Below are 72,089 nucleotides of genomic sequence, written 5' to 3' on the forward strand. Positions count from 1 at the left end.
ATAGGGATGTCCCTGGCGGTCCAGTGGTTAAGACTCCACGCTTCCACTGCAGGGGGCATGGGTTAGCACCTGGTCCGGGAACTAAGATTCTGCATGCCCACATGCCCTGTGGCACAGCCAAAGAATAAATAAATAAATAAAAGCTTAAAAAATAAAGTGTATTTCCTAGCTATTGGCTAAAAAGTTCACACATATCAAATATGATATTTAAATTTGCTGTGTTTTGTCTGTTTTATTGTGGACTTCATTTTTTTAAAAGATGCTTAACTCCCAACCTGTGATTATGAAATATTCCATTCCTTCTTGAAGTTCTATTAGGTTTTTTTATATATATTTAAATTTACTATGGTAAGCCAATATAGATTAATGAGTGATAGGTATTTTTTGGATTTTTATCCTTATCCTATTAAGATCTTCTGGGCTGAAATCTCTAATATCTAATAACAAAACTGCTATATGTATGTACTTTTTAATAGACTCTCCCTTCTTCTCCAAATCATTTGAACTGTTTATTTTCAATCTTATTTTATCATTTTGTTTTAGATAGGACCATCAGTATGGCAAGACTTTTTTGCCCAATCAAAAAATTTGTTTTTAAGTAGAGAAATTTATACCATGACCATTAATTGAAAATTTGGGGTTTGCATTTGTTTCTACCTCTTTGTTTTAGGAATGCATTATCTTCTTTTAGCTCTTTGCATACATATATTTCTTTCAAAAAACTTCTTATTTTGTGCTATACTAGCTGAAAATGTGGATGTGTAATACTCTGGTTCTTGTATTTTATACCTCTCATTCATTATGTTGGATTTCTTTAAATATTTGAGATGATGTTTGTGTTTACTGTATGTTCCTCCCATGATTTTTGAGGAGTAAGGTGGGCCTGAGAGATCTTTGCCACACATTATGCTCTAGATGCTGGAGAAGTTCATTCCTCCTAAAGGTCACCGCCATACAGGGCTGAAGGACACTGCCTTTCCTTCTCCAACACAAGTCTTCCCACTCGAAGCCTCAGTCGGAAAACAATGTGTAGTGCTGGGTACAAATGGATTAAAGAGAGGAAAGTAAGGAAAAAAGACCTCTCAGGGTGACTATTCTAAATTTAATTTCTGAAATAATCCCCTGTAGCATTGCCTCTCCCCAGTAAACACTCAAAAAGTCACCCCCACCTTTCACAAAAATCCTCTTTATTATGTATCCTAGATTGTTTTTTCCTACTTCAACTTAATCACATTGGTTTGCAGTATTTTTTTTAAATGCTTCTCAAAATTTCTGGTTCTTTGATTTCTTTTTAATTTTTCAACATTTTTAAGCATTTAAGTGTTTTTCTATTATAAAACAAACAAGAAAATACTTTCAGAAGAAAAGAGAGTCAGGCACCTGTCTATTGTGTTTTGTTTGATCCAATCTTAGATGCTGACTTGTGTAAAAAAAGTTTACTTAGCCATGGTAGCTCAATGCCTCTACTTAGAAAGCTGAAAGATTGCAGAGGCCAGCACCCAAAGAGATTGCGTGTCTGTGTGTGTCCACACAAGACCTGACGGTGCTTGGGTCTCACTCTTCTGATATGTGGACTAGGAGGCCTGTTTAGTTACCCATCAGTTTTGTAAATCTGCCACTACGAGGAATGCCAAGCATTCTACTGCTCCTTCTGAGACTCTCTTCTGTAGAGGAATCTATGCTTTTTTGTTTACATCGGGAGTTACTGAATGATAGAGCTAGAAGGAAGTGTTGGTAATTACATAGCCTAATCTTTAATTTCCTAATAAGGAAAATGACTTTCAAATGTGAGATGTGGCTTATTGTTGGTCGAACGGATAAGGCAGAACAAAGGTTTCTTACTCTTCAGGTGGTTTCTTTTTCTATTATACCAGGCCTGTCATTAGTGCTTTGCACTTTTTCTTTTCATAAATAAAGGAACCTAGGGCTTGTAGTTGATTGATGATATGATCCGTGGATTTCTAAGTGTTATTGCTTATTTCTAGGCTATAAATCATCAATTAGGTGCTTCCCTTTTTCCTTTCTTTCTTTCTTCCTTCCTCTACAGAACTTTTGTCAGTTGCTTATCTGGTTTTGCATTTATTATTTATGTATTTATTTACCAAATATATATTGACTTCTTGTTATGTGCAAGTGCCTTGATAGGAATTTAGGAGTGAAATATGTAGAGAGGGATGCAAAAATGGATATGACCTAGTCTTTCCCCAGGTGTGCTCATATTTTTATTTGTATCTAGATAGACATATCCCATATAGGAACTATAAACAACTATAACATGTAGTTTATCAGTTATAATGTAAATATAGTTATTTTATAATGTAAATAATGAAATCTTCCTTTCCCCCTGAAGAGGTTTCTCTCTTTATTCTTATTTATTTGTTTATTTATTTATTTATTTATTTATTGGCTGCTTTGGGTCTTTGTTGCTGCGCACGGGCTTTCTCTACTTGTGGCGAGCAGGGGCTACTCTTCATTGCGGTGTAAAGGTTTCCCATTGCGTTGGCTTCTCTTGTTGTGGAGCACAGGCTCTGGACCTGCAGGCTTCAGTAGTTGTGGCAGGCGGGCTTAGTAGTTGTGGCTATCGGGCTCTAGAGCACAGGCTCAGTAGTTGCAGCACACGGGCTTAGTTGCTCCGTGTCATGTGGGATCTTCCCGGACCAAGGCTTGAACCCGTGTCCCCTGCATCGGCAGGTTGATTCTTAACCACTGTGCCACCAGGGAAGCCCCTCTCTCTTAATTCTTGATCTCAGTTCATAGTCAGTGAAGGAATTAACAAGGTTCCTTTGCACCCAGTATAAGAGCACTACTTCAGATAAGAACAAATTATTCTCAGTTTTAAATGTATGAAATACTTTTTGTTTATTGCTTGTCTCTTGCTTATGTTTTCTATTAAAGAAGATAAGAATATCAGAATTACTTTGGTGTACCTCAAAAACTGGCACAACAGTGTAAAGCAATTATATTCCAATAAAGAGCTTTAAAAAAAAAAGACACAGGGTGTGATAGTAACAATGGGAGATTTTAACATAAAAAAAGAATATCAGAATTAGATTTATAGATATTACAGAATTTTTAAAAAATGCTCATTCAATGCTTATACAATTTGAAATGTAAAAAAAGGAAATTGGTAATCTCTTCCTAGCAAAAAAGAAACAAACCAGCTAAGAGCAAGTGAGAAGATTAATATACATAATGAATGGCAGTAGGGCAAAAATCATTCTAAACAAAAGCAAAATCAGGGTGTTTTTTTTGTTTGGCCTTATTAATATTTATGGTTCCATTTTATTTCAACTGTCCTATGAAATTTAAAAGACGCTGATGCTTTAAACAATTATTGAAAAAAATTTGTAATAAAAATGTGTATATAAAAATATTGTCTGAAAATCCTTCCTTCATTTATTTTGCTCCAGTTCCTTCCATCCCCTTGACTCTCTTACCCTTTTCCACTCAACATTGTGGATCTTTATTTAAAGCTCTGGTGACATTAGAACAATAAAGTGAAGTCTTGGGAACGATATGCATGAAAATTATTCCTAATGAAACCCTGGAATAGAATAGAACACGTAGGTAAAAATGGATGAATGTATTCGACACTGCAGTTTTGCCTATCCGTAGAGAACATAGTATTGTTATACTGTGATCTGAAAAGGGTTTAATTATATTCACATTATATCCATCTGCCTTAAAACCCTTATCATGCCAGAACATGCTGAGAAATCTACTTTCTAAACATTCACCCTGCAGAATCCCTTGTGTAAATCTGCAACTTCCAATGGCTTTATGGAACCCAACAGTGCCTCTTGAGGTTTTTCTTTGATTTTTCTCTGCCTTGCCTACATTGAGTAAACAGAAAGGCCATTAGCTCTCAGTTATCTGGAAACCCATTTTATATTTTATGATTTTTTGCAGAAAGGTTTTTTTAATCCTTAGTGACCTTGTGTTTGCCTCTGGGCTGCTGCCTCTCTCTTAGATATGTTAACATTGGTATGATCTAAATATTTTTTTGGAAAAACCAGCTGCATTTCAAATCATGATAAGCAATCCAAAACACAATATATTCCAAAATAAAACAGCGTCGGCTTTAGACTGTATGTACTTTCAGGGAGTGAATGTGTGGTTGATAACAGTAGAATTTATTCAACGAAAGTAAAATGGTAGAGGGTATTTTTTTGTTACAAGCAGAATGATGAACAACGATGCCATTTATATAACATCACTAATTTTTTCAACTTCAAGTGCATATTAAAAATGGAATGAAAATTGCACTCCACACTTCAAAATCCTTAAAAAATAGACATTTCTAAGCATATGAATTAATATATCTTTTACTTCTTTCTTAATGTTAACTTTTTAAATATTTTTATTGGAATATAGTTAATCTTTAATGGTAGTTTCAGGTGTACAGCAAAATGAATCAGTTATACACATACATATATACATTCTTTTTTAGATTCTTTTTACAAAACAGAAATAGAGTTACAGACAGAGAAAACAAACTTATGAATCAATATATCTTAAATCTCTTTTTTTTTTTAAATGTTCTCTCCCTGGTCTTGGAGGATATTATACTAAGTGAATTGTCAGACAGAGAAAAGACAAACACTATGATATTGCTTGTATGTGGAATCTAAAAAATAAAACAAACTAGTGAATATAACAAAAAAGAAATGGATTCACAGATAAACTAATGGTTATGGATGGGGAGAAGAAAGGGGGGAGGAGCAGGATAAGGGTAGTGGATTAAGAGGTACAAGCTACTATGTATAAAATATATAAGCTACAAGGATATACTGCACAACACAGGGAATATAGTTAATATTTTATAATAACTATAAGTGGAACAAAACTTTTAAAAACGGTGAATCATTATGTTGTACACCTGAAACATAATATTTTACATCAGCAATACCTCAATTTTGAAAAAAAAGCTTTCTCTTAATATCAAGAGGTCTCTTTATCTGTACCATGTGCCTTTTTATATATGAACTGTTTTTAGAGATTTAAAAGAATGAACAACATTAAACATTAAAAGAATATCTATTAACTTGGACATACATGTGTGTAACGGAAGTCTATAGCAGCTCTTAATTTTCCATACAGAGAAATGTTTCAATCACTTTTCTATACGCAAAAATTTTGTTCTCTATATTATTTTCTATTTATCTTTTTATTCATTTTATGTACTATATATAGTATATATTGCTTGGCTTTAAAACAGGCTATTAAGTTTCAAGTGGTAAGAAATGTTAAAAAAAATTCAGCCTTTGCTTATTTTCGTCTACCCTTTATTCTATACTATTCTGATTTCCTGATTCTTATAAGGCCACACAGATGGTTAAAGATTTTGTTTTATGTTAAAAAGTTTGCTAGGTATCTTCTGTTTGTTCCTTGAAATCCATTCCCCATCACTCTCCACCCTGCTCTTTCCTCCCAGGAGGCTGACTTTGTTAGCGCACGTCAGTAGGCTTCCTTAAACTCTGCTGGCTTCCTATTAATTCTGCTGATGGGAAATTCTGCAGGTGATCAAAGGGTGAGAGAGAGAAGAGGACATGGAGTTTATTCTTCTAGTTCCATCTCTGCAGGTCACCCTGTATTGGGGCTGTCCCTCAACTAAAGGTCAATGCCTCTCTTGTGGAAGGCTCTTCTACACTATTCTCTCATTGTAGTTTCCTGTAACTGGTACCTCTCCACACCCATCCTTCCCTGCTTAGAAGTGGTGACAGATCTGCTGATATACCCACTGGTTTGGCCTTACCTTTTGTGACTTCCCTGCATCCTGCCCATATCTTTGTAAATAATTTTTATAAGCCCTCCTTTAAAATAGTATACCATTTTGTGTGAACCATCTGTTTTCATCTGCTTTCTACTAGGAACCTGACTCAGATAAATAGCTTTTCATCTTGGCTCTCTTGATTATAGATGCTCCACCCCCACTCTGGGTGCCCATTCTTCCTAATAAATTTAGATTACTCATGTGTATTTCCTTTTTGTTTTGAGATATGCCTATTGACTCCCAATAAGCATAACTTTTATCATTTTCCACCAATTTCCTATCTTTCTATCCAAAAAAACTGTATGCATCAGTAAAATAAATTGAACTTCAAGCGTTGTTTTGAAATGTATTAAGAAAAGGTCTGTGAATGAAACCTTCACAAAGTGAGCAATTTGCAGTTGAAAAGCAATTCCAATTACCAGTAGCCAAGTTCCCAGGCTTCTTTGTGGTGGTATTTGTAGCTGATTAAATTTCATCTAATTATATGTACAGGCACACAACATGAAAATTAAATGAAATATATTACTTCTTTGGGAAATTACAATGTATTCCTGAAATAGCATTCTGAATATGACATTCTGCTCCAAATAAGTGAAATCACAGTTAGCATTTTGTATTTAGCACAAATGAATTCCCATTGGGTTTATATGAAACAAGTGGAAAATTAATTATAAAAAGCTAGAATAAAATTTCTAAATTTCTTAACATCAGCCACCTCTCTTACTTTTCTTCAACTTGACTAAAAAAAATAAAGGCCATTTTTAAAGAAACATTTGGTAAGAACATTAGACATTTTGGAGATGTTTTTAAAACAAAACAAATCAAAAAAGCCTTTCTCTTTAAGGAATATATTAGGTTACGATCCACTCAAAGGTAAATGAAGAAAATGTAAGATCTCTATGCAATTTTTATTAGACTTTATTTTTTAGAGCAGATTTACATTTCTAGCAATATTGAACAGAAGGTACAAAGATTTCCCATACATCCGTTGTGCAAGTGTTGACTTGCATGGCCTCCAGCATTATCAACATGCCCACCGGATTGGTACATTTGTCACAACTGATGAACCTATATTGGCATATCATAATCACCCCAAATCCACAGTTCACACTGGGTTTCCCCCTTAGTGTTATACATTCTATGGGTTTGGAAAAATGTACAATGACATATATCCATGATTACAGTATCATACAGAGTAGTTTCACTTCCCTGAAAATCCTCTGCGCTCAGCTAGTTCAGCATTGCCTCTCTCTTAGCCCCTAGTAATCACTGATCCTTTTAGAGATTCCATAGCTTTCCCTTTTCCAGGATGTCATATAGTCAGAATCATATGGTATGCAGCTTTTTCAGATTGGCTTCTTTCACTTAGTAATATATATTTATTCCTCTATGTCTTTTCGTGGCTCATTTATTTTTAGTGCTGAATAATATTGCATTTAAGGATGTACCACAGCTTATCCATTCCCCCATTGAAGGATGTCTTGGTTGCTTCCAAGTCTGACAATTACGAGTAAAGCTGCTACAAACAGGGGTGTACAGATTTTTGTGTAGACATGAGTTTTCACTTCCTTTGGGTAGATACCAAGGAACATGATTGCTGGATCATTTGGTGAGATAATGTTTAGTTTAATAAGAAACAGCCACGGAGAGAAAAGATGGCGGCGAAGCAGAGAGACGTGGAGTGCATCCCTCTCCACAGATGCATTGGGAATGCACGGAAGGACGCAGTCATTCCCACAGAGAACCAGCTGAACACCAGCAGACAGCCACGGACACCAGAAAGGACCGCGGGGAGCCCGACATAGCCGGTAGGGAGGCATCTACAAAGGCTCAAAGAGGGTGAAGCGGCGGAGCTGTGGCAGACGGGAGGGAGTGAGAAACATACGGAGGATCTGTAGCGCAGCTCAGCGTTCCGGGACCGAGACATCGATCCATGGCTGAATGGAGGGTCCAGGAGCGGGAGCGTGGGAACCGGAGAGCTGGTTCAGGGGGAGAAACATTGTTGCCGGTAGGGTGATGGACCGAGAGGACAGGAGGGAGGAGGTCCGTGGAGAGGAGTGCCCGTCCCTGAGAGCTGCCCGGCCATGATGGCGGCTGGAGGCTGCAGGCTCAAGGGCCGGGGGGAGGAGCCACGCATAGCCTCTCTCTCTCTTTTGGTGCCTCTGCAACAGGCAGTGGAGAGACGCCCTGCGGGCCACCTAAGGCACTCAGGGATAACAAGCACCCTCAGGCACTCGGGCGGGGCTAGATTAAAATCCCTTGCAATGCCAGCAGCAGGGAGGCTGCCGAGAGGAAAAAAAAAAAAAAAAAACAGCAGCATCAAAAAGAAAAAAACCCCAAGAGAGGCCCAACTCTAAGACTTTCTGTTTACGCCTGAGCCACCAGGACCCTCTGCAACAGGCACCTCCAAGCCTGACTGAAACAACAGTGCGCCACTGCTCACTCACTCCCAGGAGAAGGAGCCACTGTTGTACCCTCTCCCTCCCCACACACCGACGCTTACAGATGAACAATAAAGGAAGCTCTGCTGGTCACAGAATAACAAAAAAAAACCAAGGCAAGGAGAAGGACATTTACAGCTGAGACTCTAAGGAAACAGAAATAGTAGTATCAATACCTATTGAACTGGTCCATTCTGGGATCAGTTCTGGATTTTTTTTTTTTTTTTTCCTTTCTCCCTCTCTCTCTCTTTTTTTTTTTTTTTTTTTTGATTTATTAAATACGATCTTAGCCCTAAGGGATCTACAAGTTTTATAACATAATTTTTTACTGATTTTTTTTTTTTTTGCCTTTTTATATACTTCTATATCTAGCTAAGTTTTTGGTAGTACGGACAAAATATCTCTCATACTTTCCTTTCATCCCTATCTTTTATACATTTCTATTCCTTTCTTTTTATTTGCATATTTCCAACCACAGTACGCTCTTCTGTTCCCCTTTCTTCCAGCCATTTTAAGTTTATTTTATCTTAACATACTTATAAGCAATACTATCGGTCTGCTCAGACTCCTTGCTCTATTCTCCAGATGACGCACTGCCATGGTATTTAATATTAGACTTTTGTCTTTATCTTAGTTCTTAGTACAGTTGTCTAATTACATTCTGAGAATCTCCATTCTCTCTGGTGGTACTCCAGCTCTTTTCTATATTTGATCCTAGCTTACAAAATCTCCCTGGATTGATGTTTGTAGGGGTAGGGTGTTATTTGTTGTTTATTTGCTTTTGCTTTTGTCTCTGATTTGTTCTGTTTCAGTTGTCAATTTCTGCTGGGTTTCTCTTTGAATATCTGATAGCACACTGGGGTTCTGTCAGGTCTTTCTAGAGCCTTATGTCCTAACGGATTCAGTAATTGTGTGTCTTATACATGTATGTGTTTCCTAGACTTAATATTCGTTTAATCCAATACTTGGACATTAGTCTGAGGCTTGGACAGTCTTCTATAAACACCTCTATTGCCAGGACAAGCAACCCCAAAAGTTTGGACAACCATGAGAAAACAAAGAAACACCATGCAGGCAAAGGAGCAGGAAAAAACCCACAAGACCAAATAAATGAGGAGGAAATCGGAAAAATGCCTGAAAAAGAATTTAGAGTAATGATAGTCAAAATGATACAAAATCTCGATAACAAAATAGAGGAAGTACAAGAAACAGTTCATAAGAACTCAGAAAAAGAAACAGCAATGGATAACAAAATAACTGAAATTAAAAATACTCTAGATGCTATAACCAGCAGAATGACTGAGGCAGAAGAAGGAATAAGTGAGTTGGAAGATAGAATGGGGGAAATAACTGCCACAGAGCAGGAAAAAGAAAAAAGAATAAAAAGAATAGCAGACAGTCTCAGAGACCTCAGTGATAACCTTAAACGTACCAACATTCGAATTATAGGCATCCCAGAAGAAGAAGAAAACAAGAAAGGGTCTGAGAAAATATTTGAAGAGGTTCTAGTGGAAAACTTCCCCAACATGGGAAAGGAAATAATTCACCAAGTCCAAGAAGCACAGAGAGTCCCATACAGAATAAACCCAAGGAGAAATACACCAAGACACATATTAATCAAACTAATGACAATTAAACACAAAGAAAAAATATTAAAAGCAGCAAGAGAAAAGCAACAAACAACATATAAGGGAAAACCCATCAGGATAACAGCTGACCTTTCTACAGAAACTCTGCAGGCCAGAAGGGAATGGCAGGATATACTGAAAGTCCTGAAAGAGAGAAACCTACAGCCAAGAATACTCTACCCAGCAAGAATCTCATTCAGATTTGAGGGAGAAATCAAAAGCTTTCCAGACAAGCAAAAGTTCAGAGAATTCAGCACCACCAAACCAGCCTTACAACAAGTGCTAAAGGAACTTCTCTAAGTAGGACACACAAGAAAAGGAAAACACCTACAAATACAAACCCAAAACAATTCAGAAAATGGTCATTGGAACACACATGTCAATAATCACCTTCAATGTAAATGGATTAAATGCTCCAACCAAAAGACACAGACTGGCTGAATGGATACAAAAACAAGACCCTTCTATATGCTGCCTACAAGAAACCCACTTCAGACCAAGGGATACATATCGACTGAAAGTAAAGGGATGGAAAAAAATATTCCATGCAAATGGAAGTCAAAAGAAAGCTGGAGTAGCAATACTCATATCAGACACATTAGACTTGAAAGTAAAGACTATTACAAGAGACAAGGAAGGACACTACATAATGATCAAGGGATCCATCCAAGAAGAACATATCACAATGGTAAATATCTATGCCCCCAATATAGGAGCACCTCAATACATAAGGCAAATGCTAACAGCTATAAAAGGGGACATCGACAGGAACACAATAATAGTGGGAGACTTGAACACCCCACTTACATCAATGGACAGATCATCCAATCAGGAAATCAATAAAGACACACAAGCTTTAAATGACACATTAGACCGTCTTGACTTAATTGATATTTATAGGACATTCCATCCAAAAAACGACAGACTACACTTTCTTCTCAAGTGTACACGGAACATTTTCCAGGATAGATCACATCTTGGGTCACAAATCAAACCTCAGCAAATTCAAGAAAATTGAAATCATATCAAGCATCTTCTCAGACCACAACGCCATGAGACTAGATATCAATTACAGGAAAAAAACTGCAAAAAATACAAACACATGGAGGCTAAACAATTCACTCTTAAACAACCAAGGAATCACTAAAGAAATCAAGGAAGAAATCAAAAAATATTTAGAAACAAATGACAACAAAAACACAACAACCCAAAACCTATGGGATGCAGCAAAAGCAGTTCTAAGAGGGAAGTTGATAGCAATACAGTCCTACCTTAAGAAACAAGAAAATTATCGAATAAACAACCTAACCTTACACCTAAAACAACTAGAGAAAGAAGAACAAAGAAGCCCCAAAGTGAGCAGAAGGAAAGAAATCATAAAGATCAGAGCAGAAATAAATGAAAAAGAAAGGAAAGAAACCATAAGAAAAATAAATAAAACTAAAAGCTGGTTCTTTGAGAAAATTAACAAAATTGATAAACCATTAGCCAGACTCATCAAGAAAAAAAGGGAGAAGATGCAAATCAACAGAATTAGAAAGGAAAAAGGAGAAGTCACAACGGACACCTCAGAAATACAAAAGATCATGAGAGACTACTACAAGCAACTATATGCCAATCAATTGGAGAACCTGGAAGAAATGGATACATTCTTAGAAAAATACAATCTTCCAAGACTGAACCAGGAAGAAATAGAAACCATGAACAGACCAATCACAAGTACGGAAATTGAGGCAGTGATTAAAAATCTCCCAACATACAAAAGCCCAGGACCAGATGGGTTCACAGGCGAATTCTATCAAACATTTCGAGAAAAGTTAACACCTATCCTTCTCAAACTCTTCCAAAATATTGCAGAAGGCGGAACACTCCCAAACTCATTCTACGAGGCTACCATCACCCTGATCCCAAAACCAGGCAAAGATGTCACAAAAAAAGAAAACTACAGACCAATATCACTGATGAATATAGATGCAAAAATCCTCAACAAAATACTAGCTAACAGACTCCAACAGCACATTAAAAAAATCATACACCATGATCAAGTGGGGTTTATCCCTGGGATGCAAGGATTCTTCAATATACGCAAATCAATCAACGTGATACATCATATCAACAAACTGAAGGATAAAAACCATATGATCATTTCAATAGATGCAGAAAAAGCTTTTGACAAAGTTCAACATCCATTTATGATAAAAGCTCCCCAGAAAATGGGCATAGAAGGAAATTACCTCAACATATTAAAAGCCATATATGAAAAACCAAAAGGCAACATCGTTCTCAATGGGGAAAAACTGGAGGAATTCCCTCTAAGAACAGGAACAAGACAAGGCTGTCCACTCTTACCACTATTATTCAACATAGTTTTGGAAGTTTTAGCCACAACAATCAGAGAAGAAAAAGAAATCAAAGGAATCCAAATTGGAAAAGAAGAAGTAAAATTGTCCTTCTTTGCAGATGACATGATATTATACATAGAAAACCCTAAAGACTCTACCAGAAAACTGCTAGCACTCATTGATGAGTTTAGTGAAGTAGCAGGATACAAAATTAATGCACAGAAATCTCTTGCATTCCTATACACGAACAACGGAAGAGCAGAAAGAGACATTAAGGAAACTCTCCCATTCACCATTGCAACAAAAAGAATAAAATACCTAGGAATAAACCTGCCTAAGGAGGCAAAAGATCTGTATGCAGAAAACTTTAAGACATTAATGAAAGAAATCAAAGACGACACAAACAGATGGAGGGACATACCATGTTCCTGGATTGGAAGAATCAACATCGTGAAAATGTCTGTACTACCCAAAGCAATTTACAGATTCAATGCCATCCCGATCAAATTACCAATGGCATTCTTCACAGAACTAGAGCAAGAAATCTTACAATTTGTATGGAAACGCAAAAGACCCCGAATAGCCAAAGCAATCTTGAGAAGGAAAAATGGAGTTGGCGGAATCAGGCTTCCTGACTTCAAACTATACTACAAGGCCATAGTGATCAAGACAGTATGGTACTGACACAAAAACAGAAAGGACGATCAATGGAATAGAATAGAGAACTCAGAAGTAAGCCCAAACACATATGGGCACCTTCTCTATGACAAAGGAGGCATGAGTATACAATGGAAAAAAGACAGCCTCTTCAAGAAGTGGTGCTGGGAAAATTGGACAGCAACATGTAAAAGAATGAAATTAGAACACTTCCTAACACCATACACAAAAATAAACTCCAAATGGATTAAAGACCTACATGGAAGGCCAGACACTATAAAACTCCTAGAGGAAAACATAGGCAGAACACTCTATGACATCCATCAAAGCAACATCCTTTTTGACCCACCTCCTAGAATCAGGGAAATAAAATCAAGAATAAATGAATGGGACCTCATGAAACTTAAAAGCTTTTGCACAGCAAAAGAAACCATAAACAAGACTAAAAGGCAACCCTCAGAATGGGAAAAAATAATTGCCTATGAAACAATGGACAGAGGATTAACCTCCAAAATATACAAGCAGCTCATGCAGCTTAATACCAAAAAAGCAAATAACCCAATCCACAAATGGGCAGAAGACCTAAATAGACATTTCTCCAAAGAAGACATACAGATGGCCAACAAACACATGAAAAGATGCTCAACATCACTCATCATCAGAGAAATGCAAGTCAAAGCCACAATGAGGTATCACCTCACACCAGTCAGAATGGCCATCATCACACAATCTGGAAACAACAAATGTTGGAGAGGGTGTGGAGAAAAGGGAACTCTCCTGCACTGTTGGTGGGACTGTAAGTTGGTACAGCCACTATGGAAAACAATTTGGAGGTTCCTTCAAAAACTACAAATAGAACTACCATATGATCCAGTAATCCCACTCCTGGGCATAAACCCAAAGAAAACCATAATCCCAAAAGAAACATGTACCATAATGTTTATTGCAGCACTATTTACAATAGCCAGGACATGGAAGCAACCGAAATGCCCATCAACAAATGAATGGATACAGAAGATGTGGCATATATATACAATGGAATATTACTCAGCTATAAAAAGGGATGAGATGGAGCTATATGTAATGAGGTGGATAGAACTACAGTCTGTCATACATAGTGAAGTAAGTCAGAAAGAGAAGGACGAATATTGTATGCTAACTCACATATACGGAATCTAAAAATGGTACTGATGAACTCAGTGACAAGAACAAGGATGCAGATACAGAGAATGGACTGGAGAACTCGAGGTATGGGAGGGGGCGGAGGGTGAAGGGGAAACTAAGATGAAGCGAGAGAGTAGCACAGACATATATATACTACCAACTGTAAAACAGTCAGTGGGAAGTTGTTGTATAACAAAGGGACTCCAACTTGAGGATGGAAGATGCCTTAGAGGACTGGGGCAGGGAGGGTAGGGGGGACTCGAGGGGGGGGGAGTCAAGGAAGGGAGGGAATATGGGGATATGTGTATAAAAACAGATGATTGAACCTGGTGTACCCCCCAAAAAATAAAAAAATAAAAAATAAATAAATAAATAAATAAATAAAAAAAGAAACAGCCAGCTGTGTTCCAGATTGGCTGTGTGATTTTTCATTCCCACCAACAGTACATGAGAGTTCCTGTTATTCCACATCTTCGCCAGCATTTTGTGTTGTCAGCGTTCTGGATTTTGGTCATTCTTATAAGTGTGTAGCGGTAACTCTGTGCTGTCTTTCTATGTAATTTTGCCATTAAAGTTGTATACCTTGCCCAGCTCTGTCAGCAGTTCAGGTGATTATAAGGCTACACATTTCAAACACATCATCTTGCCACACTATGAAACCGAGACAATTAGAAAAGGAAGAAAAGATAATTATAAATAAAAAGAAATTGTCTAATATCTGAAGGAAACTTGCACCCCTCAAGATTTACTAACAATCACTATTACAGCCATTCATTAATAAATATAGCTAGCACTTATTGAGCTACATATATATATTGCTCAATAAATAAATATATATATAAATAAATAAATATAAATAAGTAAATATATATATTATTTAAACCTTTCAACAACCGCTCAAAGGGGGATGTTTTTATCCAACTGTATTAGTCAGGGACCAGTCAAAAGATCAAAAATTTATTAATAATTAAAAGAGGAAAAATTAACTATAAAGAATTATTAATTAGAAAAGCAGGGAACCCTCTTGCACTGTTGGTGAGAATGTAAATTGATACAGCCACTATAAAGAACAGTATGGAGGTTCCTTGAAAAACTAAAAATAGAATTACCATATGACCCAGCAATCCCACTACTGGGCATATACCCAGAGAACACCATAATTCAAAAAGACACATGCACCCCAATGTTCATTGCAGCACTATTTATAATAGCCAGGTCATGGAAGCAACCTAAATGTCCATCAACAGATGAATGGATAAAGAAGATGTGGCACATATATACAATGGAATATTACTCAGCTGTAAAAAGGAACAAAATTGGGACATTTGTAGAGACATGAATAGCCCTAGAGACTGTCATACAGAATGAAATAAGTCAGAAAGAGAAAAACAAATATTGTATATTAATGCATGTATGCGGAATCTAGAAAAATGTTAGAGATCAAATGGTAATAGAGACACAGATGTAGAGAACAAACATATGGACACCAAACGGGGAAAGTGGGGGGGGGGGGGTGGGGGTTGGGGTGGGATGAATTGGGAGATTGGGATTGCCATACATACATTACTAATAAGAAAAAAATTACTAAATTGTACAGTTTAAATATATGCAGTTTATTGTATGTCAATTATATCTCAATAAAAGCTCTTAAAAAAGAAAAAAAAGAAAAGCATAGTTAATTACAATGAGTGTTATGAGAAAACTTTAAAGAGTACAGGAGTAGTAAAGGCAGGGAGCAACTACTCTTTTCAGGAGAGCGGACATGGACAGTATTTCCTCAAGGCTGAGGGAGAGTCACACCTCAGTGAGCAGAGTGTGGCTGTGGCCTTGCAGGGCACAGCACCAGAGCCGGTCTGCAGCAGGCAGGCCAAAATTGGTGGCCAGTAGCAGCTAAGCCAGGATTGGTGGCCTGAAAGCTGACCACCAGGTCTCTGGGGAGCAGGAGCTGGTAAACAGAAAGCTACTCCCTTAGTGGTGGCAAACTCATGGGAGAGTGAGTGACACCGGGTTTCCCACATGGTCCAGGCAGCTGTGACATGGGAGCAAGATAAAAAGCACACCAGAACCAGGAAGAGAAGCCCCTTGTCTGCTGTGGCTGGCGGGGCCCCTCCGGGGCCTTCTCCTGGCAAAGCCTAACATTGCTCCAACCAGAAAAGGGAGAGGTTTACTGGAGCCAGCTCCAGTATCAGGAAGCTAAGCACAGAACTGGCAGATTTAGAGCTGAGAGGCAATAAATTGATAACTGGCACAGCCTCTTTGCAGATGAGAAAACTGAGTCTTATTGAACTCCTATGACTAGTCCATGCAAAGGTAAAAGTCGCACCCATTTTGAATAAAACATTCAATTCCTAATCACTGTGTTACTTCAGCAACAAGCCACCCGGCCATAGGATTCCTGTTCAGTGTGCAATCGTGAATATTTCCAGTTTCTATAAATTTGACATCCTTTCTTCAAACTTAATTGTATCTTAATTGTATCTTAATTGTATTTCTTAACTTTTATTTTATTCAATCATAAAGCAATTTGTAGAGATGATTCAAATGTGTAGCCGTATGGAAGCAGAAGTCACCACAGACAATAAAGGAAACACTCATTCTACGGAAATCTGCTGGCTACTTTAGGATCATTTGAAAGTGTTTTTTCTTTGGCCTCATGGTCTATATTTTCTGCCACAGACTGAACTGTCCCATGGATGAAATTCTACTACTGGACACTCCAACTTCCCAACGTAAATTATTCAGGGGACTTTCTCCACTTAACTCTACGGGACTTGCATTAAATATATGCCTCACCTCTGTCTGGATAGACACTCTGGATTTAGTATCTCTTCTTGCCTGCCTTATTAGTTGTCTCGATATATTGTAATTTTGTTATATTTAAATTTTTTTCATATTATTTAAAATAATACTTGCTTAATGTAGTAATTTTAAGTATACATGGATATCTAAATTAAAAATAATAGACTCCTTCCACTTTTATTTACAAGATGTAAAATGTCTATGGTGCAAATATTGCAGTTGCTATATCTGGCTTAATCTGGAAATAGTGTCATTGCAGATGTGATTAGCTAAGATCAGGTCATACTGGAGTAGGGTGGGCCCTTTATCCAAAAGGACTTGTTCTTTTAAGAGAAGAGACACAGACAGAACACCACATGAGAACAGAGTTAAGAGACTGGAGGGATAAGATGAACACCACAGATTGCTGGACAGCACCAGAAACTAGGAAGAGGCAAGGAAGGGTTTCACCTTGATTCTCAGAGGAAACATCATCCTGCTGACACTTTTGTTTCAGACTTCCAGCCTCCAGAATGGTGAGAGAATAAATATCTGTTGTTTTAAACCAAGAAAAAACACAGTTGGTATAGATGACAGTGCATCAAAGAGAGGGAGTGCGATGGTTCATTTTATGTCAACTTGAAGGATCTAAGGGATGCCCAGAGAGCTGATGAAACATTATTCCTAGATGTGCCTGTGTGGAGGTCTCTGGGAAAGACTAGCATTTAAATTGGTAGACTGAGTAAAGAAGACTCCTTCACCAATGTCAGTGGGCAGCAGCCAACTGTGGAGGGCCTGAGTGAAACAAAATGGCAGAGGAAGGGCAAATCTGCTCTCCATTTGAGCTGAGCTATCCATCTTCTCCTGCCCTCCAATATCAGCACTCCTGGTTCTTGAGCCTTTGGACTCAGGTTGAATTATACCACCAGCTTTCCTGGTTTTCCAGCTTGCAGATGGCAGACTGTGAGACTTCTCAGCTTCCATAATCTAAATTCATATATATGTAAACTATTGGTGGTTCTGTTTCTCTGGTGACCTGACTAATATAGAGAAAGATGTGAATTGTGCCCTGTTGACATTTACATCTGGATCAAGCTGTCCACTTTTCAGATACAGAAGTTTCCTTTTGGGATTTTAGCTAGTTTGAAATAGGTTGTCTGTCACTTGCTGTCAAATAAATCCTAAGTACATAAAAAGGTAGCTTTATAGTATATACTTCTCCTTATCTGCTTCCCATGACATGCGTTAGTCAAGGATTTTTCTTTTGTTTATGAAAACATATAAAGATTAATACATATATAAAGGCTTTCTATATTTTATTTTTGTTGTGAAAAAAGGTGGATCAGACTCTTCACATGACCTGTTATTTACTTCTTCTTGCTTGACAATATATATTGGAAAGACTTGTATATTTTGTTAAATGGCTGTATCATATTCCCTAGTATTTATGGATGAAAATATAGTCAACCATATTCTTCTCAAAGATCTGCTTTTTTTGGGGGGGAGTGGTTCTCTTTGTATTTCAAACAAAATTGCAATAAACATCCTTGTTCATCTATTTTTAAACATTTTTATTTAAAAGCTGTCAGAGTATAAAAGAATAGTTGTGTACACAAGAAGGGTACAGAGATATATCTTTTTTAGGAAATTACTATTCAAACTTTTGATAACCACACCTTAATTTCTTTCTGAGGAAATATTTATTTCAGAGTTCATGTGGTTTTGGTGGGACTGATTCTACTCAGATTCAAAATTGCCATAAATCCTGGTCACAGAGAGTAGTTAAAATATGGACATAAAAACCCATCAGAATGAGATTTTTTACTGAGACTTCTGGGACCAGATGCTGGTACTCTTTTATGACATTATGATGCTTGCAGAATATAAGTTCCAGAGATGCTACACCAATCTGGAAATTGAATCAACATAGAAGATGGAGATAAAAGTAAGAGAGAGAAAGATAAATTGATCATTATTGGTATTGTTTGGGCCCTGAATCAAGCTGAACCTGAAATCCTTGGCTTTTTAATCTCACAAGCCAATAAATCTTCTTTAAGAGTTCCCTAATCTGAATTAACTTTTCTCGCTTGCTACCACTGGAATCCTATGTAATAAAAAGATTATAACTATTTTTAAAAATAAATAGTAACATATTTCCCCCAAATTTCAGTAATTTATAGATCCATAAACTAATGGGAGTATTCATTTCATCACATATTTGCTAGCTGAAATCCTAGTAATCATTTCAACTTTTCTCAATACTCTGGGCAGGAAATGGTATCATTAATATTTTAATTTGTATTTCCATTTTTGTTAATGAAATTGACTATTTTTTCTTATACACCAATCATTAGGATTTCATATTTGAATTGCCTATTCATATATTTACATATTCCCTTTCTGTTTCTAAATCACCCAGTGTTATACTTGGGACTATAAATGTAGTTAAATCTATCCAGCAAACCAGTCAAACACAATTTCCGAGACTTTTTCTCGAGTACCCCCATATTAACTCTCTTAGACCTAGTGATCTCTACTCTCATCTTCCTGCCTCTTTCTTCTGTGCAATAATTTGTAAAATGTTTACTGTGCAAAATCTAATTGGGCTTTGTCTGGTGTCCTATGACCTATTAACATACAAATGAGAGAAATACGCAATTCTGTGCATACTTAAATAGTCTGGAGCTCTTAAGTACTGTTCCAATTAACTGAGGAATAACAAATGACAAAAAGGCGTTTTATAGGAATAGAGAAATAGTATATTTAGCTAAAACAATATCTATTATATCATTTCTCAAAAGGTCATTTGGAAATCTATTTTCGTGAAATCTGCTTTAACTTCTAACTTGAAATCAATAAACACAGTCCTTTTGGTTAATTATTTTCTATGAAACAGATCAGTCTGAGAGAGTCTTAGTATATATTTTTCAGCAGCCATTATACTTTATATTATATTATATTATACTTTATATTATGTTATATCATAATACTTCAGCAGCATTAGTGCAGCTCAGATAAGGAGTCTCCAGAATTAACCACTCTGTCTGTCACCCAGATGAATATCACTAACTGGCATTTGATTTCATCATTTCACATTTCTACATTTCTATATTAAATTTAGTCACGTTATTTAATTCAGTGTTTCCAAAATATGAGTCACTTCCATACTGTTTTCATGGCTTTTGCCTGAAACTGCGACAAAAGCCACGATGACCATAAGGAGGCTGAGCTGGAAGCGTGGGGGTGGGTGGGGGCCCTGAGGCTGCATCAGGGGAAGCTGAGGACCCCAGGATGGGCTGGGGAAGAAGCCAAGAGACACACGTCCCCGCTGCACATGGCCGCACAGTTGGTCTTCCTGAGACTAAACTGGAGGCAGCTATTTTTAAAAAACTAAAAAATGAACTTCAAGTGTGACCAGATACCATATGTCTTCTGAATATATCAAATTTGGCCATTCACCTATATTTTATGGCCCACAAGCTAAGAATTTTTATTTTAAATGGTTACATTACAAAAGATTATATGTTATCAGTATTCTATCCTCTATTTTATCTCTTGGCTCCCCCAATAGTTTATTTTTTTGGCCCTTTATGAAAACCTTTGCCAACCACTGGAGTGAAGCATAGATGCCCTAAAACATTTCAGTAATTTTACTCAACATCCAATTAAGATGGGTATTTCATGCTATCATGTTGTGATCAGATCCTCAAGACAACCCAGGCAGATCTAAATACTACAAAAATGCTTTTTATTTTGCTGAAAGATTATGTGATTTTCAAATATTATTAGGGCATAATTAATGGACATGAAAAATAGTATTGAAAACATTTACACTAATGGGCCCTGTGTGACCTATGTTCTCTGAAGTGCCAGTATTCTCAATACTTCTTAAGTTTTCTGTTCAACACTTTAAAAATGCTTTTATTGATTTCTTTACTTGGAGTGCAGAGTGGGGAAGGGCATTTTATTGTATTAACAATATCAAGCTGTAAAAGAGACGGTCAAGGTTAAGGAATATAACAAATGCCTATGAAAGCAGGCTATAAGTCAGTTAATAAATTAGAGGTGGCAGATGACATCTACAGGTGCCTGTCCTCTGGATATTCTTGGAAGAGTAAGTTCCTACAATGGTTGTCAAAGATTATGCATCACTCAAAGAAGTTCATGCTAATCAGTCCATGACTGACATTCTCCTTGGATCTGTTCAAGTCCTTCATGTGGGGCTAAGTCATCACTGAAGAAACATAAAAGGAAATAAATTAAATTGATTCTTTCAGCAAATTGCTTTGCAAAAAGCACATCAGCAATGTGTCCTTCAGAAAAGTGAATAAAAAGGAAAATATTTTGGACATATTTGGATTGATTCTTAAAAATAGGAACAACATTAGTAAAGTAAACAAAAATGCAGTGAAATTTCTCCCAAATTTCACTTGCTAGTTCTATTGTTAGTAATCAATGGACCACAGCTTCACTGATTGTTACCTCAGCAAAATACACATACTTTGAATTTTATGGTAAAATATCAGACATACAAAAAGTGACATAAGAACACCTTTGCACGTGTAAACTAGCTAAACAAAAAGCATTACAAAAAAAAAAATGTGTAGACCTTCATTAATAAGTACCCTAACCCCTCTCATATAAAACTACAATCTTGAAATTTTATTTTTGGTCCACTCCCAAGTATGTCATCATACTTAAATTACCTACGTTCCAAATATTATATATTACAGGATTATGCCAATATAATACATGATATTGTTTAGCTTATTTTAATATCATATGAATGGTATCATGTTGGATATTTCCTTCTGTATCTTATTTTTTCATTCAGTATTATATTTTGGAGATATTAACACAAATAGCTCCAGTTCATTAACTTTCACTGTGAAGTAGTATGTGCAAGGGTGTAAATAAACATTGTTTCTATTAACATCCTGGTACATATCTCTGTATGTACATGTGCAAGAGTTTCTCTGGGATTTAAATTTCTGAGTTTATGATTATGTAAATTTCATCTAAGATAGTTCCTGTTAAATTGTCTCCAATGTAATTATTCTAACTAATTTCCCCACCCCCCTTCAGCAAAATAAAGTTTTCATTTTTCCACATCATTGGTAGCATGTGATATTATTAGACTTTTCATTAATTTTGCAAGGCTTTTTGTGATTTGAATTCTCTGATTGAGGTTAAGCCTGTGTGTGTGTGTGTGTGTGTGTGTGTGTGTGTGTGGTTTCTTAGCCATTGGTAGGCTTCCTCTTCTTTAAATTCTCCATTCATATATTTTTTTGTCAACTATGTTTTCAGATTAATTATCTTTTTCCTATTAGTATGTTTGGTTCTTTATCTGTTCTACATATTAAATTTAGATTGTATGACAATCACACCTCCTCCCAGGCTTTGCTTGTCATCTCCCCAATTAAACATACCTTTTGAGAAATAGAAGGTTGTAATTTTATTGTACTCAAATTTATCATGATTTTCCTTTTCATCCATGCTTTTCAGATTTGTTTAAAAAATCTTCTCCTACCCTGAGTACAAAAGTACCCTCAAATATGTTCTTATAAAAATTTTAAAGTTGTGTTTTTCACTTTTAGATCTATATTCTACTCAGATTTATGTATATAGTATGAACTAGAAATTTAATTTCATTTTTCCAGCTATATATCCATATTGATTATGGATGATTTTTTCAAAGTATTTTATCTAGCATGTTTAGTTGCTATTAATGATGAAATGATAGCTAGCTAAAAATTAGTTAACAAATCTTAAGACAGTAGGCCTCTGTATATTTCAACTATCTGTTCTATGTAAACTCTCTTTCTTTTTCTGGTGTCATAATAATTTCTTAAAAACAATTGTCAACTGTTTTCTTCTATCACATTTTGTTAATTTTCCATCAGAATGTCTGTGAAGTTTATGCCTCTCTGAGGGTTATAGTCACGGGTGAGACAACTAACTAGAATTTGTAAAATTAAGGAGGTTTTGCACCAAGGTAATATCTAACTTGGGCTCTGAAACACGAACGGAAATGGGTCGACTCAGAGTGAGGACCATCGAGAATAGAAGGAACAATAGCAGGGGAAGCACAGAGGCAACAGCTGCACAGAGCCCTGAGCGAGGGGAGAAGGAGGCAGAGCGAGTCCAGGCTACATCCTCAAGGATCTTGTTTGCCTTGTTGAGAAATGTGGACTTTATGTTATTGGCAGTGTAGAGAACTACAGACGAGTTTTAGGAGGAGACAACAAATTAAGATTTGTGTATTGAAAAGAAAACTCTTATAGCAGTATGTGTACGTGTGGGGATGGGGGGGGGGGCAAGGCTGGAGGAATTGGAGCCTGGAGGCAGGAAAAGCTTATGTTTTAACTACGCAGAAATTCCAAGTGAGTGTTATCACGCCAGTACTAAGGTAATGCCATATTCGAGAACAAATTAAAGGAGAGATGCACCTGTATTTTGTGAAAATTGAATGTGGTGGGTGAAGAAGAAAAAAATATTTAAAGGTGGGTCACCCCAGTTCATTTCTGAGTAGCTGGTTGATAGTTGAGAGTTGCTGATAGAGTGGCAGGCACCAGGCTGTTAGGGGAAACACAGATTGTAACTGCCCACCCTGGCCAGGCAGACAGTAACAATTTGCATAAGTTATTTTACACAGAACTAACGAGCCACCACCAACCAGGAGAATATGGGAAAGGTCAAAAGGAAACGCCAGTCCACATGTCCTACCCACCTCCCAGAATGCTCCTCGCAGGAGTCTATCTCGGCTGAGAGATGCGTGCGCCACCGGAAAGGACCCTAAGGCAGCGTGATTGGCCAGAGACAACCCGGTAACCCACCCCATCATCATAAAACCTGAGCCTGCGAGCTACGTGGCAGAGCAGTCCTCCTGGGTTCCCTTACCCTCCTGCTCTCCGCCAGGCCACCGCTTCCCAATAAAGTCTCTTGCTTTGTCAGCACAGGTGTCTCCTCAGACAATTCACTTCCAAGCATTAGACAAGAGCCCACTCTCGGGCCCTGGAAGGGGTCTCTCTTCCTACAACAAGGCCTTGTAAGATGCGTAACAGCTAAGATCTGATAAATCCAGTTCAGTAAATAAATACTGAGTGTTTGTTATTTGTCAATCCCTAGAAATTGATGTTATTCACCTCAGAGAATACAAAGCTAAAGTATACATAAACAATGTTGCTCACATGCATGAAATGATATTACCCTAAGGCAGTCAGATGGCTCTTCTTTTTTACTAAAGATCAGAAAGCAAAAAGGAGCTTTCATTACAGCTTTAGATGCAATATCAAATTCTGATATTGTGTGAATATTTTGAATTATTTTTATGCAAAGTGTTGTTTAAATCCAATATAAACTGCTTGATGTAAAAATATTAAATCTGAAGGGAATTCACAAAGGGCAGTCACTTGTGAATGGTTTAATTTGGGTGATATTTAATTTTCCACCATATTTCACTCATCTTTTCCAAATATTCTATTGTAGATAGAATGTTGCACACATTTTATATTCAGATAAAAGTTAATGAATTTCTTTAAAAATCTGAATGCCTTGAGGGGCCTGGTTCCTCCTGAATTTTCATTCCAAGCCTTTGACTTTAAGTTGAAAATAGTTTTAACTGTGCAATACATCTGACTTTTCTGTAAGCATACAATTATTTTTTAAAAAAAATTCAAAGCCCCATATTTTAATCTGCCTCGGTATATCTTGACGTGGTCTTTTTATTATGAACTTTCTGTTACTATTTTCAGCAGCTATTGCTTTATGAAATAAGTACAAAATAGACATTCACTGGGTCAACCATTAGCTTGCCATTCACCTGTATTGAATACTTGGAGTTTTTTTCATAAATTCTCATTCAGAAAATGCTAGAGACTTGAATACCTTGAAACAACCTGTTAATCTCCACTTATGAAAAATGCCCAGTGCTATCCTGGGAGACCGCCATCTGTCAACACCTGATCTCAGATTACTCCTACTGATAAATAGATGATGTCACATTGCTGTCCAGTGGTGTATGTGCCTTATTCCCTTGCTAAACCCTGAAACTGACAGAGATGACTGGACTTTGCTCATACTAGTAGCCATCCGCAGGCCGCCTTCAATTTGCTCTGCTAGATGGAGAAGTGGCTGCTTAAAAACCACTCAACGCAAGCTTTATAGTCACAGGCACAGAGCCAAAAATAACTCTTGTTTCCCACCTAGTGTGCAAGCAATATTAAAGGTGTACTGTCTCCTGACTTTGTGGAAGGCAGTCCTGCTGGAGCTGGGAGCTGCATGCTCTCCTTAATCAAGAGCCCACTGTGAGCTGGGCCGTAAAGTCCTTGGGCGGCCCCTGCCAGCAATTAACACACAACCACACAACACGCTGACCATTCTTGGCAAACCTGAAGTAGGAGCCTGGTGCCAGAAAGGCAAGATCAATCTTGAAAAAAGTGAGGCCATCTGTTGGCACTGCCCATTCTTCCTGCTGGGCTTAGAGATGACACTAACATCCGTGGTACCTGCTCGAATGGATAGTGTTGTATTTCAGTTCTTACTCATGAAGAAAATTTTCTCCATCCTGAAGTTTTGCTCCCCACCAGTTCTATGAGATAAAAATCTAGAATTAATAAATTTAACTCCGTAAAAAAGAAAGTCTTCTTGCTGCTTAATGTTAGCAAGAAAAATTTTATTTGGCTCATGAGAAACGAATCCATTGGGTTTTATCTGGCACTGGCAATGGAAGTCATCCACTGTAGTATCCAAGCTTGACCTCAGGCCACGATTACCAGACTTAGCCAATAAAAGTATAGAATGCCTAGTTAAATTTGAATTTCAGATAAGCAACAAACGTGGGGAAGATGTGGGGGGACACACTTAAACAAATTTCTTTCTTACCTGAGCTTCAAAATTAATTAAGAATTCTGTATTTTATCTACAACTGGATTCTAAGCTGACCTCTTAAGGTTGATTAGTGGTCCATGATACCCTACTATGCTTCTGTTTCATCGTACTTAAAAACGATCCAGAAAAATTCTTCAAAATTATAAACACACACACACATACACACACACATACCATGTAGTAAAGTGTGTAAATAGCATAAATTTGCATGTAAGCTTGATGACTTTTTACATATGTATGCACCTATGTGACCACCATGCAGGTTAAGATCTAGAAGAGCTCCATTATTCCAGGAAATTCCCTAGTGCTCCTTCTGAGCCTCCATCATTCCCCATGAAGGTAATCACTATTCTCTTAGCCCTGAAGTTTAATTTTCCTTTCTTTTCGTGAACGTCACATACATGAAATCAGCTACTTTGGACACTCTTTTGTCTGTTTCCTTCATGCAACAAAGTATTTATGAAATTCTGGCATGCTAGTGTGTGTAGCAATGTTTTATTCTTTTAAAATGCATTCAGTTATATAAATAGTCTACAATTTACCTGTTCATTTACCAATTGTTGAGCATTTGTACTGTTTCTAGGCTGGGACTATTAAGAATACAGTTGCTATAAAGATTGTAATGCACATCTTTTGGGACACATGCATATATCTGCATGTACATATATATTTAACTATGTTTAATGAATAAAATATCAGATTTTTTAAAAGGAAAATCTTTATCATTAAGTACTTTACCAAAGGAAATTATAGATTACTTTTTCTTTTAGAGATATCCATGAATACTCTTCCAAGGACTATTCCTATTCCTAGGATTAGCTTTCTCTCTAGTATTTCCTCCATATCAGGATTTTATATCAGAAAGTGAATTTTTTAAAGAAAATCCTCAAGTATTTTATTTTTATCATTCTTAAAGTGTATTAATAACAGTAGAGCTCAAGACACAAGGAACTCAAAAATCAAGCATTGTTACCACCATGCCCCACAAACACTCAATGTTTGGGAGTATTGCTCTTGGGTTCTGAGTAACGTGAGAAAGAAAAATCCAGGTCTTGGCCAGGTGCCGAGACCAGCTCGGCGACTCGAGGTGAGTGACGGGTGCCGCAAGCTTGAAGAAGACACAGACACAGACTGAAGAGAAAAGTGGGACCGGGGGGCTCAAGACCTCTCGGATCAAGAGCCCCGCTGACTCATCCCAGGCTGCTTTTATTGAGTTCGTGGGCTAACATTCTCAGGTTACACTCATAAACAGTCAAAGGCCTCACATGATTGAGGCAATTATCTTTGTTTACTTCCTGGGTCTGAGTTGAGCAGGTGTGGATTTGAGCTGGGGGTGGAGAGCAAAACAGCCCTGGGGGCAGGAGACCTCTCTCAGATATTAGGGGTCTGTGCCCCACCCGTGTTGGCCCCTCTGCGACTGTGCCTGTCTTAGGTTGTTCCTCCCTTGAGGAATCTTACCCGTCTCTGGCTAACCAGTCATCCTCCAGGGCCAAACACGGTGATATAAGGAAGGTTCTATGCACCACCCCTGTTGGCCCCTCTGCGGCTGTGCCTGTCTTAGGTTGTTCCTCCTCTGAGGAATCTTACCCGTCTTTGGCTAACCAGCCATCCCTCAGGACCAAACAGGGTGATATTAGTCTCCACGCCCCGCACCCTCAGCTCCTCCACTGCTCAAGCATCCCATCGCTCCGCCCACATCAAAAAGGTTCCCGAATGTCTTCCCACAGCCAGGTGTGGTGAAGGAGGTTGGCCACGCAGTCTGCTCCAGCAGCACTTTCCATGATTCCAGGCTGGACCTGCCTCCCTCCCTGTGCCATCGCCCCTCTCTCTCCTCGGCCACTGTCACTGGTTTCTCTGCAATCTCCCCTGTGACCTTCAGTCATCTGTGGCAGAGAACTTCCTCTTTCTCTCAATCCAAAGGTCAAAAGCAATCTCCTAAGGTGTTAACAATGAAGTAATTTACTACAAGATAGAGAAAAATCTTTCATCTTGCTTTGACACAAATGAATTCTTATCTTTTAGCTTTCTTTTTTATAATTCAGCATTTCCTACATATTTTATTGCCATGACATTTAAAAAAAATTTTTTTTTAATTTTTTGATCACACCATGTGGCATGTGGGATCTTTGTTTCCCAACCAGGAATCAAATCCACTTCCCCTGCAGTGGAAGCACAGAGTCTTAACCAATGGACCACCAGGGAAGTCCCACCATGACAATTTTAAAAAGAAAGATTTTTTTCTTTAATTCTCAAGTAGATAATTATAATTGTAATAACAACCACTACTGTAACTCACATGCAGTGCCAGGGACTGGTTCTAGCATAAATTGAATCCCGTTGTGAGGATTACAAACCAGAAATATGTTGTTATTGTTGTTATTTTTCACACTTTTCTGATGAGGAAACCTAGGCAAGAGCAGTTACCTTGGCTGAGGTCATTCAACTAGTTAGTGGTAGATTCAGGACTGTGACCCCAGGCCATTTAACTCCGTATTCTCTACTTGTAAGGTAAACTTGTTCTGGGTGGAATTTAAAAAATAAAAGAGAAAAATTTTCACCACAAGGGCAATTTCTATAGGTATAACTCAGATGTTATAAACGATGATGTTTCCTTCAGTCACTGCGGGTGCAATAAGGGTGAATCAATTTTTCCTAAGTTCTATATCTCATTCCTAAGATATTAACTAAGTTGACAATGATAATAATATATATGGAATCATGAGTATCTTTTCCTACTGAATTTGACTGAAATGACCAATTATTTCTCACTAATCAGCCTGATATTAATTGTACTGACAGAGCTTTTCCCGTCCTTGACTCTTAATGTACATTTTAATGTATTTTTTAAAAGATAATAGATTTTCCAAGAAAGCCTATGATTCATGACGTTTTCTAGAGGGCAATGAAACCCAGAACAATGTACTAGGTGCCCAGATCAATGCGGTCAGCATGCCCTCTAATGTGGGGGAGTTTTTCAGAGTACTGTACACTAAAAATTCACACACACACACACACACAAACTCAAGAGACTATTAGGAAGATGTTCCTACTCTCATTTTGCTATTTATTTAAAGAACTATATTGATAAAACACCACTATAATATCCTTCCTCTAGTTTATTTACATCCTCTACCTCATCATTAGTCTGAGTCCCAAGTAGGGCAGCTACATCCCCAGCAGAGATTTAAACACCTGCAATAATAGGGTAGAATCACAAGTGCATGTTTTGCTGAGGCACCAAGGTCAGCAGGGTCAAAAATTTTGCTTTATTTTTTCCATTACTTAGGGGTGACAAGAAATATCCTGAGGATATTTCAAAAAAACACTTAAAATTTTTCCACAATAGGAGTATTTGACATTTACATTGTGCAAATACATTTTATGATATAATGTTATGATATAATGTCCACCAACCATTCACAATTTGGTTCTTCATCACGAAGTTTTGGTTTTATTGAGAAGTGGGTTGAGCAGCAGTGGTCTAAGGAAGGTGACTTTCTCCAAGAACTCCAGGGAATAAACCATGACTAATTTCTAAGCCAATAGTGTCGATCCTATCTCCCTTTGCCAATGATGGTTTTTGATTTGACAAACCCTGTTGTACCCGGCATAGGGAGACATCTCTTGGCAACTTTTGGAAAAGATTCTCTTCCTTGATAAAAGGCAAAATGCCCAAGGAGAAGTTTGTCTTTCTTCTTGCCCTTGGAGGTAGTTATTTGAGGGTACGTGGCTTACATTTCATCAGATATTTTGCAACAATGAAGGGCAACCAAGAGATTTACACTGAAGCCAACCAGAACCTTCATGTTGCCCAGTTACCAAGTCTAACCATAGTACAAAATAGTAACACCCTAATTTTAATCAGCAAATCTATTACTTGCAGCTGGAAGCCCTAAAACTGTTAAAATAACACCTCCCACTAGTGCTTTAGTATTACAAACTTATGATTTTTATATTTTATGAGACGAAAATATGAATTTTCAGTGATTTCAAGGTAATATTCCTATGTTTGCAGTTAGTTGTGAATTGATGCAAACCAAAGGAGAAAAACTTAAAAGAGATAGTTTTCTTTTCTCCACAGCAATCAGGTTAATGCTCATAGTGTTTGTTAAAAGAGAATGTTGAAGCAGCAGAACTGGGTTTAACTACAATAACAAACTGTAATCCGCTCACCATTGAAATCTTGGTTCTTATATACCATTCTCTAATAAATTACCAAGGATCCTTGGAGAAACAGCTAATTCTAGGGTGGAGGCAGGCAATATGCAAAATGAGCCTGGAGCATTTGGCAGTACTAGAAAGCAAGGAAATGCTCTAAAATCAAAAGGATGAGGTCATGACAAAGATACTCAAGTGTCAACCTGAAAGAGCCCCTAATAGCCAAAATGGGAACAATTTGAGTGACAAAATAAGTAACCTGGTATTGAATTGCAATATGCCTGAATCCACACTGATATAAATAGTAGAATAAATAAATAAATGGGAGAGAAAAGAATTCCAAATAGTATAACTAGATACATCCCCCTTCTAGAGGTGGAATTTTAACGCCACTCCTTTGTGTCATGGGCTGGGCTTTGTCATTTGCCTCCAAAGACTACATTGTGGAAAGGACAAAATAGTAACTTTACATGGAGAAAACTGACAAATGCTACCTTAATTAAGTGATCAGGTTAACACCAATAGTGCTAAGGCATTTTGATACCATGTGCCACCTGACAAGATGTGGTGAAAAGGCACTTAACCTCAGGGATATTCTTCCCAACACCCATCACGCCAGCCTAATCATAAGAAAGCTTCAGCCAGTTCCAGATTGAGGGGCATTCTCTACAATACTCCCTAAGGCTGAAAACCAAGGAAAGATTGAAACATTGTCATGGACTTGTAGAGATCCAGAGACATGAAAAATATCCTGGATTAGATCTTGGAACATAAAAAAGACACTTGTAGAATCACTGAAAACCCAAATAAATAGTAATGTACTGGTGATGTAATATGAGATGAAAATGTTACAGGAAATTGAAATGGGTGAGGGATATGTGAAAACTCTCTGTTTTAACTTTGTAACTTTTCTGTAAATTTGAACTTATTCCCCAATTTTTTACTAAAAAAAAAATCAGACCATGACCTGTAACCATAGGCAAGAAACTAGGAAAGCCCTTCCTGACACATTTTGGTTTAAATTTATTAGAGTATAATATTCTACCACAGCTTAGAGAGTGCGGCTGGCAACCCAAATATCTGTGGTCTTCCATAAGAAACTACCCAAAGCACCCAAGTCTTCAAAAGTAAGGACTGTACGCACGAAACCTGTGAGTGTGACATTATCTTCATTTCTTTTGAATGATTCACTATATATGTCAGACAAGTTGAACTTTGATTTTAGTAATGATTTACTCAAGCAAAATGATTGCAAGGGCAATGTCAAAAAGTGAAGATGTTTGTAAAACTGAGGGAACTTCTTTCCTTTAATGTACTTTAATAGCATTTCTTCCATTTGCACATTCTAGACATGGAAGGCATATAGTAATAACTATTTCTGTTTCTTAAGTTGCTTGCTATGGTTACTCTGCAGTTGTGATATAACAAAGAAAATTATCAAGACTTTTATGAAGAGGCAGATTTAGCTTAGCTTTGCATAAGTGTCATTAAAAATTTCAGAGGGGAGAAATGAATATATTTATATCGGAAATTCAAAAACATATATGAAAGGGCAAAACTAAGTGCCCTTGAGGAATAGCATTTTCTTTCTGAAATCAGAATCATTATGGTAATCATCTTTTGCCATGCACTGTATGAATTTATTTGCTTAGGAAGGCACTTAATAATATCCATATACAAAAAAGATAGCACAGAAGCAGCAGACGTATTATATGTGATGAACAAAAAAAGGATTACCCAAACATTGCCCCCAAGGTTGCTGAACATACCAAATACTTCTATATACTCGCCAGTGTATATTTAGACACTCCACTCCAGGACCAAAAATATATGACATTTTGAGCCACTCTTCCTGTTTCTGGGGCTCTCAGGTAAACTGCCTTAGGAAGAGCAGGTACCTAACATCTGAAAAGTTTGAATTTTAATAAATCTCTCATTTTGCCCTCCTCAAACTTCAACGAAGAGCCTTTGGCATGTGATATCCTGGTATATTAATCACAATAAGCTACTGCACACTAGATGCCAAATGTCAGGACCTTAGTATGCAAAATACATTCTTCCTGCTTAAATGGGAACTTGATTCTGTTTGCCTTTAAGTTCAAGTTCCTGGAGAGGGCTGACGTCATAACCTGACCATAAAGGAAAATAATACAAATACAGCTATTTAATTAGTAACAAGGGTAAAATCCTTCTAATACAACCTGATCAGAGGTCAGTTTGGGATCTCTCTCAAAGAACAAGCAGATTTTAGGGACTGGCTTAATACTGATCTCTAGACTTGAATTTCCCACTAATAAAGGGTAATATAATGTAGTGTAAGACTTTGTATTTGTTCAGATCTTTTAGCCCCTGAGGAACTAATATGCAACAACTGAACAAATAACCACACTCTGTTATAGCAGAACAGATGACCTCTGATGGAGCAAAGGATCAACCATGTCCAGAATCAAAAATGGGAATGGGTCATTACCATTTAGAGAATCAAAAGTAGAAAGCTGTTTTCTACTTGGTTATTGGTTGATTTACGTAGGACTGTAAAATATATAAACATCAACTGTGACTAATTTTTCATCTTAATCTTGGAGGAAAAATTTTTTTTGCAAAAATAAGTAAATAGACATAAATAAGGTATGAAAAGAAGCCATGTATTTCAAAGTTCTATCCTTCAAAGAAAAAAAATTTAATTCACAAATTGCATTTTCTAAAGTGACTCCTTTAACCTGACTTTGTATTATTTTCTAAAATTTTCTTTTGAGGTTATCACAGGTCACCTTTTATTTTCAGTTTCCTTTGTGTCCCGATAGCTAGACTGAAAACCCTAGTATTCAGAATCAGACTTCATAAAGTCATATTTCATCTGTGCTGACCAATTTTTAAGTGGTTAGAGAACACTTAAGTTCATGACATAAAATGGAGGTAAGTTGGGCTCATATAAATTGTTTCAGCATCTTTGTGATAGGCGCTGCTTTAATTTGGAGAGCTAATGGCTGTAGCACTAGTGTTTTCTTTTTTTATTCAGTAATCTTCTGAGGAAGTGTTGATATACCTGATATAATATGCTGGCCTTTAGAACTATTTTCACCTCCTTTCTCAAATGCTGTTATTTGAAGATCTGAACTCATATCCTGGAAAGTTTGGCCTTTGACTTCTTATTTCCCTGAATAAACATCATAATGTCAACTTCTATTTTCACATTTAAGTCCTCTCTTTCAGAATTTTAATCCATTTAGTCCCTTCCCTGCAGTGTGTAATCAATACTCAGGGCTTATGCTATCTTTTACGAAGCGTTTTCATTATAAAAGTTAGTAGCTTTCTAGTCTCCCCTCACAAGATCTATTTCCAGGAAAACAGATGAGAAAAACTTCTTTGGCTATGCTCAATTAATTGGCTTCTTCTCCTGTGCTTCCATTAATTTCATTTGATGATTAATATTAAGCCGCTTGGCTTTAGCTAATGCAAATTGTGTCAAAGTTAAAAATTCGATAAAAGAGTCTAAATTTTAATTTTGGAGAAGAAATTGAATTGTGCAAATACACTACTAAGGGGAAAATATCATCACGCTCTTTGGAGACGTGTTTGAAATAATATGTATTACACAACTTATAGATAGTTTTTATGCACCTATTACTCCCACATGCAAGCCATGTCCTGCCCAACTAAGCAGTCTTTTTAAGGACATCTGACTCTATACTATCACTGTGAAAACCTCATCTGATACTTGGAGATTCTTGTATGAAGTTGACTCAATTGGCTTCAAATGCATGCCATTATTGACTGGTGACTCAGCTCTCTGAGAGTTTCACCTACAAAGTCCAGTTTCCTTTTGCTGCCATAAATGGATGCAGCAATTACTGATGTCAACTTCAGCAGCACAACGGATCATCATTTCTCAAATCCCCATTTCTGAGTGATGAGTTTTTCTTGGTCATGTTTGTGCTCCAGTTAAAATGCCCTCTAAATGCCACATACTTTATCTAGTTTGATCACTTAAGGAAAAAAAATGAATCAAAAGTATTGACTGTATATTAATGGCCCATGGGAAATCAGAGAACTCTTTTGTATCTTCTACAGGGAAGCATTTTTAAATTTATTAGCTTCTTACTGTTTAAACAGGCAATTGTTTTGGTTAATTAATATATTTTCTCTTGATAGATAGTGAATTAACAGGAACTTATGAAAATATCATGCACATAGTTTATTATTTACTTGAGTTGAGATTTATGCAGAGAAAGATTTCTCTAGCTGAGCACACCTATGTAAAAAATTTAACATCAGAAAAGATAATGAGGGACTTCCCTGGTGGCGCAGTGGTTACGAATCCACCTGCCAATGCAGGGGACACGGGTTTGAGCCCTGGGCCAGGAATATACCACATGCCATGGAGCAACTAAGCCTGTGTGCCACAATTACTGAGCCTGTACTCTAGAGCCCGTGAGCCACAAATGCTGAGCCTGAGTGCCACAAGTACTGAAGCCTGCATGCCTAGAGACCATGCTCTGCAATGAGAAGCCTGTGCAACAAAGACTCAACACAGCCAAAAATAAATAAATAAATAAATAAATTAAAAAAAGAAAAGATAATGAAAAAATAGAATTTCATTGAAAATACATGTATATGGAATTTTATCATAGAACATTTTCATTAATTTTATCTTACTATAGTTGACAAAACCTGTGTGCAACTATAAGAAAAAAATAGGTCAGAAAAAGAAGGAAAAGATAGTTATACAGAATCCTTGTTTCTTTCACTCTTTTGTTAAGAAAAAACTACTTGAACATGTCTATTGAATAATCTATTCAAAAATGATTAATAAAGATATATACTTCAATTTACAATAGGAAATAAAATTGCTTGAGGAAATCAAAGAATTCCAGACAGTGTCCCTTCATGCCAACAGAAGAAGCATGCTCAGCAGCCCAATATTTAAAAATTGAAATCTGCACTGGAGCCAGGGGCTGTGCTCACCAAATAACCAATCAAAGGCAGCTGTAACTGCTGGGAAAATAAATTGCTGAGGAAAGCATGTGACAAAAGCAATTAAAAACTTTTCTTTTTCTAACTGCTAAATGCTCTGCCCCAGAAAAAAGTAGAACCTGGTTTCCTGTAGAAAATGGAGTAGAAAAGATTATGCTAGAAAATAGCTTTTTTTCTTCCACTGACATCAGCTTGAAAAATCATTCTCTTTTTTTTAGGGACATATTCACGTAGGATTTTGTTGTGCTTTAAAGCTTGACTCAAATGTAGCTGCTAATAAGGCATATCTTTGCCTCTTAAAGCTCTCATGGACTCTCTCCTCTTCTAATTGCCCAGGAAAAGTGCAGCATCAAGATCCTTGGGCATCAGTTAATCGCTTGTAAGTGCTGGAAGCTGGAGAGCTCTTACAGAATGAACAGCAATTAGATATGGTGAACAGATGGCTGCTCCACACTGTAAGGGCCACTCCCAAAGACATCCTTCATTTAGGATGTGCCAAAAAGCCATGGATGGCTCTATTAACACAGTGGCTTTTTTTTTAATTAGTTAAACGGCTTTGATATATTTAACTGAAATTTTAGGGAGCTTGCAAAGTCATATTTTGTCCTAATAGCAGTCCATCTTCTCAATAATAATTCTTAATACTGACTGCATCTCAAATTCCTTTTGCATCCTTAGCAATTCACTGGACGACTTTGAATTTTAGCCGCTTCTTAAGTATAAATGACTGCTTGCAATCAGGGAGATTGAAGCATTCAATGAAGTTATTACTGTTTTGAAAGTATTGTACACCTTTAGGATTGGAATACCCCTATGAAGTCAAAAAATCACGAAGGTGTGCTATACAAGAAGGGGGTGGGATACTTTTTCTTATTTTATTTGTAATCAAGTAAGCTTTTGAAATTGCGATATTATTTATTTAAATTGCCAGGCTTTGGACTTCCTAGGTGGTGCAGTGGTTAAGAATCCGCCTGCCAATGCAGGGGACATGGGTTCGAGCCCTGCTCTGGGAAGATTCCACATGCCACGGAGCAACTAAACCTGTGAGCCACAGCTATTGAAGCCCATGCGCCTAAGGCTCATGCTCCACAACAAGAGAAGCCACTGCAATGAGGAGCCTGCGCACCACAATGAAGAGTAGCCCCCGCTCGCAGCAACTACAGAAAGCATGTGTACAGCAACGAAGACACAACTGCAGTCAATAAATAAATAAAATAAATAAATTTATAAAAAAATAAAAATTAAAAAAATAAATTGCCAGGCTTTAATTTTTCTCTACTCCTTTCCGCAGCAATTTCTAGGTAGTAGGTAAAGGTGAATCGCTGGTAGCCTGACACCTGCAGCAAAGTGCACTCTTTTATAGTTTTTGATTGAGGGTTAGAGAAAGTAGAGCCTTTGAGCAAACTTAGAAAAAGGAAGTACTGCCTTATAGTCTGATGGGTTAAAGCCAAAGAGTGGAGGTGGGAACTTGGGTAAGACTAGCCTTGGGTAAGTCATTCCTTCGGCATAGGATTTATCTTCATAAAAATATATTTGATATATTCTGGTAGAAGCCTTTTTGGATTATTAGATTCACAGTGCCATTTGTTTTGCTTTTACTATAATTCATAAGAAGAATCATCTGGCTATGAGACTAACTCGACTTAGGACTCAAAGGAAAATAGAGACCCCATGAACGGAATGAATTCTTTTGTTGTGAGAGCTTACAGGGTACTATCTGTGCAACAGTTTAAGGAATTACATTTTAAAAATACGTGGTATGAACAGAAGGCATTCTTTGGCATTTCTGTTTTCTCTATTGAGAAGAAATTCAATAATTTAGAGCATAAAAAGAGAGACTGCATCTTAGGGTGATGCATATTTATTCAGCCTTCCTATTATGAATCCTAGAGTTTGAACATAAATCTTAAAGAACATAAAACTATTCTTTTCAGGTAGACATTTACATAGCACCTTTCTTTCAACGTCCTATTCCTAGTCCTCAAAAAAAGGTCATCAGTTTGCTAATTGCTCACTGCAACCTAGGTTTTAATCACCTGACCCATCAACAGGCCTTCTCACACTTTCTTTATTTATCTTGTCAGTAAGTGACATTCTTGGTAATGAAAACAACAAATCTATTGATAGCATCCCTCAATGGAGTGGAAGGCATCCTACATTAGCTCTGTCTTGAAAACCAGTCTATTCTATTACAATTGACCTTCTCTCGTTGATTACCACACAAATCATAGTCCTTTACCCCTCTCCCCATCTATTAGAGTATTTCTCCTGCAGCCTTTCAATTGCTTGACTGCAGTTGGTAATTGGATTCATGTTTGAAGCACAGCACTGTAAGGAAAAGCCTGGAATAATTCAAATGGAACACCCTGGCCTAAGGCTGAGGCCATATGTTACACTCAGATTTGTATCAGTGAAGCTTATTGCTTTAGCAACAAGGAAACCTATTCAAATGTCATAAAGTTGTTTTATTTTAGAAGTTAATTTATTTAGAGCTGACAATGTAATCTAATGCCTGCAAAATTGTAATATTAAAGGGATGGAAAAATTACTTGACTTTGTAAAATATTTTAAATAAAGAAAAAACACTTGGTAAATTATCCTGTCTCTCCTCCTGAATCTCATATTCTGCCACAAGTAGCTTTGAATGAAATAATATAAAAATCAGAGAACACCAAAAAACCAATGATTTGGCAGTTAGCCTTTCTTCAGCACTTACTGCTCAGTATATGCCTACAAAAATTCTAGTTTTGTGTTATTATCTTAAATTGATGAGTTCTTTCTACTCTATTATTTTTTTTTTAATTAATTAATTTATTTTTTTGGGGGGTACACCAGGTTCAATCACCCGTTTTTATACACATATCCCCATCTTCCCTCCCTTCCTTGACGCCCCCCCCAAGCCCCCCCCACCCTCCCCGCCCCAGTCCTCAAAGGCATCTTCCATCCTCGAGTTGGACTCCCTTTGTTATACAACAACTTCCCACTGACTATTTTACAGTTGGTAGTTTATATATGTCTGTGTTACTCTCTCGCTTCGTCTCAGTTTCCCCTTCACCCCCCGCCCCCTCCCATACCTCGAGTTCTCCAGTCCATTCTCTGTATCTGCATCCTTGTTCTGGTCACTGAGTCCAACAGTACCATTTTTAGATTCCGTATATGTGAGTTAGCATACAATATTTGTCCTTCTCTTTCTGACTTACTTCACTCTGTATGACAGACTGTAGTTCTATCCACCTCATGACATATAGCTCCATCTCATCCCTTTTTATAGCTGAGTAATATTCCATTGTATATATATGCCACATCTTCTGTATCCATTCATTTGTTGATGGGCATTTAGGTTGCTTCCATGTTCTGGCTATTGTAAAGAGTGCTGCAATAAACATTATGGTACAAGTTTCTTTTGGGATTGTGGTTTTCTTTGGGTATATGCCCAGTAGTGGGATTACTGGATCATATGGTAGTTCTATTTGTAGTTTTTTAAGGAACCTCCAAATTGTTTTCCATAGTGGCTGTACCAATTTACAGTCCCACCAACAGTGCAGGAGAGTTCCTTTTTCTCCACACCCTCTCCAACATTTGTTGTTTCCAGACTTTGTGATGATGGCCATTCTGACTGGTGTGAGGTGATACCTCATTGTGGCTTTGACTTGCATTTCTCTGATGATGAGTGATGTGGAGCATCTTTTCATGTGTTTGTTGGCCATCTGTATGTCTTCTTTGGAGAAATGTCTATTGAGATCTTCTGCCCATTTGTGGATTGGGTTATTTGCTTTTTTGGTATTAAGCTTCATGAGCTGCTTGTATATTTTGGAGGTTAATCCTTTGTCCGTTGTTTCATAGGCAATTATTTTTTCCCACTCTGAGGGTTGCCTTTTAGTCTTGTTTATGGTTTCTTTTGCTGTGCAAAAGCTTTTAAGTTTCATGAGGTCCCATTCATTTATTCTTGATTTTATTTCCATGATTCTAGGAGGTGGGTCAAAAAGGATGGCACTTTGATGGATGTCATATAGTGTTCTGCCTATGTTTTCCTCTAGGAGTTTGATAGTGTCTGGCCTTACATGTAGGTCTTTAATCCATTTGGAGTTTACTTTTGTGTATGGTGTTAGGAAGTGTTCTAATTTCATTCTTTTGCATGTTGCTGCCCAGTTCTCCCAGCACCACTTATGGAAGAGGCTGTCTTTTTTCCATTGTATATTCTTGCCTCCTTTGTCAAAGATAAGGTGCCCATATGTGTTTGGGCTTACTTCTGAGTTCTCTATTCTATTCCATTGATCTTCCTTTCTATTTTTGTGCCAGTACCATACTGTCTTGATCACTATGGCCTTGTAGTATAGTTTGAAGTCAGGAAGCCTGATTCCACCAACTCCATTTTTCCTTCTCAAGATTGCTTTGGCTATTCGGGGTCTTTTGCGTTTCCATACAAATCGTAAGATTTCTTGCTCTAGTTCTGTGAAAAATGCCATTGGTAATTTGATCGGGATTGCATTGAATCTGTAAATTGCTTTGGGTAGTACAGACATTTTCACGATGTTGATTCTTCCAATCCAGGAACATGGTATGTCCCTCCATCTGTTTGTGTCGTCTTTGATTTCTTTCATCAATGTCTTAAAGTTTTCTGCATACAGATCTTTTGCCTCCTTAGGCAGGTTTATTCCTAGGTATTTTATTCTTTTGGTTGCAATGGTGAATGGGAGAGTTTCCTTAATTTCTCTTTCTGCTCTTCCGTTGTTAGTGTATAGGAATGCAAGAGATTTCTGTGCATTAATTTTGTATCCTGCTACTTTACTAAACTCATCAATTAGTGCTAGCAGTTTTCTGGTAGAGTCTTTAGGGTTTTCTATATATAATATCATGTCATCTGCAAAGAGTGACAATTTTACTTCATCTTTTCCAATTTGGATTCCTTTGATTTCTTTTTCTTCTCTGATTGCTGTGGCTAAGACTTCCAAAACTATGTTGAATAATAGTGGTGAGAGTGGACACCCTTGTCTTGTTCCTGTTTTTAGGGGGAATTCTTCCAGTTTTTCTCCATTGAGAACAATGTTGGCTTTTGGTTTTGCATATATGGCTTTTATTATGTTGAGGTAATTTCCTTCTATGCCCATTTTCTGGAGAGCTTTTATCATAAATGGATGTTGAACTTTTTCAAAAGCTTTTTCTGCATCTATTGAAATGATCATATGGTTTTTATCCTTCAATTTGTTGATATGATGTATCACATTGATTGATTTGCGTATATTGAAGAATCCTTGCATCCCAGGGATAAACCCCACTTGATCATGGTGTATGATTTTTTTAATGCGCTGTTGCAGTCTGTTAGCTAGTATTTTGTTGAGGATTTTTGCATCTATATTCATCAGTGATATTGGTCTATAGTTTTCTTTTTTTGTGACATCTTTGCCTGGTTTTGGGATCAGGGTGATGGTAGCCTCGTAGAATGAGTTTGGGAGTGCTCCGCCTTCTGCAATATTTTGGAAGAGTTTGAGAAGGATAGGTGTTAACTCTTCTCGAAATGTTTGATAGAATTCGCCTGTGAACCCATCTGGTCCTGGGCTTTTGTGTGTTGGGAGATTTTTAATCACTGCGTCAATTTCCGTACTTGTGATTGGTCTGTTCATGGTTTCTATTTCTTCCTGGTTCAGTCTTGGAAGATTGTATTTTTCTAAGAATGTATCCATTTCTTCCAGGTTATCCAATTGATTGGCATATAGTTGCTTGTAGTAGTCTCTCATGATGTTTTGTATTTCTGAGGTGTCCGTTGTGACTTCTCCTTTTTCCTTTCTAATTCTGTTGATTTGCATCTTCTCCCTTTTTTTCTTGATGAGTCTGGCTAATGGTTTATCAATTTTGTTAATCTTCTCAAAGAACCAGCTTTTAGTTTTATTTATTTTTCTTATGGTTTCTTTCCTTTCTTTTTCATTTATTTCTGCCCTGATCTTTATGATTTCTTTTCTTCTGCTCACTTTAGGGTTTCTTTGTTCTTCTTTCTCTAGTTGTTTTAGGTGTAAGGTTAGGTTGTTTATTCGATCATTTTCTTGTTTCTTAAGGTAGGACTGTATTGCTATAAACTTCCCCCTTAGAACTGCTTTTGCTGCATCCCATAGGTTTTGGGTTGTTGTGTTTTCATTGTCATTTGTTTCTAGATATTTTTTGATTTCCTCTTTGATTTCTTTAGTGATTCCTTGGTTGTTTAAGAGTGAATTGTTTAGCCTCCATGTGTTTGTCTTTTTTGCAGTTTTTTTCCTGTAATTGATATCTAGTCTCATGGCGTTGTGGTCTGAGAAGATGCTTGATATGATTTCAATTTTCTTGAATTTGCTGAGGTTTGATTTGTGACCCAAGATGTGATCTATCCTGGAAAATGTTCCGTGTGCACTTGAGAAGAACGTGTAGTCTGTCGTTTTTGGATGGAATGTCCTATAAATATCAATGAAGTCGAGATAGTCTAATGTGTCATTTAAAGCTTGTGTGTCTTTATTGATTTTCTGTTTGGATGATCTGTCCATTGATGTAAGTGGGGTGTTCAAGTCTCCCACTATTATTGTGTTCCTGTCGATGTCCCCTTTTATAGTTGTTAGCATTTGCCTTATGTATTGAGGTGCTCCTATATTGGGGGCATAGATATTTACCATTGTGATATGTTCTTCTTGGATGGATCCCTTGATCATTATGTAGTGTCCTTCCTTGTCTCTTTTAATAGTCTTTACTTTCAAGTCTAATTTGTCTGATATGAGTATTGCTACTCCAGCTTTCTTTTGACTTCCATTTGCATGGAATATCTTTTTCCATCCCTTTACTTTCAGTCTATATGTATCCCTTGGTCTGAAGTGGGTTTCTTGTAGGCAGCATATAGAAGGGTCTTGTTTTTGTATCCATTCAACCAGTCTGTGTCTTTTGGTTGGAGCATTTAGTCCATTTACATTTAAAGTGATTATTGACATGTGTGTTCCAATTACCATTTTCTTAATTGTTTTGAGTTTGTATTTGTAGGTGTTTTCCTTTTCTTGTGTTTCCTACTTAAAGAAGTTCCTTTAGCACTTGTTGTAAGGCTGGTTTGGTGGTGCTGAATTCTCTGAACTTTTGCTTGTCTGGAAAGCTTTTGATTTCTCCCTCAAATCTGAATGAGATTCTTGCTGGGTAGAGTATTCTTGGCTGTAGGTTTCTCTCTTTCAGGACTTTCAGGATATCCTGCCATTCCCTTCTGGCCTGCAGAGTTTCTGTGGAAAGGTCAGCTGTTATCCTGATGGGTTTTCCCTTATATGTTGTTTGTTGCTTTTCTCTTGCTGCTTTTAATATTTTTTCTTTGTGTTTAATGGTCGTTAGTTTGATTAATATGTGTCTCGGTGTATTTCTCCTTGGGTTTATTCTGTATGGGACTCTCTGTGCTTCTTGGACTTGGTGAATTATTTCCTTTCCCATGTTGGGGAAGTTTTCCACTAGAACCTCTTCAAAGATTTTCTCAGACCCTTTCTTGTTTTCTTCTTCTTCTGGGATGCCTATAATTCGAATGTTGGTACGCTTAATGTTATCAGTGACGTCTCTGAGACTGTCTTCTAATCTTTTTATTCTTTTTTCTTTTTCCTGCTCTGTGGCAGTTATTTCCCCCATTTTATCTTCCAATTCACTTATTCGTTCTTCTGCCTCAGTCATTCTGCTGGTTATAGCATCTAGAGTATTTTTAATTTCAGTTATTTTGTTATCCATTGCTGTTTGTTTTTCTGAGTTCTTATGAACTGTTTCTTGTACTTTCTCTATTTTGTTATCGAGATTTTGTATCATTTTTACTATCATTACTCTAAATTCCTTTTCAGGCATTTTTCCTATTTCCTCCTCATTTATTTGGTCTTGTGGGTTTTTTTCTTGCTCCTTTGCCTGCATGGTGTTTCTTTGTTTCCTCATGGTTGTCCAAACTTTTGGGGTTGCTTGTCCTTGGGTTTTTTGCGTTATTCTGTGACCAGCAGAGGTTCCTTTATTGTTTGTCTGTAAGCCTTGGTGTGTGGGGAGGGAGAAGGTACAACAGTGGCTCCTTCTCCTGGGAGGCAGTGAGCAGTGGCGCACTGATGTCTCAGTCAGGCTTGGAGGTGCCTGTTGCAGAGGGCGCCGGTGGCTCAGGCATAAACAGAAAGTCTTAGAGTTGGGCCTCTCTCGGGGGTTTTTTTTCTTTTCTTTTTTTTTTTTTTTTTTTTTTCTCTCGGCAGCCTCCCTGCTGCTGGCATTGCAAGGGGTTTTAATCTAGCCCTGCCCGAGTGCCTGAGGGTGCTTGTTATCCCTGAGCGCCTTAGGTGGCCCGCAGGGGGTCTCTCCACTGCCTGTTGCAGAGGCGCGGAAAGAGAGAGAGAGGCTATGCGCATGGCTCCTCCCAGCCGCCAGTGAGCCTGCAGCCTCCAGCCGCCATCATGGCCGGGCAGCTCTCAGGAACGGGCACTCCTCTCCGCGGGCCTCCTCCCTCCTGTCCTCTCGGTCCGTCACCCTACCGGTAACAATGTTTCCCACACTGAACCAGCTCTCCTGCTCCCACACTCCCGCTCCTGGACCCTCCGTTCAGCCGCGGATCGATGTCTTGGTCCGGGAATGCTGAGCTGCGCTGCGGACCCTCCGAATGTTTCTCACTCCCTCCCGTCTGCCACAGCTCCGCCGCTTCACCCTCTTTGAGCCCTCGTAGATGCCTCCCTACCGGCTATGTCGGGTTCCCCGCAGTCCCATCCGGTGTCCAAGGCCGTCTGCTGGTGTTCAGCTGTTTCTCTGTGAGAATTACTGCGTCCTTCCATGCATTCCCAATGCATCTGTGGGGAGGGATGCACTCCACGTCTCTCTACTTCGCCGCCATCTTTAATTCCCTACTCTATTATTAAAAGAGGCAAATACTTCTTAATAAATTCATAGTTTGTGACAGGATAGTACAAATATATTTAAAAACACATATGAAAGTGACTAAACGTGTGTGTTTACGTGTGTGTCATTGATAAGTTTGTGGTGTCCGGCCAACCTTCATGGCTTACCCCCCCCGCCCCCCCTTATGTTCCTTAAAATGAATCTTAAGAAAGAGTTTATAAATTCTGAAATGCTAGCGAGACTTTTACCTCGAGAGAGAGAAAACTGCTGTCTGGAAAAAAATCGGTTTCTTAAAATCACTACATTATTATTACATGTAATTGGGCTGCATTATTGACATAAACCCTAGTGGTGTACATGAATTCATATGGATTACTCCATAGTAATTGACCGATTAGTGGGTCATCCAGACGCCCACCTCGTATCATCTTGGGGTGAAATGGCTATGAAATATCTCATTTGTCCCATTTTACAAATAAACAAGTTGAAGGATGCAAGCAAGAGCTTAAAACAATTCAACAAAATGGTTATAGAATCCTATTTCTTAAGACACAATTATAAAACATTTGTGTCTTAATATAAGCACAGCTATGGCAATAATTATTGGCTACCTTGCAGATGGAGAGAAGTGGATCTTTCCTATTTACCTATGACTTTGAAACTATTTTTGTGTTTATGTTTAAATATGGATGTTACTGATTCTTAGGAAATCAAAACATTTCAAACAAATAGTGATGCAAGCATGTACAATTTCACAAACTATCCAGTGCATATGTCTAGGTGCTAGAAATACGTGTAACTTTACGAATATGCTCAAAAATTCAGCTACTCCCTGCTATCCATTTCATCCTGGGAATGGGAAAGCATAAATTTTCAAAGTGGAAAATAATTCACTTTCTTTCTAAGTTTAATTTTTTCCCGACTCATAAAGTGACTGCATGCACAAGCTTTTGAGTGTCAGGGCTTTAAAAGCTTCTGTTTCTAGGTTTGGTATTCAAAGAGTAAAACAAAATTAATGAAACTAATACTAAAGAAAGAGTAAATTAAATAGATTTGGTTATCTCAAAGAGGACTTTTGAAGTAAGAATTGTCAGATAATTGTAATAGAATTCAATGCCCTCAGAAACCAGAGAGGCTAATATGTTGCAACGTATATTTCTAAAATGACTATCAAAGAGAAGAGGTTGGACATACTCACTTACTTTGAAATTAATAGAACTTTTTCTGGTTAATTTTTTCACAAGACCAAAATATTGATGAAGCTTTGTCACTACTTTTTTATGTAGACTTTCTAATATATTCATAATTTTTCTTTCAAAATGATATAACAATCAAGATACCAAGATATCTATATTGGTCTCATTAAGATCTATATGCTTTTCAGTTTCATGTATAACATTTTGATGAGATAATCAGATAATCACAAAATAATTATTTTTCAAGTCCATTCCATAGCCACCATCTCCAGTTACTCTTTTATCATGATGTTGGGCACACCAAATTTGCCTTGAATATAAAAAGTTCAATTTTTAAAAAATAAAAGGTTCTATATATTATAAATATATTCAGTCAAACCGTACTGTAAATATATATTTAATGAGCACATTTACCCTCTATTTTGTACCCCTAGCTATTTTTTTTTTACCTTTAGGTATTTTTAACTACTAAAATCCTATATTTAATTTCAGATACCTAGACCAGACTTGATGTTTTGTAGAATATAGTGGAAAGTAAGGTCTTTTTCATTTCTCTCTTTTAAGATTAATTGGGGTTCACTCCACAACGTGTAAAGCAATATGAAAGTTTCAAATATGTGTGTCTCAGAACTCAAAACTCATAAATGAAATTAGAATGAATCTTTAGGTTTCCAGAAATACTTCTGTTCCTTGTGGCTGGATTTTTAACAACTTAAAAAAACAAGTTAGGAAAAATGCTTGTAACTGAAACTTAAGTATTTCAATACTCTAAGTTTTGAGAAGCATTAAAAGCTTTTGTTTCAAATGGCCAATAGTTCTAAACTATTCTAAACAATATTGCAGAAATGTTGGGTAATTAGTGTCAATACTTTCCACTAATGTATACAGCTTAAAATCTCTCCCTAATTCTTCTCTTCTGGGCATCATACTTTATGAAGGGAACTAACTTCCTTTTCTGAGAATCTTCCATTTGTCAAAGTTGAGATTATTATTCTCATTTCTCTTTATCTGAAATTCTTGTGCTCAGAAATTTATAAAAATTTGGAGGTTTTTTTTGAGAGATAAAATTTACAGCAATTATCAATAGTTTAAAAATAATAGAGAAAAAAAGTGAGTAGTAACTTTACTGAAGTAACCACAAGATGTAACTAAAACAGACCCCAGCTTGAAAATCTGGAGTTTTGGTATCCTGCCACTGATCGCACGTGCCCGCTCTGGATATGTTACTTCTGTTCCTCAAAATCCTCATCTGTGAAATGATGAAAAGAGGAAGAGGTATGATTTTTCACAGGAACATTGTAAAGATAAAACAAGATATGTGAAATACAAAGATTGTTGTCTGCTGTCTTAAATAGTGTGTAGTTATGCTTCCTGATATGCAGGAAAACAACAGGCTGTAGAAGTTTTTAATACCTATTGTAAGTCAGAGTAGTAGTGGAACAATGGAAAGTGGCATTCACAAATCATACAAATTGATGGTTTCAAATTTCATGTGGAGGATGAGACTAATTAGGTCATGCTTTGGAGACTTAACGAAGTGAGTAACTTCTGAAGAAAATACAGATAAATAAATATTCCTTACTTAGAAGAAGTCAAGTGTGCAAAGGAAAGCTATAATTTGCTTTGCACAATAAATAACTACAGTAAGAAAAATAATGAGAAAAGCATAAAAGTAATCAAGAGTTACCTACAAATACTGAATTGGCTTGACTTCTTTACTATAACTGACCACGTGTACAAAAGTATGATTCCTTCTAAGCTTATACCACTGCCGAATTAGTGGTAGCTTACTTAAATAGAAAGGAAAATCCTCAGGAATTAAAAACCATGTCTGGAAAGCTACTCTTAAAATGAAACCTATAAAACGATAGTCGATGTCACACACATATCATGCTACTTGGCCACAGATTTATTCCTCAATGTCAAATCTACCCTGAACATAGTAAACATATTCATTTATTTAATTCGTATTTGCCTTTGAACAGCAAAATCATGTCTAAATAAACCACATAAGGCCAATGTTATAGCAATAATCTTTTACTTACAATTATTCAATAAATATTTACTGATGCTATTAGTACTACAACACTTAAAGAAATGCCTTATTGCTCTGAGTAATATATCAGTTCTTTAACTCTCAGTAAAACAGCATTTTGTGATAATTTAACATTTGTATTAAAGAAAATGACACCATTTCCAAAACTATAATATTTGGGGTTGATTTTTTTAAGTTTACAAAACCAGGGATAATATTTATATAAAATTTTAATTGACTATTTGTAATTAAGAATCTAAATGACCAATCCAGGCACAAATTTTTAAATGTACACAATTTCCAGAGAGACAAATGCCAGTTAGAAATACAGGACAGTCACCAAAAGAATTCCAGAAATCTGAGACATTAGTTTTGATTCATGATTGGTGATATTTTCTGACTTTAAATGCAGACATAATATTTTCATAGACATTCATATGAGCAAGGTAAATGGTTTTAAAATAAAATCACAAAATCATCATGATTTATAAATCTTCAATATGGTATCTAGTCCAATGTCTACTTAAGAGAAATACACACACACACACATACACACACACACATTCCCAGGATGATTCCATAACCTCTCTTAATAGGACATTCCAGTGTATACATTCCCCTCCAATAAGTAAATAAATAAATCAATATGACAAAGAGGTCAAGCAGTATTATTAAATTATCTGCCGGTTCAGTTATATCTCTCCAAAGACCAAGTTGAATAACATGCTCTTTATCTTCTGGCAGAAATCCAAAACTGAAGGAAAAGCAAAAAAGAGCTCTTTGAAGGGACAGGATAGGAGACTTACCCATGCAGTTCGTAGGTCATCTAAAGACAATGTTTCTTTCTAACGTTTGTAATAATGCCAGCTTTTATTAAAATATGTTTGTGACTTCCAGCTCATATGTTGGTGTCGAGAACATAGTTTTATGTTACTGGCATATAAAAAATGATAAAAATAAAAATATTTTTTATTTCTATAGAAAAAAAATTTCTGGTGATTAAGTTAATTTAGCCTGAATGGGCATATTTATGTTAAAGTTGAAACTGACAAAATTCAAAACACAGGATGCTCTTAATCATTATCTGTGAAATTTTTAAGGAGATACAACAGTATCCAAGATCAAGTACAGTGTTAAAATTGTAAATAGGCTATGAACAAATGTTGCAAATAAATGGAGCTATGAGAATAGAAATACATATATAGGTCAACAGAGAAACTAAAGTAAAGAATTGATATGCAGGCATGTGCTTGGCATAGTCAGCTAGCTACTGGCATTGGCTTCCTTGTGTTTTAGGCAAAAACTAGGCTATATTTCCCAGGCTCCCTTGCAGTTAGATGGATGTGGCCAAAGGAATGTTAGCTAAAATAATGCTACTCTCATTCTAGGCAACTGCAATCGAAATGACTCCCAAGATATGTGGAGTCATGTGGTAAATGTGCAGATGCACCAAGGGGAGGATTGTATCCTAGGAGGCTAGCTTCTCAAGGAACCACACCAGCCTTGAGCTCTTCCCTAAGCAGAAATTAATTTTCATTGTCTTAATCTATTGAGATTGGGGGTTTGTCCTCAATAGCACCTAGTGTTACCTTAACCTGGCATTTCTCAAACTTGAGTATACATCACAGTCACCTGGAGAACTTGTTAAAACACATCAAATGGACATACCCCAGAGTTTCTGATTTAAGGAGTCTGGGGTAGGACCCAAACATTTGCATTTTTAACCAGTTCCCAGAGGCTGCTGCTCTAGGGTATCCCACTTTAAGAATTTGCTTCTTTAATACAATATGCTAAAGGTGAATACAAATTATTAGTTTTTAATATTTTATATTATTTTATTGGCTGCTGGAACTTTGAGGTATAAAAGAGTTTCTTCTTATTTTTTTGCCCCCCCATAGTTGTTTTTGTAGCGCTCATGTAAGATTTGAACTGATGTCTAAAACAGGTAAAATGCCTCAAAAATCCAGAATCAATCTTAATTTCCCTATTTCTGCTCTTCCTTCCATAAACAATTCTTCCTTTATTAAGCTAAATTACACATTTTTCAGAGCATATCAATGAGGAATTAAATTATAAAATACACTGTTAGTTCCTAATTGGATAGAATTTTTCAGTAATCCTGTTCTGTTTTTTCGTGATATCGTACACCCTGGTCATGTGCTGATTCCTGTTGCATACCTTAAACTTTTGTGAACCTTTCCAACATCTGCTTGCCTTCTTCCCTTTGATTGCTGTCTCTTTTAACTCTAAGGCCCTTTAAATCCTCTCTGTGGTCTCCCAGGCATTTGTAAATGACAGGGAACCCAGTTACTGCCTTTCAGAAACTTCAAAACCCTCAGAAACTAAAATCTCCAATTATTGCTTGAATTTTTGGTTCTTGCTGTCTTAGAGCTTCCTCTGGCATCCCATAAATATTTGAACACAATAAAGTCATTTAAAGATTCACAACATTGGTTTGTCAGCTTCTTCAGGAAGTTTCGAAAGGAGCTATGTTTTTAACTAAATTAAACCACAGAAACTGCAAGAAAATATATAGTTGTTTTTTTTTTTTTCTCAAAGATGTCCTGCTACAGGTGATGGAATCAAATTCTCAGGATATACACAAACTCTTTAGTTAAAAATTTATGTGTATAAGTCTATATCTACTATATATATATATACACACACACACAGAGAGAAATATAAATAGAGACATAATATACAGCACCAAATTCCTCTAAAGAGAATGATTGAAAACTAGCCATCTTCTTTATAAAATGGACAATATAGTACCAAATCATAGAGTTTTGTAGTAATTAACTGAGAAAAGGCTTTAATGCCTGACACAGCCCTAAAGGATGTTAACTATGACTCCTGCTGCCGCAAGTTAGTACTTTGAATTCCTAAATAGACATTTTAAGAAGCAGTGACCACTGTTGAAAACTAGCTATGTCCTACAGCTCCCTTGTATTCTAGAAATCAGCTCAGTCTTTTGGAGTTATTGTTAGTCTGAGATTGGGTGTCGGGGACCACCCCTCTGGTGTAGCAAGCTGAGGGTCTACAAATGTGGAGGATACTGACTTTAGAGGTTGCCAGTTAAACAGGCAAAGGTGAAATAATTTCAGAGATACCAGAAAAGGGCTTTAGCCTAAAAACATAAGAGCCTACTGTTATCTAGAATTATTGAAGCAAATAAATTTTATAAATAGTCTTCATTCCACAATTTTTCTTAAGGCTTAACAGAAGATGTATGAATGATGACACAGCATCTTTTTGGAATTGACATTAGGAAGAGAATAGGCAGAGGAGAAGAACGGTGATTCTTCCTGGAAGAGAAGAGTGATCAAATGGGAGTGTGGAGACCTGGAACCTCTAAGCGGAAAAAGTGTACCCAAGAGAGGGCAGGGCATTTTGCTGTGGTTGCTATTAGGTTTGGATTGGTTTTTCCCGAATGTCCACAAACGAGAAGTTCTGTAATGGTAAAATTCCATGAGGCACTGGTCCATCAAAACTGGGTAACATGATTGTTAAAAGCTTGCCTGCAGCCATTTGCACCCTCTAACCTAGCTTTAAAGAATGCATTAGTTTATGCATAAGATGACAAAGATAAACCACAGGAAACAGAGAGCTGTGGAGAAACTATGGTGGAAAAACTACCTGATATTAGGCCTTGGTTGTATTATTGTTTAGACAAGTAGACTGAACCACCTTAAAGCTCAGTGGTTTTTGTTTTTCTTTTTCTAATTGAAACATAGTTGATTTACAATATTGTGTTACTTTCAGGTATACAGGAGAGTGATTCAGATATAAATAGATAAATAACAATATATATTATATCTATATATATAATATATTCATTCTGCTTTAGATTCTTTTCCATCGCAGATTATTACAAGATAGTGAATAAAGTTCCCCGTGCTGTTCAGTAGGTCAATCCCAAACTCCTAATTTGTCCCTCTTGTCCCTTTCCCCTTTGGTAACCGTAAGTTTATTTTGTACGTCTGTAAGTCTGTTTCTGTTTTGTGAATAATTTCATTTGCATCACTTTCTTAGATTCCACACATAAGTGATATCATATGATATTTCTCTTTCTCTGTCTGACTTACTTCACTTAGTATGATAAGTGGGGGATTTTAAATTGTAAAATAACATTGCTTTCATTTTCTTTTTTTGTTTTGTTTTGTTTTTATTTCATTGGAACTCAACTTGTTTAGGAAAATATTAAGGAAATTTTTAAGAATATATCAAGAGAAGATACAATTTATAGGGAGCAAAGAATAGAAAATAGATAAACTAATACATAAAGGAAGCCAGGAATGAAGGCAAATCAACATTCTTACCATAGGTAGCTATATATACTAGTTTTAACAAGGATACAAGTTTGGGGAGAATTATATTTGACTTTCATGAGAATTCAAGCATGATAATGTGAATGAAAGTGCTTTACATTGCTATGGCATTATGGAAATGCTACTCACTTTTTAATAAAATAGTAGAGAATCCTTCAATAAATCCATTATTTCATTCACAATATTCACATACTGTGGAGACTTTTCTGGTACTTATTTCTCAAGGCAGATAAGAGGAGGAATAAGCTTAATTTCTCAAAGCTTGGGTGGCATAGCTAAAATGAGAAGTTGGGCCTTCACACATCTGAATTACTTGGAAAAAGGAGCCATGCTCTCCTTACTTTTTATTTCCTTGACTTTCTTAAAGAGGTTCCAAATGCTTTTGAACTACTAAACAGTTCTAACTATACATGTATATTTTAATATAACATATAAATTATACTAATATAAATCTAATTAAATTGCCCTAAAATATCCACTTGGGCATAAAAATGCAAAAGTATTAAAAATCATATTTTACATGCTTCCTAACACAAAACATTTGAAAAAATAATTCAAAGCAATAATTCCAAAAATATTTCCACTCTAATGTATGCCTGGGTTCATTGACCCCTTATGTGTGTGCATGGGCATGCAAAAAAAACACCCGGGCTGTGCCAGAAATGAAATAAAACTGTACCACCTGGAAAAAAAATGCACATATCTCTAATACCTCAACAGACCTGGAAACCTAACAGAATTCATATGTGTAACAAAATAATATTCTTGTAAGTAAGCATTGACTTTTCCCTCCTTGAGGGTCCTGGAACATAGACAACATTCTGGAAACCACTTGGCAGAAGCTGGTTTTGTGCCTCATACGTGGACAAAGAGCAGATCTATGTCCTTGTCATGAATTGGAATGAATGCTATTATCAATGAGGCTTCGTCCAATTCTGTTTAATTCCATATTAAATCCCCAAAAATGTATAGTTTGAAACTTTTCAGTACTGCCAGGAAACTATATTTATCTTCAATGTAATGCAAATTAAAATAGGACCCATTTCCCAGAGAAAAACAAAAGTTTAAAAGCAACACCTGTATCCTATTTGCTATGCCATCGCTAAAAACAATTGTGAAAATTATCCGGTGATTTGAAATCATTTCACCATAATGTATGTTTCGTACCATCTTCAGGAATCAGAGAGTCATAGCTGAAGTTCTAAGTCATAGTCATGGCTGGAGTTCTGAGAACACTGAAATTTCTTGAAACCCTATTCTCTCAATTGATGTATTCATCCCGGAATGTTTATCACTCCTGAACTTCCCCTACTGATTTCACTAAGGGTACTCGGGACTTTCTCATTACCTACTTGATAAATGACAAAACTGTTCCTCTTTCTTCTATTACTTTTCTTCTTAAAGTTTGCATTGCAATAGCCCATTCCTCTCAGTAAATCACGTTGATGGGGTTTTTAACCCTGCACTTGCTATGAAGACAGACATTAGACTGCCACCAGATTTTCCACTAAATAGCTTCTAACCTCTCTCCAATCTACTCTATTTCTACACTTACGGTTATCTCAGGGCTGATGCAGCCTCCTCCTAACCCAATTCTCTGCTTCCTCTTAAGATTTCTCCTCACCAGGATCTTTCATATCACAGCCAATGCTGTCTGCATGGCACTTTGACCATGACTCCCCCTCTGCATACTCGGGTTGATTCACCTCTGTTGTTCCCTCCAACTTTTCAGGATTCCCTATCCTTTTTTTTCCCAGAAAAATGTATTTTTATAAGCCTATTTAACACTAGCTTACTCAAGCAACTATTTTAATCCTGCTTGTTTCCTGAATTCTTTTCTAAGTAGAAGATAAAAAAGTTATTTCATTTTGGTCTGATCACTTTTATAGTTGAATTTACTCAGTCCTTCAAATTTCAATTTTTGTATTTTTAAAGTTTATTTATACACAAACATCTTTATTTCACACACATTTCTATAGATAACTATGATATGATCAAAAATACTAAGATAAGAAAGACTTTATAAATCTTCATAGGAGAAGTCAAACCTCACATCCAGACAGGCATTTTGGTATTGATTTAATAACTGCAAAGATGTCCATAATAAATACTAGAACTAAAATATTTGTGACATTTGATAATCAAGCTGATGCTTCCTAAATTATATAATGATAAGCTACATTTAAAAACCTGAATAATTACAGCTCATATACCACTATTTAAGTAACTTTAATAAACTACTGAACATTAGAATTTTTAAAATATGTTCAATATTAACTATAATCAAAATAGTAATATAAAGAAAAATAGGGTGGCTAAAAATATATACAGTAAAATAAAGGGAAATATCAAACCAAGTAGTTGCCCATAAAAATATGAGCAAAATTTGTTTATTCTGTTCCTTAATGTTAATAGCAATCCAAAATTAATGACCTGGATCATACACAAGATTGATAGTTTGGAAATCTATGAGTAAAAATTAGGTTCATTTTTGAGTGGTAGAAAACTTAAAATAACAGTAATTAAACAAGATAGAAATTCATATCTCTGATATAATCCTAACCAGTTTTCAGATTTCTTTGATAACATCGTCCTATGCTCCTCCACACATGGTTACACTTTATGGTCAAAAGAGGCTGCTTAAACCCAACCATCACATATGCTTTTCAGCCTAAAAGAAAGAAACAAGGATGAAAAAGGACGCTCATTCCTGTTAATATTTGCCAGTAGTCACAACATCTCATTGCTAAAATTAAGTACCTGTACTCACCTAGCTGCAAGGGTCTCTGGGAAATATGGTGTTTATTTATTGTGTCTGGTAAAAATCAGGGTCCCATTATTAAGAAAGAAACAGAGTAGATATTAGGGGACAACTAGCAGTCTCTGCCACTTGGTCATAATAATGTTTTATATTTGTTTTATAAATCAGTCTTCTAGTTTCCTCCACAGGGGATGTAAATGATCCAATTCAAGCCAGTGTCAGAAAATAACTCCCAAAACTTATATGGGATCTAGCAGATGAGAACTCTCATCTACTGGGCTGGGAATCATCATACTCTGAGCCTGAAGCCAATGGGGCCACTGATTAGAACCTGAGAACAGGGCCAACCAAGAGCTAGGCTATGGACCTGGTATATCATTTGAGCTTTGAATCAAGCTGTGCCTAGAACCAGTTCTACATACATGTGTCAGTAAACTTGTTTCCATAAGGAGTCAATTTTTGTCAAGATTTTCAAACTTCTACTAGTCCTGTATACACAAGATAGTAGTCCATATTCATAAAGGCAGTGTATGTCTATTTTAAATTCTTATCAGGGTTTATATATTAAGGTGATGCTACATTTGCAAAATCACAGTCAACATTAATATAAAGAAAAATGTCCTATGTATTTCACTAAAGTTTAAAATTTTTCCTTTTTTATATACTCTAGGCAAACACTGTCCAGTATAAATGCAAGCCACAAGTGTAGCCACATATGCAATTTAAAATTTTCTCTGTTGTCATACTAAAAAGGTAAAAAGAAACATGTAAAATTAATTTAATATATATTTGTTCAATCCAACACGTCAAATACTATTTCAACATACATTCAATATAAAAATTATTAAAAATATATTACACTTCTTTTTTCATACTATGTCTGCAAAATTCTGTGTGTATTTTGTACTTAGAGTCCATCTCAATTCAGACTAGACATATTTCAAGAGCTCAGTAGCCACATGTGGCTAGTTGTTTTCATATTGAATGGCATTGCTCAAATCCAAGTTAATTCATAGCAATGATCCAGTCTTTAAAGAGTGGAAAGATCTTATTATAAACCAATTGAGTCTCATAAGTTTGATGGGAAAGGATGAGAACATGTGGTAAATGTGATTATCTTTTAAAATCTTCACATTTCCTTAAATCTATTTTGATCATTTATTTTTTTCTTGTATATAGAGTTGAAACCTTACGGACATAAACTTGCATGTAAGCTAAAAGACTGTCAGAGCCGTTTTGGTTGAAAGTAACTGGAAGCCCAGTTTCAACTGTCTTAAGGCTAAAAATAAGAGTGCATTTTGTTGTGTAATTAAAAAGTCCAGGAGTAGTGTTAGATGCATAAAACGTAACATCCAGGGGCTCAGCTCTATTATGATGTATGTTGGTTTCACTTTAAGTACAGTAGACAATTCTAGATTTATGCCCACTTGGTTCAAATTCAGCAGACAAGAGTATTATTTCCTAACTATGTCCATAAAAACCCCAGCCTGATTCCCATTGGCCTAAACTGATTCAAGTGCCTAATTGCTAAAGCAGTTTGGAGGGCTCTGGTGGAAATTAGGATAGATTAAAATGTTTTATTGTCTTAGGTCACATATCAAAAGCTGGAGCTGGTGATGGAAACGGTCCCTTCCTGAATGCAATGTGGACAATGAGTACTTTGTCAAAGAAAAATTGGAAGGATAGTTATGAGACTGAAGAAAAACAACTGATGTTTACTCCATCTCATTTAACCATTTTTAATGTCTTCTATCTATGGTTACATTTGTTTGCTCAATCAGAATATTATGTAGCTGGAATTTTCTCCTTTATTTCTTGCCTAAATTGCTGAATTCTTTTAAAAGAAATAAGGCTACTGGTTTTATTTCTGTTTTCCTTTGTATTTAGTATATTCACCTTCTGTTTATTAATCCCTTCATTGTTATTTTTTTTTCAGTTACTTCAGTAGTTGCTTGAAATTGTAGTAGGAATCAGATAAGAATTTGTTAGCTTTTAGCTCTGTGCTGAGTCATGTAATTATTTTCCATGGTTTATTGTGTCATCCTAAAGTTATGTGTGGCCTTCTGCCTTACTGCCTCTGTTCTGAGCGTTTCACAATATTAATATTAGGAGACAATCATAGCAAATCCTGGTTTTAGTTATTAATTATCTTCATGTATAATTAAGTTATTGCTGTGCTTTTTATTTCTTTCTTTGTTCTCTTGACTTCATAGCTTTTACAATAACTGTGTATGAGGCTGTAACCAGAAAACAATAAATGTTATTTAAAAAAAGATTTGTTTATCTTAAAAATATTTTGTCATTCAATAATACAATCTTCTTAATTTGGAGATAGCCTCTTCTACTAAGGATAAGTGGTTATAAAATTGACCTCTTCTCTTAAGACTTCTTTCTGATACAAATAAATAAATAAATAATAGATAGATAACAAAATCCCTGACTTTTTATTATCCTTTTGTCCCTGGTTGGGTACTTTGGAAGGGAATTTTTCTGAGAGTTCTTTTCATTTTTATCTCTGGTCCCTTGCTCAAAGTTGGGAATCAATGAAATCAACCATCTGAGGTCCCATCCAGCTTTTAATTTCTTGAATTCTTATGTTTCCTTATTTTAGCCCAGAAATTGCAATTTTTATATTGTGTGTATATTGCTGATTTGGGAAAAAGCCCCATCGGTTAATGGGCTTTCTTAAAATAATTCATTTTACAGATTTTTCTTTATGTGACTTTCTTCTCATATTTAGATATCTTATTGGAACTGCTTCCCTTGTCCAATTTATCAAGGAGAAGCTCTTTTAGACATGTATCTAATTTCATTTTAAACAGTAGTTTTCTTTTTTCTTTTGAGAACTAGAGGTTGTTCAACCCTCTACCCCTTCGAAAGAGTCACTGTTCTATAGAGTTTGAGAATACCCCTGTCGGTGTAAGGTTATATTGATACACATTCCTTCAATTCTATGATGTGCAGACACAAACTTTAGCTTCACAGAGAAGTTATTTCATTCCAAATACTGAGAATGGGAATTCTAGTATCCTTACTGTTATCAAATAATAAACTGGCTTAATTTGAGTGAGAGACCATTGTTTAATCTGATATAATTTTTCATTTCTCAATATCTTTTTCTTTAAAATTATTTATAATAATAAATAATTCACAATGGATTTACATGAGTTTTCTTATTTGTGAGTTTTCATAATTACATATTTTAAAACACTTGGCAGTTTTGTGCCAATTCAGTAATCACCCATTCAAAGCAACTGCTTTGTGCCAGGGACTCTCTTAAGTTCCAGAAATTTTGTAATGAAAAAAAAACTTCCAGTTTCCAGCCATTGAAGGGCTTAGAGAAAAATGAATGAGGAGGATATTGAATGTATGACTAAGGCAAATAGTGACTTAATTAAATTTTCTGTAGAGAAAAAGTACACACACAGTACTATGAGAAAAAATAAGGGGGAGACTAACTTGGAAGTGCCATCAGAGCTGAGACAATGACAAGACGTTGTCCAAGACAATGAGAAGCAAGAGTACTCCTGCCAAAAAGAATGACATGTGCAAAAGGCCTGGGACAAGAAGAAACATGACTTGACTTACAAATTGAAAGACGGGCCATGTTATTGAAATGGATGAAGTAATTAGAGAAGTAGTGTGAGATATAGTAAGGTTATACCTTCTAAAGCTAAATGTTTTTCTTCCAAGAACATTTTCCATAGTTGTATTTTTAGTGCCTCCTGATAACTCAACCTCTAAGAAATCACCAACCACTATACATATCACCTTCCCAACACACCTATTACTATTTACCCTAGCAGTTTCCTGTATTCCCACTACTTGTCCTCTGACCCTGAGTGCTGTCCATCTCCCAAAGAGCAAAATCCTGTGCCAAATTTGGGCCAGACCCAGAGCAGAACAGAGAAGTAGCCCTCTGGGGCTTTATCCCACTCCCTAGTCCTCCTGTTACCTGATTGCTCCCTCAATCTTTCATCCTACATAAATTCTTTAGCCCTACATAAAGTCTTTCAGTCTCTTCTTATCCACAGAAAAATACAGTTCATAACAGGAAAGATAATTAACATATTTATCAGAAATAATTGATTCCTAGAGGTCAAGAATCAATCCAGAAAAGTTACCACATCCAGACATGAGGATGTCACTGAAAAATATAAGCAACTGTGTAATCCAAGTTTATGCCTCAAAACTCTCCTCTTACCAAAATCCCTGAATTCCACCAGACAAGTTCTTTGGCAGCATCTCAGATTACTTAACCCTCCAGACCTCCTATCTCTAGACACTTTGTTCACTCTTCATGCATAAACCTCCCCAGTAATCTGTTCTCAACTTTGTTCTCACTCCCTGCTCTTTCTTTTGGACTGAAAACACCATTTGATTTCAGCCCACCTATTCTAAGTCTTTCCATCCCCTGGTTAACACACTGTCTACTTCCTCACCCTCTTCTCAGAATATTGTATCTACCAGCTGGCCTTAAATGAAACCTGGCTCTTCACATTCTCAAGTACAAACTCCTTGTTCTCTAGATGCCTCTCCCCTCAGGGTGAGAGTGACATCAACACACACCATTATTTGTTCTAAGATGGAGAGCTCTGTATTCCTCCACACTTTATATAAAAGCCTTTTGCTTCCTTTAGCTGACTCAACCTCTTGTCAGGCCCCTTAGGTATCAGCTCTCTGCACTTTGCTCCCAGGTTTCCTCACCCCAAATCCTGCAATCATCATGGATTATTTACTGGCCAGGGGATTGATGCATTTGACATTCCGGCCTCTAACTTTTCTACTTGCTCTCCTGGCTTTCAACACCTCCCTCCACTTATTCATCTCTTTTGTGAGCCCCTTTTTTCTTCATTCAGCTTGGATCACTGTGGTTCACAACTTCAGTTATTCTTTTTTCAATATATACAACCTCCTTCACCCATTGTCTTTCTGTCCAACCTGCCTAGAAAATCACAACCCTTGAAAAATTCAACCTCACCTAGTTTGCTGGATAGAGATGGGGAAGAACTTTACAGTTGTCCAGATTAAGGTCATGATAGCTTCATGGTATCCAAACTCAACAATACCTGGCTATTCTATGATCGTTCTCTGATACGCTAACATCCTCATTTTCCAGTGTGATTATTACAAGTTCCCCTGTTTTCTCGAAACTCCAACTACATTGACGTCTCTCTTTCAGCACGTAACTTTGTTTTCTGCTTCAAGACAAAGATAAAGCCATCAGAAAAGAACTCACAAACCTACAACCCTACTTACAACTGTGCCTGCCATTTTTCCTTTTGTTCCAGTTGCAGTGGAATCTCTATGGCTCATTCTCCCTTTTCCTACATGCTCGGCAATCTTGCCCCATCAACTATTCTTTCTCCTGTATCTTCAAACCTCAATGCTAAAACATGAAAAATATTCCCTCCTTTATGTTTTCAGTAGCCTCTCACTCTCCTTTCTCCTTTTCAGCGGAAAGTATTGAATACTGCATCTTATTGACTGTCTTTAATTATTGACATATTATTTATTCCCAAATCATGGCATCCTTATTCCTACAACACTCCAAATTCCCTAAACCTGTTATTTCAAAATTCACCTCATCCTCTTGTTCCCTACAATCAAGTGGAAACTCCTTAAGCCTTAATTTACTTCTATCTGGGAAGCACTCAACTATTTTTTCTTAACACTTTCTCTGACTTATAGGATATGATAATGTTCTGGGTGCTTTAATTTTTTTTCTTTTTAAGTAACAAACTATATTTGTAAAAATTTTTCTTCATTTACTATGCCTTATAAATCAAATTAATATCTATATACCAACACATGTCATATATATAATTGTTTATTATTTTTAATATTATTTCATTCTTAACTCTATTATTTCTTTTTTCTTTAAGTTTAATTTGTTATACTTATTTCTAGTCTCTTGTATTTAACTCTTAGAACACGTATTTTCAGTCATCCATTTTGCACTTTAAAGCTGTATGTTATCCTACAGGCTGTGACAACCAGAACATTCATCAACATTTTGTAGTAAATTACATTATTTTCAGTCTTATTTTCTCTTTACCTCATAGGTTAGTTAACAGGATACTTTTTAAGTTTCCCAAACATACGGGAATGGTAGCTGTTTTTTATTTTTGTGGCCGAAATCTAATTTAATTTCAAATATGTCCCTTTGTTTTCTTCCTATTTCCCTAGTCACTTCCTTTCAAATTCAATTGGAGCTATTTCTTCATCTCCTAATTTTCATGTATGCCCTCTTTGAAAAGTTTTTGGTCCTTGGTGTGCTTTGTCTATCTGTAGACCACCCTGAGCAATATATGCATTTCTATGGCTCCAAATATTTTCAAATGAATAGTCTTTAAAATGTCCAACTTTGAGAAGACTGAAAAAAAATTTTAGAAGAGATAGGTTGACAAAATAACATTTTAGTTGTTGCACTATTATTTATTCCAGAGTTCAGATATTGAAACATAACATGAATTTTAATCCTTACTTTGATGGCACAATTTTAAAAGACAGCCTAATAATTTCTTTAAATATTCAAAATATGCTACCCTAAATGAAATGGCAAAGTTAATATCTACATTTAACAATTAGCTATTGTTAATGAGAATAATTTGGCTATAATTTTTTTTATAAATGTAATTATTTTATTTATTTTATTTTTGCCTGCACTGGGTCTTCATTGCTGCCTGTGGGCTTTCTCTAGTTGTGGTGAGCAGGCGCTACTCTTCGTTGTGGTGTACGGGCTTCTCATTGTGGTGGGTTCTCTTGTTGTGGAGCACGGGCTCTAGAGCACAGGCTCAGTAGTTGTGGCACGCAGGCTTTCTTGCTCCATGGAATGTGGGATCTTCCCGGACCAGGGATCGAACCTGTGTTGCCTGCATTGGCAGGCAGATGCTTAACCATTGCGCCACCAGGGAAGACCCCGGCTATAATTTTTTGAAATAGTATTTTACAATTACTCCTAGTCACAAAAGTGGATACTTTGATATTTTTATCAACAGGCAAATGAAAATTTTCAATACCCAATTTTTTCTAAATATTTCCCTGTATTTTTTTGGCCTGAAATACAAAATGCAAAATTGTGCTAACTTTGGATGATGCCACACAGCTAAGGAATGAAAAAAACAGCATTGGCATATAAGCTAGGTATTAGATCATTTTTCTCAAAATGTTGTCCAGGGAAACCTCACATCATCTGGAGTGATTTAAAAAATACAGATTCCTGAATGTCAATCTGGACTAATACAACAGAAATATCTGAGGATGGGGACTCTACATTTCATAAACTCCAGTTATTCTCATGCATCTTTAATTTGAGAACCACTATAATAAATAAATAATTATCTAGTGGGACAACTGTGCTTGTTTACAATGTTTTCAGAACGTGTACTGTTCAAATCCTCAATATTTTCATAGCAGCCCTTTCTATGTTGTAAAGAGAAAATGCATACGTTTGTCAGTGAAAGTAGATTTACATGTCTTAAGGAATCATGAAAATTTTCCATATAAAATGGAATAAAATCCTGGCATCAAAAGTGGCTTAATTCTGAGTGCTTAGAGTTAGTTTCAATGTTATACAGAAGTGCTTATCAAACTCTATGTATATGAAAATCAGCTGTGGAATTTGGTAATCTGAACACTTAGAAGAAGTGAGACAGGATGAGAGTCTGCATTTCTAACGAGCTCCCGGGTGAGGCCACTCTTTGATTAACAAGGTTATAGAGAAGAGCTGGCTTATGATGATAAAAATAACACCTCTTGGACTTCCCTGGTGGTGCAGTTAAGAATTGCCTGCCAATGCAGGGGACAGGGGTTTGATCCCTAGTCCGGGAAGATGCCACATGCCTCAGAGCAACTAAGCTCGTGTGCCACAACTACTGAGCCTGCACTCTAGAGCCCACGGACCACAACTACTGAAACCCACTCACCTAGAGCCCGTGCTCTGCAACAAGAGAAGCCACCGCATTGAGAAGCCTGTGCACCACGATGAGGAGTAGCCTCCGCTCACCGCAACCAGAGCAAGCTTGCGCAGCAGCAAAGACCCAAAGCATCCAATAAATTTAAAAAATTAAAAAAAAAAACTTTTCTAATATTATTGGCCTTTCTTTTAAAAATATTTTTAAATTCTTTTTATCCCATAAGATCAAAAAGATCTTTAATTGAAGGAAAAAAATTAGGTGTTTTTGAAGTTCTTGTTGATTTTGAAAATCTGGTATACAACATCATCTTCTACAAGAAAGATGTCTTTCTCTATTTGTGATCAAAGTCCTACAGCAATATAATTAAGTACTCAGCAATAAATATCAGTACTAGGAGCAAATAATTCAGGAATGAGAACACAGAACACAGAACCGTTTTTGCCAATTTTGCCTAGAAGGAATAATACTTCTAATAGTGTAATTAGAGAAAACACATGGAAAAGTTAATCAGCTTTTTTAGGATTCAAGTAAAGATTAATATTTTTAAATGAATCCCCAAAAGTTATCTCAATGCCTAATGAATATTACAACTTCAATATAAAAGTGTAAAATAGAAATAGAAATATTAAACAGTTTAGGAGTTTGAATTTTGTCCCAGTGGACAAAAGTGAGTAACATATGGGAGCATTCAGATTTGAGGATAGTTCAGGCAATTTGTAAGAGCTGAAATCCCAGAGTTTCCAACTACAGTAGCCAGGGCTTGGTTTGGAGTAAGCGGAGGAATTGGCTATTATTCAGACTAATGACACTTTTAAAGGGTAAAGACCCAGAAAACCTAGTAATGCTGACTCATAAGCATCCATTGGTTCTGGGCTTCTAAGGGAATTAGACATGCAACTCCCATTAACATTAACAGGAGACAGAAGTTCTATATCTAATTTCCCTCTTAGCAGGCTGGAAACCAACCCCATAATTTGGAGGATTTTCAGCTTTAAGGCAAACTACCTTGTGATCAAGAATTGCATATGCTGAAATGGAAATGATGGGGAAAATGCCTTATCCTTAATTTTAAATGACCTTGTGTTTTACAAAGCATCTCAGGCACAAGTTGAAGAACAGTTGTACTGCAGGGGAGCCTTTATTGTTAAATGTAAGAATTGCAGCCCCAGTGCCCTGATCTATTACAAATGGCGAGTTCAGCTTCTTGAAATGCCACTTTGAAAATCTGTTTTGTCTGACTTGTACAATTTTGTCAGTAAAACAGCTCAATCTGGGTTTACTGTATAGAGTGGAATATAATGTTTAAAAGAATTGCAATGCTTCTCCTTGAAAGGGAAGATCCACACATACATAAAAATACTAAAGATTCACTCCTAGTGTCATTATTTTAATTGACATCTGTGGGCCTATTTTTTTGTGGAGTTGCATCGTGATAGAGGAGAGGTTTTTTTCTTCCCCTTTGGCACAGATGACAATCATTAGAGATACTGCACAGGAGACAATGAAAAAAAAGTGCTAAGGCGAAAGGCTATTACTCCACACAGTTATAGGACCCAAGAAGCAAACAGAAAAGAAAGATTACTGCAAAAAAAAAATTAAGATACCGGTTCCCTTGACTCCTTTGGTTTAAAACAAACAAACAGAAAGCAACTCACTAGTTTGAAGAATGATGTGTCTGGAAATCGACATTCAGTACCAGCTACTTAAGGTTGAAGGGCAGAGTGGCATAACTTACGTTTGTAACTCCACTAAAGAAGTCCCAACATAAAATATTAAAATACAAAAAAAGGGTGTTTTGGGAAGGGAGTGGTATCACATGTTGACTGCTGAGATTTTGCAAATTCAGGAGCTTTTTCTCACTCATCACCCTCACTGACTTCTTATCTCTTTTTTACCCTCATCCATCACTCTTACAACATGTAGATATTCTTTCTGTCTCTGCATGGAGCCCCTCCCCCTATTTTTCTTGTTGATTTTTCTCCTTGAAGAAGTGACACCTAAAGCCTTCCAAACAGAGTCCTCGAGGATGCCACGAGTTGTTGCCGGGAGCACATCAGGGGTACTGCACGCGCTGATTGCACACCTCCCACAATCCCATCTGGCAGTTATTTTGATCAAGACGCTGTGTTTCTCAGGAAGCATCTATTACTGGCCATTTGCTAACAACATAACATATAGTAATTAACCTGGCTCTTCTGTCATCTCATAACGGGACCCTCTCTACACACCCCGTGCTTGAGACAAAGCAGGCTATTCCTGCAAAAATAATTTTCCTCATGGTTTTCCTCATTCCAAGCCTTTACCAGCCTCTTCCTTCGGTCTGCATTGTCCAAAGCCTTCCATGTTATGACGAGCTTTATATGAGCTCCCTAGGGTCTCTTAGCACTCAACCGTTGTTTTCATTTCAAAGCATATTTTCTCCTGTTTATGAGTATTGGTAAACTGCTTTATCCTTCCTGTTGGATTCACCATCTCTGGAGTATATGCTAAGTATCATTATTCTCTGAAGTTTCTAGCCCAAAGCCTGGTAAAGAGTAGACATTCAATAAAGACATATTGCAAGTTATATATATGAGGTGATGGCTGTGTGAATCAATTCGCTTGTGGGAGTAAACATATGAATGTACACGTATATGAAATCCACACATTGTACACTTTAAACGGATTACAATTTATCTGTCAATTATACCTCAATAAAGCTGAAAAAGATATGTCGTGTCTTTCCAATGTACTTTTAATTTTTGAGTGTCTAAATATTTAAAAGTCATTTATTAGAAAGTTTTATGTAAAAATCTAAATGATTCATTTGGAAAATTACCACTGCACTCTCAGAGCCTAGAAGAGTGCCTGGTTAATAGCAGGCACACAGTTGAAATGGACTGAGTGAATGAATGAATATATGGTTAAGTCCACTTAGTTCCCAGTATCCCTTTTTTCGATCTCACAATTTGTACCTCTGATTTCTAAGTATATAATTTTGGCCAGTTTAACTGAAAATCTAAGCATACAGAAGAGCCTTTTTCCAGATAGATAAATATGTAAATGTTATAGAAAAACAAGGGATGAGAAAATTTAGATGAAAAAGTGTTTTCCTTATTATAGGGACCATTTGTTAGTATTATTGATGAAGATTTTGATAGTTATGTTATTACCATTCCTAAATTAATTCTTAATTGAAACTATTTTGCCAGGGTTCAGTAAAGAATGTCAATTTTAAGGAACATGTGAAGAAAGATGATTTTTTTAAAAAAAAATCTTCTTAGGTGCTATAAGAATCCCAAGTTATAAGATATATAATTTTATATGGAAAGGTGCCTATTTTTTAAAAAGTTTTATGTACTACATCTGAAGATAGATATCTACTGGATGAAGTGAAATTCCCTATAGCTTCCAGCAGCAAATGCAAGCTGGCACCTTGCCACCGGGACCCTGCAGACATTCGTAAGAAGACCCCATGGCCAGAAGCAGTCAGGACAGAAATTTTTTGTTATCACCCCTTTCATGCTTTGAAATGCAGCCGATTTATCAAAACCCTTAGAGCCATAAAAGAACTTCATGTTATTTTACTAGAGTCACAGAAAAGAAATCTAAAAATAAAATTTCCTCGCTGTTCCTGGGGTGTGAGCACTTCATGTGGCTTTGTGATCTGACATCACAAGAAATTCCAGGGGAGGCCATGCAAGCAGGGAGGAAGCCGAGGTCAAGGAGCGGCGGGTTCCGAACCTGTGCTTGACTTCCTTTGATGATCTTATTTGTTATATCAAATGAAGCAGAAAAAAAAGGCTCTCCAGTGAGCATAAGAAGCTACTCTCAGTTTTAATTCACTCTCTTTCATTTCCCTCAGCAGCACAGATTAAAGATGGGTCTTTCTTTTCACCTGGTGTGTCTCACTGTGGTTACTCACTAGGAGAAAGAAAGAGCCAGCTTTAAAGGATTCTTTGTCCAACATGGTCTCTTGAACTACCAAAACATCTTCCAGGATGAAGTGCCAAGGTGTTTTCTGGTAGCTGAACTAGAAATCACTTTCTGCCAATCAAATGCAAACCCAGTACCTGGCAGCCACCTTATGAAAACCAGAAAAAATGATTCAGAAGGGGGAAAAAAAAGCTCCACCTTAAAAAATCACTTTTGAATTACCTTACTCCATTCATTTACATAAGTATAGAAGTGCCAAATGGAAGAAATCATTAAAACAGCTCAACTGAAATGAACAGGATCAGAATTGCTACAAGAGGTTGGTCTCCAGTTCCGCGGGCACGCATCTCCGATCAAGACTCACAGTGGTGAAGTCGCAGCCCATCCACCCATCAGTTGATAATGGCAAGGCTGATGTTTCCGAATCAGCAGCTGTTGCCAGCTCACAAGAGCAAACATGTTTTAAACATATGTTTTACATGGTACAATCAATCCATATACGACCGGTGCATATAACACTATGTATACGGCACTAATGCACCCCGAGAGCTGGGCTGCAGAGAGAGAACACATTTCCCAGATCATTGGAGGCTCTAATTCGCCCCTTATACCTCACAGCACTTTCCAAAAAGTGTGTTATCTGGAAGTAACACACCCTTGGCTTGTGCCTTATTGCTTAATTATAATCCCAAGAATGTCAGATCAGAATAATTGCTATTCCAATTTGCCATTACCCATTGTAGGCTTTCTGAGTTAACCTAAGTGAAGCATTTAAAAAATATGTTCGAGTTTTATTGACCTTGGAGGTAGAGATTCCTTTACTCTTTCATGTAATTATATTGTGAGCAGAGAATGCCTGGGGAGAGAAGCAGAGAATCAAGAAGTTGACTACTTCTACGCTCTTTCTTTTTAACATGGTCTAGTTTCATGACGTCACCTGCATTCCAGGGCACACACTTTCCCCTATATCAACATGAAGCCACGAATGCATACTGTTGGCCCTATATTTGGCAAAAGCAGACTTTGTTTGCTTTTCACTGGCAGACAAGACACTTAAGTCAACTCGATAGCTTATATCTCTAAGACGCACTTTATTCTCCTCCATCCTTCTATACATACCATTTATTTGTACAAAGATGAGTTCAGTACACCTTACAGTAAGTGTAAGTTTTCCCTGCCACCACGCCAAATGAGTAAAACATCTCTTAATGCTTTGGCTTAGTAGCATTAATGCTCCATTTTGCCAAACGCAAGTTTCCCAACCAGATTCCCTAAGGCAGGGAATCATCTCTGCAACCCATCCTATCCCTCACCATCAGAGTAATTTTAGAAGCCCAACTCTGTGTCATTTACATTCTGGAAAAAAAAAATCTTCTTAGGCTGCCTATTTCTTTCGGAATAAATATCTAAATTCCTAATCTAGAATTAAAATTTCCAAACGGTAGTACCACAATCTATTTCCTCAAATGGCTTTCCAGTTCATCACTCTCACTCACCTCACAATTAAACTAAACTCAAAAACTTGCCGCACTCACTCTGTGCTTTGCCACATCCATGCTTTCCTTGTGCTGTTTCCACTTGGAGAATCCCTTCTCCCCACTGCTCTCAGTCCACATTCTTTTCCTCTTTCCTTCTTGAATCCGGTTTCACCTATCCTAAGATTCCTATCTGAGTCAGTCTCTACCTCCACTCTGTCAGACACTGTATCAGATGCTCCTGTGTGAACAGGGGTTCAAGTCATCTAGCATTTACCACATAGTGGGAGAAGTGCTGTGACATGGCCAGCCCAGGGGCAGTAAGTGATAAGATGGGGGTTCCCTAATTCAGCTTGCATGGTCAAGAAAGACTTCCTGAAGGAGGTGATCTTTGCATAACAATTGGAGGAAGAGTCCATGCTTGGTCAGGGGGAGAAAGGGTGGAGGGAATGGTGAGCACTGTGGACCCAGATTCTCTCTGTATCTAGTGCCTTTGGTCCTGCTCATGACCTGTTTCTTACCTGAACTCTGTCAACAGTCTCCTTGCTTCCACCCCACTTGCCACATTACTACCAGAGAGCTTTTCATTAAGAGTTAGCCCAGCTGCTTTCTGCTCATGGTTCATGAGATCACGTCTCATGGATCTTTTTCAATCTATCCTTGCCCCACTGGGTACCTTCACACCTCAGTAGCATACATCTTATTCCATCTGAATGGCATGCCTTTGCCATCTTTTGTCAAGTTAATTCAATGCAGTTCCTTCCTTCCTTGTACTTCACAAAGCACAATTCATTGATCCTTCCTCTGTGATCTCATGCAAGTTGTATAGCCTTTTGTCATAACTACTGCTATTTTTTGGAGCCAAATGGGAATATTTCAAGGGAATGCTTGAATGGGAATGCTTTAAGCACCTCCAGTGTATATCAGTGTGTCCTTCCATGTGTTGCCTGGCTCAGAAAACACTGCCAGCCACACTTTCAAACTCTCTGAAGAAAAGTCAACTCAGTGATTTGTATTTTATTTTATTTGTATTGTAGCATAATATCTGAATAGATGTTTAGGTACCATGCAAACTCTTATGCGGTTGGGAGGAAATTACCTGACTTGTATTGAAGGTGACTACATCCCAGGCAATGTATCAACACATGAACATAATATCTCCAGTTCCCTGTCTCCCAATCACTCTCTTTCTCTCTCTCTCTCTCTCTCTCTCTCTCTCTCTCACACACACACACACACACCATCAGCACCAGCACCAGCACCACCAAAAATAACAACAAAAACAAAGGCTAAGAGGGCATTATTCTACAGATAAGGTGTAGAGATTAAGAATTTCATCCAAGGACGCATGACTTTTAAGAGGTAAAACGAATGTGCAAGTTCAGATCTGTTGGTCCCCAGAACTTTGCCTTTGCCTTATAGCATACAATATATTCAAAGGTTTTTTTGTGTTGTGTTTTATCATGTCTCTGTGATTCTTATGTGTATCTTATTTCTTATTGTGTCTTACTTTACATTAAAAAGCATCCAGTCTCCTTACCGTAGACAATAATTCTTCCATGCTGTCCATATTATGAAAAGAAAGAAGACAAACATTTTGGATTCTGCAGTTGTATCATATGATTAAGAAACAGCTTTATTTCTTGTAAAAATTTCTGGATACTTGAGGCATCCTGTTTCAAGTACAATATAGGATAAGCCTAGTTTACAGGATTTAATATGCTTAGTTTAACCTTGGATGGCAATTTTGGCCCCAACTAAAATAATCATGGCCTTTTTTAGTTTGGTTAACACTAGCTACTATAAGAAATAAACTCTATATTTCAAAGGCTTAAAAGAATAGGAATTTATTTCTTACTCACATAGCAGTCCAACTTGGGTGTTCTTAGTGTCAGGGGAAGTGGTGAATCTCTACAGCACAGAATCATATTAGGTTGACGGATGTCCTGGGCATCAGCATCCATCCGGCAGAAGGGAGAAACACAGCATGGAGAAACACAACTCCCTTCTTAAAAGCCCAGCGCAGAATTGCAAATATGCTTTCATACACCATCTGGTGAGAACTAGTCATGTGTCACGCATCACGTAGCCATACCTAGATACAAGGGGGGCTGCAGTCTCCGAATACTGTGGGTTCTGAAGCTTATCAAAGCTAGAGCTCCTTTTTATGATAAAAAAAAATGCTGATACAAAATAAGGTATAAAGCTTTGGAAGAGACCTTTGGAAGTGAGGCATCTTAAAGCTTAAGTATCGCTAGTGTCACAGCAAGTCAGCTTCAGGAGGCTGACAATCTGTTCCCCGACGTGGCAATCTAGTCCCTGCCAGGGCCCACACTCCACTAAGACAGGACAGGACCGTGCTTGGTGGACAGCTCTCTCTTTCTGCCATATAAACCAAATGACAATACCCTGGGAAGGTAAATTATGAAATCAAACAGTATCTATTATGATGTATTATTTATTAAATAATATAACAAAGTAAGCATTCGCAAACAATTAGATTCAAGATACCACAGTTTCCTAAAGCGGATGAGCCCAGGTGAATACAATGGGTCATAAATGAAATAAAAGACCTACACAGCATATTTGTTAATTTTTATTTGTTTCATTTTAACATTACTTTGAGAGCCCAGAGCTTTCCCTGACTTGTTTTTCTAAAGAGGTTATATGCTAAGTTTTAGTCATAACTATTAGGTTCATGGAACTACACTGCATTATTATGTAACTATATACTTAATACATATCACATATTAAACAGTTATTTTAACTTATTTTCATTTGTAATTTCTTAAGGTGCGCGTGTGTGTGTTTGTGAGAGAGAGAGAGAGAGAGATTTAAGGGGGTCTTTTTAGTAACTAGTTTTACTGAAGTGACATAGGTATCTGAATTCTGTAAATCGTCTCAGACTGGGGAATCATGAAACCTGTGTTTCCTGCTCTGATTCTCCTGTTTCCTACCTGAGACACATTACTTACCTGCCCTCATTCTACAAAATGGGAATAATAGTACTTGACCTGTTCAGTTGGAAAGTTTCTGTAAAAAAAACCAAACACATTCCTGGGTGGAAAAGCACTTAGTAACGATATAGCACTCAATAGATGTAGTATACTACTTACAATGATAGTAAGGATAATAATGACAGAGTATTAACCTTATTAGGCAATCGCTTACAGACTGTACTGTGTAATATCTAAGCCACAGGGCCCCAGTCCTGAGTTATATATAGGATTTTGAACAAGATACCTGATTTTTCTTTATCTCAGATTCTTCCTCTTTAATCTGAGGATCCTTATATACTACCTACCTGCAGAGCCGCTATGAGGATTAAAGGAATGTGTACAGAGGACTTAAAATAGCACCTGGCTCGTAATACACACAACATAAGTATTCATCGGATCAAACAATTGTTTCAAATGCAATCTAATTTCCTTTCAAAATCATCTCAGTGTTTTAAAGACAACTCAAATCCAAATTTTATAATGCTAATTTTATCCACATATCTACTTTAAACCATCTCTTTACTATACATTTTTGTTGTTCAGTAGTTGCTAGACTTATTTGTACCCATACTTTTTTGAAAGGATGAATACAATTTGGAATCTGTTTAGTCGTTCTGAAGAGTGCGGATTCTGTGGTTTTCTAGTGTGAGGGTGAAATAACATCAGTTTCTTTATCACTAGTTCCATGTAAATATATTTATATCTGTATTCCATTTCTTCTGATTTCTGAACCACTGGTTTCCTAAAACAATGCTTTTCCTATCAGACCTCACCAAATGTTTTTAGACAGCATTATAAATGCCATAATTTTTCTGAAGTGATGTCAATAACAGCCAAGGCAATTGTTCCATCTTTGTTCAGATTCTCTTACTAGAAAATGATTTCCTCTTTGTTGATTTATGCCTGCCCTTCATAATTTCATGTTTTAGAATTTCTGATATCCTCATTATACTTTGAATCCTTTCAGCAGATTTCTATCACTGAGACAGTAGAACATGCCTGTTATTATTTGTGATTTATTAATTCATAATCTTCATATTGCACGTGTGACAGAGCAGGGAGAGTATACTATCATTCTGTTTCCTTACTTATAACATTAAGTAGAAACAGCTGATTGTAAAAAAGCAGTACTTACATTTGGCTTATGCTTCTAGAAAAAGCTATACCTCATTTTGTTTTTATTTTTATATTGATACTGACCTTTTTTATTAAACACTTAAAAATATACTTTGTAGTTCTGAAGTGCATTGAGAATGTGGAGTTCAAACAACTGACTGTGTACTTCATATTCTTGTCTTTCAAATTACTTTTTAAGAGGTAAGTTACATTATCAGCCATGGGGCAGGAGGCGAGTAATGAGCCGAACAATGTTAAGCCATTTTTCCGTGTATTTGATCTATAAAAATGTTACACCCCACAAAGAGAAATAATAAAAGGGCAACTTTATTGTGTGGAATCATCCGTTTCTAATGACTCAAAAAATTGCCCAAAAGATGCTCATGTGATAGAAAATCTTTATGTATATATATAGATGTATACACACATTTATATGTATATAATTTATTTTTCTAATGTTTCACATTTTATTTTGATTACAAACCGATTTCTTATTAACAAAAATATGTCATGACTATATTAACCAGGTCACATTTAAAATGCTCGAAGGCATATTATATGCATATACTTTTTTGTTTTCATATTTCCTGACTGTGCCATTTATTAGATTTGAAATTTGGGGCAAGTGCATGGATCTATCTGAACATCTGTTTCCTCATCTGTGAAACTTCGAGGGCAATGCCTCCTTTTCAATGTTGTAACGAAC

This window comes from Hippopotamus amphibius, chromosome 10 (genome assembly GCF_030028045.1).
Source record: "Hippopotamus amphibius kiboko isolate mHipAmp2 chromosome 10, mHipAmp2.hap2, whole genome shotgun sequence".
In the NCBI taxonomy this organism is placed as follows: domain Eukaryota; kingdom Metazoa; phylum Chordata; class Mammalia; order Artiodactyla; family Hippopotamidae; genus Hippopotamus; species Hippopotamus amphibius.